Raw genomic sequence first — 72,089 nt, 5'->3', positions numbered from 1 at the left:
AATTTTTATTGCAAATAAATGTTTTATTTTATCTAATGCACTATTAATGCTACAACAACTACTTCAACCACACAATTTAATATTACAACTCCAAATACTGTGAGACTGAAATACTTCACCCAACACTGTTACTTTACTTAAAATAAACAAATTGACAAAGAATAATCAATAAACATCACTCACATATTGAATTTTAAAGTTTTATATTTTAAGCCAACACATACCTGTCAAATACCAAGGGTTAGTGTTCGAAAGTAGTTCCAAAAGCCTGAAGTAAATGTTTTGTTCCCTCATTTCACTACGACTGAAAAACTCTTTATTTTACCATGAACAAGAACAAAAACAACAGCTTTTCCAGAACTATGTCTATTCAAAACGAGGCCAAAGTCCAGCAGAGGTGGTAAAGTAGCCAAACATTGTACTCCAGTCAGAGTAATGTTTCTTCTATATAATATTACTCAAGTAGAAGTACAAAGTAGTAGTCCAGGAAATTACTCAAGTAAGAGAAAAAAAGTATATTGGAAAACTACTACTCAAGTAAGAGTATCAGACGTAACATCTGAATTTTATTTTAATTTGAAGGACAAAACATAAAGCACAAACTCTGTTTTCTTCAAAGGATAGACTCAAAAACAGAAAAACTAAATCATATCTGATGCTAGAAACACAAACATTCAGATCATCTCATATTGTCAACATAAAGCTTTTGTCACTTGTAGACTTTACTCAATTCAATTGGTTTTATTTTTGTAACGCCCAAAATCACAACAACAGTTGTCTCGAAGGGCGTTCATGTTTTGGTTGATGGGGGAAACCGGAGTACCCAGAGGAAACCCATCCAGACACGGGGAGAAACATGAAAAACTCCACACAGAAAGGCCTGGGCGACCCGGGGATCGAACCAAACCTTCTTGCTGTGAGGCATGAGTGTTGCCACTCAGCCACCGTGCTGCCTACACACAAAAACAAACAGGAAAATCAAACAACAGGAAAAATCAGACAAAACAAGAAAAATCGGCCAGGCGAGGAGGAGGGAGGGGGGCGGAGGAGGGCCAGGCGAGGAGGAGGAGAGCCGGGCGAGGAGGATGAGAGCCGGGCGAGGAGGAGAGGGAGGCGGGTGGAGGAGGGCCAGGCGGGGAGGAGGAGAGGGTCCAGCTGTCATCGGGGCATCTGAAAGAGTTACACTCCACAGGGGGAGTGGGACAGGGGACAACATGTGAATAGCATTGCTGATGAGAAAATAGGAGGAAGCAGAGGATAGTGCTCAGGTACTTCCCCCAGCTAGTTATCTCCTACTGCAACCTATCTTATCCCGGGTTTTAATGTCCCTAACTCCCTCACTAAGTAACCTGGTCATAAGCTATACCGAAGAGGAAGGTTTTAAGCCTGGTCTTAAATACAGAGACTGTGGGGGCCTGTTTAACATCAGCAGGGAGTTGATTCCATAGCACAGGAGCTTGGTAACTGAATGCCCTCCCTCCCACTGTACTTTTGGACACTCTAGGAACCACTAATAGTCCTGCATTCTGAGAGCGGAGTGCTCTGTTTGGCTGGTACAGGACAATGGCATCTTGCAGATAGGATGTGGCCATACTGTTTAGGGTTTTGTATGTCAGAAGGAGGACTTTGAATTTGATTCTAAGCTCGACAGGAAGCCAGTGCAGATATTGTAGTACAGGACTGATGTGGTCTCTTCTTTTAGTTCCTGTTAGGACTCTGGCCGCTGCATTTTGGGCCAACTGGAGGCTCCTTATAGTACTTTTGGGGCAGGCGGCGAGCAGAGAATTACAGTAATCAAGTCTGGAAGTAACAAATGCATGAATGAGTTTTTCAGCATCGTTTTTAGGTAAAATATTTCAAATTTTAGTTATATTTCGCAGGTGAAAGTATGCGGTTTTACAAGCTAAGTTTATATGGGCTGTGAATGAGAGATTTTGATCCAATAGGACTCCAAGATTTTTTACAGTAAGACGAAAGAATTCTAATGTGTAGTACAATATTAATGAAGTCTGATCCAAAGTGACCCTAAAGAGGAAGTAAAACACGTCACAAAATGACGTTAAGTTAAAAAGAAAATAGCATCATTATTAAGATGCACAATAGACACACAAAACCTTGACAGTGAGCCGTTTCAATGGGAGAAAAGACCAGACGGGTTCATTTGAACTCAAACTATCTGCGCTAGAAAAAGCACTACACTGCAGAATAGAACATGAATCGAAGTTAATAATTCAAATTAAAGCTATTTGTTTATATATTTTTGGGTTTAGACCAGGATTGGGTTTTTAAAATTTAAACATAGCTTGTAACTTTCCTGTCACCATTTCCTTATCCACGTTTTTATGTTTTTTATTATTATTTTATTATATATTTTGTAGCCATGTTTTTTTTTTTTTTGTTTTTTTTTTCATTAATTGATTCAATATCAGCACAAACCCATTCCATGAGCCATCGTCATGGAAATGTGACATCACCTGTTGCGTTTCCATGAGCCATCGTCATGGAAATGGGACAACACCTTGCTTTCTGACATCATCAAGCAAGGTTTTAAGGCAAAGACAGACAGTAAAGTACTTCATTTTACAGAAGCATTCGAGCCGATCGCCACAAACTACAGAGCTGAGACTCAGTAAGACAAAGACAATGGAACAAATGAACAAGATGTCTGCCTTTCACCAGTGGAGGAGCCAGAGAGCCGCTTCCCAAAAACCATACTCCAAACCAACTGGGAGGAGTGGTTTAGGAAAAAAGACTCTCACAATGCAGGTTTATGCACCACCTGCCATTATTCAGAAACAGAAGATGGCAAAAATGATGGATGAACTGATGTCTGCGATGGAGAACCTAACCATCTCTAAAGGCCTCAGTCTGAAGGGCAGGGGATACTGGCAGGTGCCTACCTGCTCAGTGACAGAGCAGAAACCAGACCAGAGACATAACAGCTTCATGGAGTCCTTGATTCAAAAAGGCTACATCCATAAGCGCCAAGAGCAGAGGAGAGCCAATCGAATCCACAAGAAACAACGGAAACATAGATGTTTCAACAAGGACATCGTGAAGCATTACAAGCAGCGATCAGTCCAGAAGCTGCGGATCAAACAGAGGCAGACTCAGCATCAGCAGAGACCTGCTCAGCCTCAACCTCAGTCTCAGCCACAGCAGAGACAGAGACCTGCTCAGCCTCTGACTCAGCCTCAAACTCAGCCCCAGCAGACGAGAGCCCATCAAATCCACAAGAAACAACGGAAACATAGATGTTTCAACAAGGACATCGTGAAGCACTATAAGCAGCGATCAGTCCAGAAGCTGCGGATCAAACAGAGGCAGACTCAGCGTCAGCCGAGACCTGCTCAGCCTCAGTCTCAGCCTCAGCAGAAACAGAGACCTGTTCAGCCTCTGACTCAGTCTCAGCCTCAGCAGAAACAGAGACCTCCTCAGCTTCTGACTCAGCCTCAAACTCAGCCCCAGTGGACAAGAGCCAATCAAATCCACAAGAAACAACGGAAACATAGATGTTTCAACAAGGACATCGTGAAGCACTACAAGCAGCGATCAGTCCAGAAGCTGCGGATCAAACAGAGGCAGACTCAGTCTCAACCTCAGTCTCAGCCTCAGCAGAGACAGAGACCTGCTCAGCCTCAACAGATTCAGCCTCAGCCTCAGAGACAGCCTCAGCCTCCACAGAGACCTGCTCAGCCCAGAGATTTGGTCATCGAAGTCCAACTTCAGGACCCCCTCCAAGACAGGAGCGTGAGGTTCCAGGAGACTACTGGACACGCTGTCCGAGGTCCCAGGAGAAGTAGCAAGTGGAGGGCCAGGAGAGGGCAATATGACAAAAGGAACTTCCAGAAGAACCACCCGGAGAGGACAGGAATGGTCCAGGAGACGTTCTACAAGCAAAACCATTACAAAAAAAGTAGAACGTTCAGGAAAGGAGCCCAGAATGGCTGGACCCACTGAAGATCCTTCCAGACCAATAACTAAGTCTCCACTCGTTCATGAGACTTTCAACTTAATGCAAAATAAATAAAAAATTTTTATTGCAAATAAATGTTTTATTTTATCTAATGCACTATTAATGCTACAACAACTACTTCAACCACACAATTTAATATTACAACTCCAAATACTGTGAGACTGAAATACTTCACCCAACACTGTTACTTTACTTAAAATAAACAAATTGACAAAGAATAATCAATAAACATCACTCACATATTGAATTTTAAAGTTTTATATTTTAAGCCAACACATACCTGTCAAATACCAAGGGTTAGTGTTCGAAAGTAGTTCCAAAAGCCTGAAGTAAATGTTTTGTTCCCTCATTTCACTACGACTGAAAAACTCTTTATTTTACCATGAACAAGAACAAAAACAACAGCTTTTCCAGAACTATGTCTATTCAAAACGAGGCCAAAGTCCAGCAGAGGTGGTAAAGTAGCCAAACATTGTACTCCAGTCAGAGTAATGTTTCTTCTATATAATATTACTCAAGTAGAAGTACAAAGTAGTAGTCCAGGAAATCACTCAATTACTCAAGTAAGAGAAAAAAAGTATATTGGAAAACTACTACTCAAGTAAGAGTATCAGACGTAACATCTGAATTTTATTTTAATTTGAAGGACAAAACATAAAGCACAAACTCTGTTTTTCTTCAAAGGATAGACTCAAAAACAGAAAAACTAAATCATATCTGATGCTAGAAACACAAACATTCAGATCATCTCATATTGTCAACATAAAGCCTTTGTCACTTGTAGACTTTACTCAATTCAATTGGTTTTATTTTTGTAACGCCCAAAATCACAACAACAGTTGTCTCGAAGGGCGTTCATGTTTTGGTTGATGGGGGAAACCGGAGTACCCAGAGGAAACCCATCCAGACACGGGGAGAAACATGAAAAACTCCACACAGAAAGGCCTGGGCGACCCGGGGATCGAACCAAACCTTCTTGCTGTGAGGCATGAGTGTTGCCACTCAGCCACCGTGCTGCCTACACACAAAAACAAACAGGAAAATCAAACAACAGGAAAAATCAGACAAAACAAGAAAAATCGGCCAGGCGAGGAGGAGGGAGGGGGGCGGAGGAGGGCCAGGCGAGGAGGAGGAGAGCCGGGCGAGGAGGATGAGAGCCGGGCGAGGAGGAGAGGGAGGCGGGTGGAGGAGGGCCAGGCGGGGAGGAGGAGAGGGTCCAGCTGTCATCGGGGCATCTGAAAGAGTTACACTCCACAGGGGGAGTGGGACAGGGGACAACATGTGAATAGCATTGCTGATGAGAAAATAGGAGGAAGCAGAGGATAGTGCTCAGGTACTTCCCCCAGCTAGTTATCTCCTACTGCAACCTATCTTATCCCGGGTTTTAATGTCCCTAACTCCCTCACTAAGTAACCTGGTCATACGCTATACCGAAGAGGAAGGTTTTAAGCCTGGTCTTAAATACAGAGACTGTGGGGGCCTGTTTAACATCAGCAGGGAGTTGATTCCATAGCACAGGAGCTTGGTAACTGAATGCCCTCCCTCCCACTGTACTTTTGGACACTCTAGGAACCACTAATAGTCCTGCATTCTGAGAGCGGAGTGCTCTGTTTGGCTGGTACAGGACAATGGCATCTTGCAGATAGGATGTGGCCATACTGTTTAGGGTTTTGTATGTCAGAAGGAGGACTTTGAATTTGATTCTAAGCTCGACAGGAAGCCAGTGCAGATATTGTAGTACAGGACTGATGTGGTCTCTTCTTTTAGTTCCTGTTAGGACTCTGGCCGCTGCATTTTGGGCCAACTGGAGGCTCCTTATAGTACTTTTGGGGCAGGCGGCGAGCAGAGAATTACAGTAATCAAGTCTGGAAGTAACAAATGCATGAATGAGTTTTTCAGCATCGTTTTTAGGTAAAATATTTCAAATTTTAGTTATATTTCGCAGGTGAAAGTATGCGGTTTTACAAGCTAAGTTTATATGGGCTGTGAATGAGAGATTTTGATCCAATAGGACTCCAAGATTTTTTACAGTAAGACGAAAGAATTCTAATGTGTAGTACAATATTAATGAAGTCTGATCCAAAGTGACCCTAAAGAGGAAGTAAAACACGTCACAAAATGACGTTAAGTTAAAAAGAAAATAGCATCATTATTAAGATGCACAATAGACACACAAAACCTTGACAGTGAGCCGTTTCAATGGGAGAAAAGACCAGACGGGTTCATTTGAACTCAAACTATCTGCGCTAGAAAAAGCACTACACTGCAGAATAGAACATGAATCGAAGTTAATAATTCAAATTAAAGCTATTTGTTTATATATTTTTGGGTTTAGACCAGGATTGGGTTTTTAAAATTTAAACATAGCTTGTAACTTTCCTGTCACCATTTCCTTATCCACGTTTTTATGTTTTTTATTATTATTTTATTATATATTTTGTAGCCATGTTTTTTTTTTTTTGTTTTTTTTTTCATTAATTGATTCAATATCAGCACAAACCCATTCCATGAGCCATCGTCATGGAAATGTGACATCACCTGTTGCGTTTCCATGAGCCATCGTCATGGAAATGGGACAACACCTTGCTTTCTGACATCATCAAGCAAGGTTTTAAGGCAAAGACAGACAGTAAAGTACTTCATTTTACAGAAGCATTCGAGCCGATCGCCACAAACTACAGAGCTGAGACTCAGTAAGACAAAGACAATGGAACAAATGAACAAGATGTCTGCCTTTCACCAGTGGAGGAGCCAGAGAGCCGCTTCCCAAAAACCATACTCCAAACCAACTGGGAGGAGTGGTTTAGGAAAAAAGACTCTCACAATGCAGGTTTATGCACCACCTGCCATTATTCAGAAACAGAAGATGGCAAAAATGATGGATGAACTGATGTCTGCGATGGAGAACCTAACCATCTCTAAAGGCCTCAGTCTGAAGGGCAGGGGATACTGGCAGGTGCCTACCTGCTCAGTGACAGAGCAGAAACCAGACCAGAGACATAACAGCTTCATGGAGTCCTTGATTCAAAAAGGCTACATCCATAAGCGCCAAGAGCAGAGGAGAGCCAATCGAATCCACAAGAAACAACGGAAACATAGATGTTTCAACAAGGACATCGTGAAGCATTACAAGCAGCGATCAGTCCAGAAGCTGCGGATCAAACAGAGGCAGACTCAGCATCAGCAGAGACCTGCTCAGCCTCAACCTCAGTCTCAGCCACAGCAGAGACAGAGACCTGCTCAGCCTCTGACTCAGCCTCAAACTCAGCCCCAGCAGACGAGAGCCCATCAAATCCACAAGAAACAACGGAAACATAGATGTTTCAACAAGGACATCGTGAAGCACTATAAGCAGCGATCAGTCCAGAAGCTGCGGATCAAACAGAGGCAGACTCAGCGTCAGCCGAGACCTGCTCAGCCTCAGTCTCAGCCTCAGCAGAAACAGAGACCTGTTCAGCCTCCGACTCAGCCTCCGACTCAGCCTCCGACTCAGCCTCAGTCTCAGCCTCAGCAGAAACAGAGACCTCCTCAGCTTCTGACTCAGCCTCAAACTCAGCCCCAGTGGACAAGAGCCAATCAAATCCACAAGAAACAACGGAAACATAGATGTTTCAACAAGGACATCGTGAAGCACTACAAGCAGCGATCAGTCCAGAAGCTGCGGATCAAACAGAGGCAGACTCAGTCTCAACCTCAGTCTCAGCCTCAGCAGAGACAGAGACCTGCTCAGCCTCAACAGATTCAGCCTCAGCCTCAGAGACAGCCTCAGCCTCCACAGAGACCTGCTCAGCCCAGAGATTTGGTCATCGAAGTCCAACTTCAGGACCCCCTCCAAGACAGGAGCGTGAGGTTCCAGGAGACTACTGGACACGCTGTCCGAGGTCCCAGGAGAAGTAGCAAGTGGAGGGCCAGGAGAGGGCAATATGACAAAAGGAACTTCCAGAAGAACCACCCGGAGAGGACAGGAATGGTCCAGGAGACGTTCTACAAGCAAAACCATTACAAAAAAAGTAGAACGTTCAGGAAAGGAGCCCAGAATGGCTGGACCCACTGAAGATCCTTCCAGACCAATAACTAAGTCTCCACTCGTTCATGAGACTTTCAACTTAATGCAAAATAAATAACATTTTTTTATTGCAAATAAATGTTTTATTTTATCTAATGCACTATTAATGCTACAACAACTACTTCAACCACACAATTTAATATTACAACTCCAAATACTGTGAGACTGAAATACTTCACCCAACACTGTTACTTTACTTAAAATAAACAAATTGACAAAGAATAATCAATAAACATCACTCACATATTGAATTTTAAAGTTTTATATTTTAAGCCAACACATACCTGTCAAATACCAAGGGTTAGTGTTCGAAAGTAGTTCCAAAAGCCTGAAGTAAATGTTTTGTTCCCTCATTTCACTACGACTGAAAAACTCTTTATTTTACCATGAACAAGAACAAAAACAACAGCTTTTCCAGAACTATGTCTATTCAAAACGAGGCCAAAGTCCAGCAGAGGTGGTAAAGTAGCCAAACATTGTACTCCAGTCAGAGTAATGTTTCTTCTATATAATATTACTCAAGTAGAAGTACAAAGTAGTAGTCCAGGAAATCACTCAATTACTCAAGTAAGAGAAAAAAAGTATATTGGAAAACTACTACTCAAGTAAGAGTATCAGACGTAACATCTGAATTTTATTTTAATTTGAAGGACAAAACATAAAGCACAAACTCTGTTTTCTTCAAAGGATAGACTCAAAAACAGAAAAACTAAATCATATCTGATGCTAGAAACACAAACATTCAGATCATCTCATATTGTCAACATAAAGCTTTTGTCACTTGTAGACTTTACTCAATTCAATTGGTTTTATTTTTGTAACGCCCAAAATCACAACAACAGTTGTCTCGAAGGGCGTTCATGTTTTGGTTGATGGGGGAAACCGGAGTACCCAGAGGAAACCCATCCAGACACGGGGAGAAACATGAAAAACTCCACACAGAAAGGCCTGGGCGACCCGGGGATCGAACCAAACCTTCTTGCTGTGAGGCATGAGTGTTGCCACTCAGCCACCGTGCTGCCTACACACAAAAACAAACAGGAAAATCAAACAACAGGAAAAATCAGACAAAACAAGAAAAATCGGCCAGGCGAGGAGGAGGGAGGGGGGCGGAGGAGGGCCAGGCGAGGAGGAGGAGAGCCGGGCGAGGAGGATGAGAGCCGGGCGAGGAGGAGAGGGAGGCGGGTGGAGGAGGGCCAGGCGGGGAGGAGGAGAGGGTCCAGCTGTCATCGGGGCATCTGAAAGAGTTACACTCCACAGGGGGAGTGGGACAGGGGACAACATGTGAATAGCATTGCTGATGAGAAAATAGGAGGAAGCAGAGGATAGTGCTCAGGTACTTCCCCCAGCTAGTTATCTCCTACTGCAACCCATCTTATCCCGGGTTTTAATGTCCCTAACTCCCTCACTAAGTAACCTGGTCATAAGCTATACCGAAGAGGAAGGTTTTAAGCCTGGTCTTAAATACAGAGACTGTGGGGGCCTGTTTAACATCAGCAGGGAGTTGATTCCATAGCACAGGAGCTTGGTAACTGAATGCCCTCCCTCCCACTGTACTTTTGGACACTCTAGGAACCACTAATAGTCCTGCATTCTGAGAGCGGAGTGCTCTGTTTGGCTGGTACAGGACAATGGCATCTTGCAGATAGGATGTGGCCATACTGTTTAGGGTTTTGTATGTCAGAAGGAGGACTTTGAATTTGATTCTAAGCTCGACAGGAAGCCAGTGCAGATATTTTAGTACAGGACTGATGTGGTCTCTTCTTTTAGTTCCTGTTAGGACTCTGGCCGCTGCATTTTGGACCAACTGGAGGCTCCTTATAGTACTTTTGGGGCAGGCGGCGAGCAGAGAATTACAGTAATCAAGTCTGGAAGTAACAAATGCATGGATGAGTTTTTCAGCATCGTTTTTAGGTAAAATATTTCAAATTTTAGTTATATTTCGCAGGTGAAAGTATGCGGTTTTACAAGCTAGGTTTATATGGGCTGTGAATGAGAGATTTTGATCCAATAGGACTCCAAGATTTTTTACAGTAGGGCTAGAAGCTATACTCACATTGTTGAGTGAGATTATCTGGTCTGACAGAGAATCTCTTTGACCTTTGGGACCAACGACAATGACCTCTGTTTATCCAGGATTTAAGAGCAGGTAATTCAAGGTCATCCAGGTTTTGTCCTTCACACAGGCACTGAGTTTATCTATTTGATCAGTCTGATTTGGTTTCATTGATAAGTACAGCTGAGTGTCATCAGCATAGCACTGAAAATTAATGCCATGTTTTCTGATAATGTTCCCCAATGGCAACATATACAGAGTAAATAGGATTGGACCAAGCACAGATCCTTGTGGAACACCACAGGCTACTTTCGAACAGGGAGAGGTGCTCTGGTTTATACTAACAAACTGGTACCTATCTGATAGATAGGATTTAAACCATTTGAGGGCGGTCCCTCTGATTCCAATGTCACATTCTAACCTCTGCAGTAGAATGTTGTGATCAATGGTGTCAAACGCTGCACTGAGGTCCAGTAGGACCAGGACTGAAGCCAGCCCGTTATCAGCAGCTAGTAGTAAGTCATTTGTTACTGTAAGCAGTGCAGTCTCTGTGCTGTGGTGAGCTCTGAATCCAGATTGAAATATGTTATTGAAATATGTTATTGGATGTTAAAGATGTTATTACTTGGCCTGGAATGTTCCACAGTATGGCAATGCACTTACACATCTCCACAGAGACAAGCAGCTGATGTCACCAGGCTAAATTATTAAATTAGTTGGTTATGCTTTAAGATATTTTTGAGCAAAGAAAATGGTAGTAGTGTAATAAATGCAAGATGGAGAAGATTAATGCCATACTGTGGAACATTCTAGGCAAATAAATTACATTGCCCTGAAGATACTCCTCACCCACAGAAAAGTTACTCAGTGCATCTTTAAGGCCAATTTCTTATTTGAAGCAACTACTGACATGTTTGAATTAATTATTATACAGTGAAGACATTGGTACTAAAGAATATAATTTTATGTTTTTATTTACCTCATGGAAATAGGCCTGTCACGATAAACACTACATCGACTTATCGTTCAATATATAAAAATGGAACAGTATATTTTGGGACACAATTACATTTGAGGAGTAAAAGTTTGTAAGTGACTTCTATGGCTAATTCTTGACCAATAATAGTGCAGTATATGTTGCAGCTCAGGCCTTTTAATGATTCCATCTATTAACAAATGGTTTACTGGGATTATCTTACCTTATTGTTATTGTGTCAGTATCTTAAAGTAGTTTCAATATTATCGTTTAACGCGGTATTTCTCTGTACCAATATATCGTTCTTCAAAATGTGTTATCGTGACAGGCCCACATGGGAACGTGCACTGAAATCAGTATGTTTTGTCGTAACTCATAGACCAAAATGATGTTTTATCCTAAAATGCAATAAAGGTGCAGAAAAGAAAAACTATCTGACTACAATGACCACATTTTATTGCATTAGTGGTGTACACAAGCAAGTGTCAGCCCAATGCCACACAGTTTGGACCTTCTCCGACAATGGAAGTGCTGCTACAGAGCAATTAAGACACGTTTACAAATTAGTACTTCATTAAAACAATAAGATGTAACTATGTCCACACATGTAATATAGTTTTTGCATTCTAAAAGTTAAATATTATCACTCAAGAAAATGCTACAAAAGTGTTACAAGGGGACACAGCTAAAGCAATTATAATGACTTGGGTTTACACTGAAAGTAAGCAAGTTTTCGTGGTTTAACAAAGTGCAACTAAATAAACAGTAAACAGGTCCAAGACTGACAAACACGACACACAATATTCACAAGCAGCAGTTTCCACATGGCTCTTCATCAAACTTTACGCACTTTAGTCTCTTCTCTAACTCTGATATTATACCTGAGACAAACGATTCTTATATGAAGTTGTCTCTACACAGTCCTCATCCAACTCCCTGAATGGACAAAACATTGTGTTAGTCAGAGTTATAGTTTTTTTTGTAACGAATATTCATCGGTGTTCTTTTGAGTATGGGATTGGAAAGAATGTAGTTTTATTTTGAAGTTGCAAAGTAAGTTTATGTGGCTGATCCGAGGGCTGTAAAATAACTTCCCTTAGGTGCAAAGTTGTAAAATGGCCTGATTTTTTTTTAGTATTGGATTGAGATTTTAAAAAGGATCATCAAGTTTGACTTTGAAGCAACTAATGATACAACACCACTGGTTCTCATACTTTTCGCACCAACTCTTCCTTTGAAAACAACTACACTAAACTTATATATTTAACAAACTTATAAGACAATTTGCTAGAGAAATAGGTTCTGATGCAACATATTTTTTGGTATTCTTGAAAGTGTCATTCTGTCAGGATTTCTCACGCCAAGTTATTGAATAAGCAACATGTTATAGGCTTGTTTCCATGAAGACATTATTGGTTTGCCTGGAATGTTCTACAATATGCTCATTTCCATGGAGATAAAAAAGGTTAATGCCAGTTTGCCCCACCCTGCAAGTTACAGGTCAAATCTGTGGCAAGACGAGTCCACTTAGTTTATTTGCAATACAGAGACTGCGTGTCTTCTAGATGAACAAAAGAAATGAACAAACAACAATCCAGCAACCCAAACTGAACACAGGGAGAACATAAAGGCTACACCCCTGGTAAGTAATGAACGACAGGGGCAGAGAAAACAGGGAGGCAGCAAACAAAGGACTGGAACAGGCTTGGAAATGAAGCTGTACTGTGGATAAACAAGGAAACCGGCAGAACTGTTACAACTTGAGTACTTCTGTCAATACTGGGTGATATGAGGGGGAAAAAAAGAATCAAATTTTTTTCCTCCGATATTGTTTGATCTGGAGTTTTGATTTGACCTTTGTCCATCTTACTGAAAACAGACAGGTTGACTTCAGGTATAAAGAGCAGTGTGTCAGGATCACTACAGTTTTTTACATTTTGGGTTGATGAGACACTACAGTATTTTAAGCCGAAAAGCATGTGTGCATTACCGCTATTAGCAGAAACACATGCGTTGTCCTTGTGCTGAATAGGTCTTCAGTTTCACGTAAAAAATACAACAAAGGAAAAGAGCGGAAAGAAGGTGAGGAGCTGGATCAGAGAGAGCGATATTCTAAAATCAATACATTTTACGTGGAAAAAAGCTCTGGTCAAACTCGTGACAATATTTATCACCCTTGGCAGCTCTTATAAAGCCGCCCAATTCCACGGGAAAAACTACAGACCTGTCAACGCTGTCGAGGGCAGATGACACACACACACAGGCAGGGGGGAAAGAGGCACTGGACCTATAATTTTGCAGGTTTAGGTCAAAACTTGTGAAACGCGAGGACACGTGAGGGGACATAAAGAAACTGTGGTCCTCACTTGGAGCTTTCACTTAAACAAGAGCACCACGCACTTTTACTGCCACACGATTGGCTCTAGACCTGTCGATTCAAATGCGCTTGCCTTATCGAGATGGGACAGTTTTGATCGTGGTTTATCCATATTTCGATTTTTGGCACAGCCCTGACTTCTGTACATTCAAATAGGTTATGTGACTTAAGTTCCATACTCAGGAATTCCACAATTTACCGCCACATATGGAAATGGAAATACTTGTCTTAACTGTTAGCATATTCCTCAGTTTGAGATTGAAGAGTGCCCTAAAATTATATCCTCCTTCTCTTTCGGTGAACATGCACTGTATTTGTCTTGGTAAGAGTTTATTACTTGCTTTGAACATTACCTATGTGGTTTTAAATGACACTAGATCATTTAGTTTGAGGATTTTTGACTGCAGGAATAAGTGATGAGTGTGTTCATAACTGGCTGTGAGGATCTTTCAGACAGCTCGTTTCTGTAGTATTCACTTTATTCCAGAAGGTACCGTGGGTGCCGCCAATGCCATTCGGGTTGTATTACTTTGCATGGGGCTCTTGACAGTAAATAAGTTCTGAGGTTGCTGTTATAAAGCCTCCCAGAGAATTGGTGCAATGTTGACTTGACATTAACATTTCACACAAAATTAACCTACTTCCATGTATTTTTATTTAAGTGCCACCACAAAGGAAGTTGAATTTGCAGAAAAAGTTGGCGGGGCAGAGTGTGTTTCCCCAGTCTTCTAAACAGTTTGATAAATATGGTAAAATTAGAGGGTTAGGATTAAAATACTTCTTGATAGTTTGGTTTGTACATATCTGATGTGGGCTTTCCAAAAAATCTTCTCACATACTACAGTGCCAAGGAATTTATTTTGAGACACCCTCTGTAATATTACACCATTAAGTTTCCAAACAACATGATTTTAGCTTGTTAATATCAAACCATTGCTTTATTTTTAATAGTTGCTGTATGTTTTTACCGATACAAGAATATTCGTGCCGTCAGTAGTATCACCTTTAGAACTTTTGATATTAGACAGATATCATTCATGTAAAGATTAAATAAGACTGGACCCAGTATCGAACCCTGGGGTAATCCACACCATTTTCAAACAATCAGACTCACTGTCATCTTCACATATTGAAGCCTATTCTCTAAATAGATCCTCATCCAATTCAAGACAATCCCCCATATCAAAAGCTTTTTTTTTTGTCCAAATAAAAATAAAAATATCCAATGGCATGGCTGTGTTTTTGTTTATTAGCAATTGTGTTAGTGATTTCTTCTATAAGGTGAGTCAATGCTGGTGCAGTTGACCGCTTTGCTCTGAATCCATATTGTCAGAGAATAGGTTATATTTCACCATGAACATCCAGTCTGTTGTAGAAAGCTTTTTCTAAAACTTTTGAGAATTGTGAGAGGAGAGAAACGCCCTGTTTGCCACACAGGTGAACTGGACTCAAATGCAACACAAAACGCGCAGTCAAAATGTTTTAGAAACTACAACAGAAAGTGTCTTTTAAACATGTAATTCAGAATATGGTAAATCAGGCAAATAAACAACTGAGGAAAGATGTCTTATTTAATATCAACAAAACTCTCATCCAACACTGGGAATTCAAAAAGGGAAAACAGGCTGGGGAAATAAACTCAGAAACTGGTAACTCAAACAGGAATAAATGCACACAGATATAGGGCTTAATAGTTGCTTTTGACTGGTCAACAATCTAGCAAGAACTGACTGAACATAAGCAGTGTATATAGACTACCCTGGGCTGATTAACAAAACGAGAGGCAGCTGCAGGGAAAACACGGAGGTAACAAAAGAAGGACCGGAACAGGCTGAAAAACGGAGCCGGACTGAGGAAAAAACATGCAAACAGGTAGAACTGTGACACTGTTATTTGTGAAGAGATGTTTATTACGATGATGATTTGTGCAGTGGTTTGACCTTAACTATTTTTATTTTGTTAAGGAATTGACCAGTCTGGAATGACAGATTACAGATATAAGTAGGTTAGATATACTCTCTATTATGTTTTTAATGATTTCACATCCAGGTCAACACAGTCAGTAGATGCGTTTCCATTAATTTACTTTATTAACTATTTCTTTCTCTGCTTTAAGGAGATTGAACCCATGAGAGGTCCTTCTATATTCGTTGCCATTTTGTCCAATCGATGCAAAATAATTATTAAGGTTCTCTCTAACGTTGTTCCTATTCTACTATTTAAAATTTCTCTTGTTTTAATGTTATTTTTGAGGAAACTCATACCTGGGTGTAGGATAAATTATACATGGTGTCCAAGCCTCTCTACAATTTAAAAATGAAATTACAAAAGCAGTTGCTAAGATATATGAATTAGATTTGTTCTATTGTACTCAGTGGTTATACATGTTTTTAATCACATTGCATTTTTGTATTTCAGGCATCCTGTTGATTAAAGAGGCATCCTTTTGAATGAATCCCTAAGAAATGGCTACTCCTCAAGAGAAGGCACAATGCACATCATTGTTTATTCAGACAAAATCAGATACGTAGACTCAACGAAATAAAGATACAGGACATTACTGAACTAAAGCAAAAGATGACAGATTGTGACCATTGATGAGGCTCTGCTACAGCGAACATGGCGAGAAATCGAGTACCGTCTTGATGTGCTTCGTGCGACTAATGGTGCCCATATAGAGGTGTATTAAATGAGGTAAAAAACTTTGTAAACCACAGAGTACGATAGAACAAGTCTGATTAAGATATCTTATCAATTGCCTTTGTAATACATTTTTCATTGTAAAGAGCCTTTATGGACACCCTGTACATCTCTGGATGCTTTGACGTGCTGGATTGGGGATGAATTATCAGTTTATTATCTCATAAGTAGACAGTGTCCTCTCTCTGTCTCACGTGGCTCGGGCATCAGCTCCTTCCTTTTGCTTCATGCAGTGTCCGTGAAATCCTCATTTACATAGATGTTTGTGCTTTTTAAGTGCTACAGGACAGCTGTGCAGCAGAGATGGGACACACATATCCCAAGTCACCAGTCTAGCTGTTTCAAGAAATAACTACTCAAGAATCTTCAATCTTTGCTTTCATCTGGCAGTGTTGTGGCAGTATTGTTGGCCAAAATATTAAAATTACCGGCATACACCTCTACCTCTATAGTAAACAAAATTACAATATTTTGACGTAAACAAATACACCAGTCAGGCTTATCTCCAGCTGTAACTCCAAACTTTTGCATCAACATAATCTCCAAATGGCAACTTGAAAAATGAAAAATGGTGGCTGTCGTCACTGGATACCGAGACCTAAACGTCTCAGTTCAACTTGTGATCATCTGTCTACGTGCTCCGGCGACCTTCACCAAACTTCTGCATCATCTCCCCAAACGCGGCGCCGCTCCCACCCAACCGCACGCACACCCCAAACATCCGTCACCCAGGATAAATTATTCATAACGCAGGAGCCCGCAGACAGCAGGACTGATGTATTTGTTTTGCTTGTCCTATCACTCCCCTCAGTTCGTCTCCCGGCGTTTCTACGGAGACGCTTTATATCTAGGGCGCCGCGGGGACAACAGGTTGACAACTGCGCTTCCGCCTCGGGTCAAAAAGAACTTTGAGCAAGTCGTGGGTAATGATGTTCTGCTGAGGAGGAAGCTTTTGGGTGTTCAGAAGAAGCACTTTAGTGGTACTCTTAATTAGCTGAAAATGTACTTTTTAATTCCAAATAAAGCTCCTCAAAACATTTCAAAAATGTATTTGAAAAAGTAAGACATGGCAACCAGCCACATAACTTTGAGTGGAGTTGGCAAAAGAAGATCAAGTAGCTATCCTTCCCATTGACGGTTTGACCTGCAAGCACAGTTCTGGTTGTAGTTACTCTGGTCGATTGGTAAATGTTCAATTGTGACAGTGATGTCCCCAATTTCAAAGGTGCACTAACATTGTTCATGCCCACCACCATCTGATCTCCATTAAAGTTATTTTATCTGCCTGCCTGGAGATGATGCCACCTGGCCAAGTTACAGGTCACATCAATGATTTATTTATCAATAAAATTCTTTTTGTCACACACTCCAGTACCACAACCTACGTGTGTCATAAGATGTCAGCTCCCTTGTCTCACTTTATGCTCCTTGGATGGCCTCTCTGATCCACTGGTGGTATTCGTTGCTTTCAGTGCAGATGACTCTGGCACCACAGCTGTGGTTACCGCATCACCAAAGAGGAAAAAAGCTGAAGGCAGTACTGTTATACAAGAAGGCAAAGCAATTACATCTCCATGGAGAGGAGAAAGTGGTGTCATCAGAAATGTTTTGGCACCTTTTAAATAATATTTTTGATAAATGTATAAGAATACATGATCATGAAATTATATAGCACCTTTCAACATACTCAAAGTACTTTTCATTGCATTGTTCATTCTCTCCATAGCAACATCCCACATGAGCGGTGCCAGAATGACTGTATTGAGTGTTCGTGCCATGTATTTGGCAGCATAACAGAAACAGGTTATTTCAACACACATGAACCTGAGCAATGTGAGGTGTGGTAATGATAACAGCCTGTTCTGACGAGCCCCGACACAACTAGGACCTGCTTTTACTTCATAGCACTAAATAATGCAGCTCATGATTGAGGGAACATTCTATACAGAAAGAACAAGAAAATTAGAAAATGATTAAAATGTTGCCAGATTATTTATTAATTAAAGTATTTTGGCTATTGAATGAACACACGGGCAGATCAGAGCAGGGTTGAATTAGAGTCACATGACCTAGACCTGTGGAACCCGGCATTTTAACCCCCAACAAAACACTTCATCAAGGTTTTTTTTTTTTTTTTTAATTCAAAAATATTTTATCATTCTTAAACGTGCCATATTGGGATAAGGCATTTTGAGTTTTTAAGAACATTACAGAGAAACACAACCCAATCATGTCCGCTTTCTTCTTTCTCTGGCACAGTATGACCCAGCCCATAGCCGTCTCTTCTCACCAGGGGAGCTCTCCAAAGTGTTCCAGCAGCACTCTAGCACGCACAGTGAAGGGGCATAAAGGGAAACGCAGAGCTGTGAAAGTGTCAGGCAACATAAAGATGATGAGGGCTTTGTTTGTCACGCCAGGTCCCAGTTTGCACCACCAATTGGCCTGCTGCAGAGACGAGTTCACCCCACTAAGATTTGCACAAAGTATTAAAGGAGTAGCATGGTTATAATTGGAGAGGCTGTGTGCAGTTGTACATGATGCACAAATGAGTCACAACTACGATGAGAATTACTGCAGTATATTTTTTTATTGAGTATCATATTTGGAAGTAAAAGTATTTAAAGTTTATATGACTGGTTTTCGTGCTTTTCCAGTTCTTACGTGTTTTTTGTGGGGTAGAACCTGTGGTAAATATTTCTCATAGATTAACAAAAGTTAACTGACTGTTTGTTCTTATGTCATCAAAATGGAAAATTCCATCCAAAATGCAGGGAAAATTTACAAGCGGGGAATAGATTTTTCTGACAGATTAAAAATGTAAGTAGCATTTAATTTTTATGTGTGTAATTATAACTAAGGTTTTGGCTCTTTATGGTTTGGTGTGTTGTGCTTTTTTTTTTACCAGAAAAGGAGACATAATCATTGAACCATCTCGCCCCAGGATACCACAGTAGTTCGGCATTTGCCTGGAATCTTGAAAAACATGTATCATTATTGAGTGGAGTTACCTGTCCACTGATCTGACCTGCAACTTGGAAAGTTACTGTGAACATTAGATTTGGAGTTACATCATACATCTTTAAATTGATATTTTTTTGTTTGTTACTGTTTATAAATACAACAACTTGCAGTAGCATTATTATGTCCTAGCATTTTCATACTAAAAAGTGAAGTCTGCTGTTAGCATTGTGGGGAAGCTGGCCCAAAGTGGTCAAAGTAAGAGACAGACTCAAAAGTCCCATTAGACCAAATTTATTAGCAGCATTGTGGTACCCCGTGGACAAAAAAATAATACATAGTTACAAAAATTAACAGTGCCCAACATTAACTTAAACAACTAAGGACAAATCCTCGTGCACCCTGGCTACACTGATGTCTCTTGAATGTCTAATTAACCCTGCTTAAATACCCTTCTGCACAGGAAGCACCTCCCCCTGGTATACACCATATCTCCCACAGGTGCTGTGGGTATAACATTAGCTGTATTTTATATTTAAAACCATCTCTCAGGGCCCAAGTCCCTTAACTAAACAGTGTTTAACAAAATAACTATAAACACTTAAAACATTGAAACAAAATACAGAAGACACTGACAGAAAGAAATAAGCAAACTTAAACCAGTTCTTCCCTCCACATGGTCTGGCCCACGACCACACCCAAGCCTATAAAAATGGCCGACATTGGGCAGGCCCCCTCTTCGTTTGGACCATGTGGAGATTCAGGCAAGTGGATTGCAGTATAGAACTGAACTGACAAAATAATTGAATTAACCACATTTAAGCAAATAAAATATTTTTAAACTAACAAGTGTGTGGTGATTTAACTAAATGAAAAACTAAACTAAACAAACCCGGGATAGTTCTATTTAGTTTTGTATTGGAAAATTATTGAAAATGAACATACATGTGAACAAACCAAATTACAGTAATATTAAAAAGGGACACTTTGTCACAAGCATGCTAGTTGTTGTTAGCTCTGGTTTCTGAAAATTCTGAAAAACTGTTATAAAATCATCATGGTGATAATAATTAAGATGCTCAGAATCCATAGGGTGAGTGAGGAATAATTTTGGACAGCACTGAAATTGAACTAGTTCTGTTTTTCACGTTTTACGTCAGTAAAAATCGGGTACGTCGTCTTTAGTTGTGTAATTTTGAGGTGACTACTGTGAGAAAACTTAAATCTAGCTAATTCTATACAAACATTACTTAACAGGATGTACTGTCATTTATGTGTAAAAATTTCCACTAAGGCCACAGCTATACATGCAGTCAGTGTAGATCGTGTGGCTTCATGTCATTGCAATGTGCTTTTTTTTGTTTGTTGGGGTTGTAGAAATACATCAGGGCGGGCCTAGTACTTTTCCTATTGTCTAGTGCCAGCTTTTAAAAATGAAGCTTCCATCCTACAAGTCTACACCGGCACTTCTCATCACTGTTCACAGGTAAGAGTTCTGCTCATTTATTAGATTTAGATTTGCAATTTTATTTATTTATCTTTTTTTAAATTTTATTTATACTACTACTACTACTACTACTACTAACAATAATAATACATTTTATTTATTATGCGCTTTTCTAGACACTCAAGATCGCCTTACAACGCTAAACAAATACAAAAGCATAATTATAAAACAAAGTTAAGTCCAGTAATAAGCATGAGCATTAAAAGCACACAGGTAAAGGGACTGTGCAGCTGCGGTCTGGGGATGTGGTGGAGAGTAATTAAAGGGCCAGTCTAAACAGGTTTGAATTTGGGTTTTAAATGTGGAGGGACGGAGATGGAAGAATGTTCCAGAGCTATTTGAATGATTTTGTAATTTCTGTTGGTTTATGAATTTAAAAAAAGCATAGCCTAAAAACACGATTTTCTAAGGTAATTTTGATTTATTGCAATTCCCCTTGTGTATCAGTAAAGTTTGTATATTTGAGTCTAAACTATTTGAAATGTAGCAGTGTACAGCTGAAGAAGTACATGTGCAATGGTCTTGGTAGTGTTTGTAAAAGGTGTTTTCAGTGTTACATTTGAATGCTTTTGTCATTTTTGTTGGTTGTTTGGTAAAAAAAAACAAAAACAAATGTATTTTTTAAATGGATGAGAGAAAAAAAAAACAACAAACCAAAAAACACACACTTGTCCCAAAACATGTATATAAAACTTCTAAAAAACTTTTAAACAGCATTTTTACAGCATTTGAAATGATTCTATAGCACTTCTTCAAATTTATGAAAGTACAAAACATAGTGCATTTTTTGTCAGTGAAAACTTTCTGTAGTGTTTAAATTTGTTTTTTGTTTTTTGTTTTTTTTGGGGTTTTTTTTTTGTTAAATATTACATCATTGTCCAATAAAGATACAATTAATTGAAAATCAAGCCCAGTGAGCTCTATGCAGCCTGATCAGTATTACGTCTGCAGATCCAGTTAGATTGTCCCATATGATCATTGTATTAGTTTTGCCATTGTTTTCCAGCCTTATGGGAAGCTGTTGAATGTGTTTGCTGCTTCCTATATAGTGTAGTATATGACACATGAGAGAAAATTGCAGGGGAAATGTTATGCAACCTCTTTGTGTTCTGTAATAAATCTGTTCATGTGGACATGTCTGTGCCGTGGACATGTCTGTGCCAAGAACACAACTGACAAAAGTGATTCAAATTCTCACGTTTGCATATAGTGATGAACGCCATGTACTTTTTTAATCTTTCGGCCATGCAAAAGTAATGTTTCTCATCAAAATATACCTGGAGTTTCGTTAAAGATGCACTTTATATGCGTGGTATATGATTTACCACTGGACTGTCTTTATGGTGATGTTGTTGCTTTACCTAAAATGCATTAAAGTTTGGCATTAATTTGATCTATTAAACTATTACAAGTGTTCTATTACTGGCAAACAGCATTCATTCATTCAAGCGCGCTCGCCTCTCCACAGATCTGACCTGTAACTTGGACTTGTCTTTGGAGATGGATGAGTTTAATGCCATATTGCAAAACTTTCTAGACAAACCAATAACATCTCCATGACGACAAGCTAGCGGCAGACTGTCCATCAAGAAGGTTAGGTCATGCATTTGAGTAATCCTGTTTAGTTTTTTTTTTTGACACAAATACTCACATTCATAAGTTTACAGCATCTGGTGGTCATCCATAAAACTCCTGTGTTTTTAAAGTCCATTCACCAGATTTCAATGCACAGGCTATAATAGCTGCTAATGTTTTTTAAAATAATCCATACTGTTGGAGTTCTTGCACCATCTGCTGGTCTAAATTACCGTGACAATATTCTATACAACGTGAAAGACCAATCCATAGAAGTTAAAGCGAAACTAAACACTAAATCAACAGTACCCCAGTTGGTTGAGTGTTTGTCCACTGACCCACAGGTTGGCGTTGCGATTCCAGCTCCCACAGATGAATGTTGTCGTTGTGTCCTTGGGCGAGACACCTCCCTTTGAGTCTGCATAGCTTAATTTGTGTTACTAAACTGCTATTGCTATTTTAATGTTAAGTTAAACTAGGTACATTTTGCAGCTTTGTGGTCAAAAACAGTCAAAAACTAAATGTGTGCCACCTCCAGAGGTCAAAATGACTGAAATGCCAAAACTGTGGAACATTCCAGGCAATAACATGGAAGATATTTGCCATTACAATTCAAAGCCAAATTCTTGCAGTGGACAAAAGTACTTTAAAACACGAATAACTTTGATATTGAATGTACTATATACTAGACAATTTAATTTACTTTTTGATGCGCTATTACAGGTTCAACTAGAAGAAAAAGCAATGGCTGACCCGTGGCTCGAAGCTTATAACTTTGCGATTGAAATTGCAAAGAAAGCCGGAGCGGTATGTTGAAGTAACTGAGATTTCAATAGAGATGAGACCTCACCTTTTCAGAGGGAGTAACGTAGTTTTGTTTTGACAGGAAATCCGAAGGGCGTCTGAAAGTGAAATTAAAATCTCCACTAAGAGCTCCACGGTGGACCTGGTCACTGCTACTGATGTAAGGGTGGAGAAAATCATCATCGGGGCTCTCAAAGAAAAATTTGGGGATGATGTGCATTGGTAAGTGTGGCTGAAGCTACTATATACTACTGATTTTTTTACTTGTTGAAAGAATACATATTGTGATTTATAATGTGTGGCAGCTGTGGATCGTTACGTTTTAAACCGAAATGGTAATCCAACTTAAAACGGGGGTAGACAGTAACTAATTCCAAATACTCACATTACTGTAATTGAGTACATTTTTTGACTAATTGTACTTTTTTGAGTGGATCTTTAAACATCTACTTGTAATTGAGTATAATTTTACCCATGTAATTGTAGTTAGTTGCATTTAAAACCGTATGAGTACTGAGTAAAGCACAACCATCCAAATCCATGGTTTCCTCTGCTCCTTTCTAAACCGACCAACGCCGCTGTATCGCCCGATCTGACCGGACAGAGCTCAGAGAATATGCCGATTGTGGTTTGAAACGACTCAGTTCCACTTTAAACTGTGAATCATGAGCTAAAATGCTTCCATAATGCACAAGTTTAGCAGCAGCACTTGTAATTGAGTACATTTCTAGCCATGTAACTGTAATTTTACTCGAGTACTCTTGTGTTTATAGTCTGTCCCCTCACAACAAAGTGCCACATACAGTATGGATAGCTACAAGTCCTGGTAGCTGGCAGTGGATTATTTTTCATTTGTGCTGAAATGGCTGCACAAAGCTGGTAAATCCCTCATGTATCACAATTAAGGAATTCTGAGCACAAAGTAATTGCAGAGAGCTGGGCGTGTATGGGGGATTTGGGGGAAATTTTTGGAGCAATAGCGTCTTAAATGTGAGAATAAAGATTACTCATGCATGAATCATTCTAAATACAACTTGGGTATAAATGAGAAGGGAAAGTCAGTTTTGGATAATGAGTCTTATTTAAAACTAATACCATATATAAAAAAATAAACCAACACCCAAAGAACAGCAAAACAGCGGTCTGAATTCAGTAGAGCCAGTCTCCAAAACAGGACAGGAACTGATGAACGGACACTTTACATCCTTGTTGGCACGGCAACTAAGTGTCACATCCAAAAGCGGTTACGTTGACAACTCAAAAAGTTACAAGAACAATCAAATATCAAAATATCATATCATTACACTACCATTTAAATACAATACAATTCAAACGCCTCAACAAAGCAATCACCAGCTCAAGTTTTTTTTTTGTATGTGCATTGCTGCCCTCTAGTGTCTAGGCAGAATTTCTAGTTACTTTTTACCCACTATTGACAGACATAAAGTTGTGTAATTGCAACGTTACACAAATCTATGGTCAACACTATTCCCTACTTAAGACACTACTTAGGAGTTACGTCATTTTTAGTAGTGTCCGAAGGGCCAGTTGACGAAAAAGTAGCGTGCTCAGAATTTCCCGCAATGCACCTTGAAAAGTAGTGTCCAGAAGTGATCAGTAGAACAGACAATATAGACCACAATGCACTGCTGGAGTCGGAAAAACAAGAGCGGACAGCGACAGGTGTTTATCTGGACGCTACGTGACTGAATGAAAGCAGATAGAAGTGCTGTTTGTTTTAATCATAATCAAGAATCAACAGTGTGATCACTTTTAAATAAATCCTTTCTGTGTCAAGTTGCTAGCATTTTTTTGTTTTGTTTTTTTGTTGTTTTTTTTACATGACCTGTACTTGCACATAACAATTTTTTATATTTGTATAGACTATAGGAAACATATCGTATTGAACATGGGGATATTTGATTGTATTTTACTTCTGTTAGTGATGAACTGAGTTAGTCTTATAATTTTAATGTGTTCACCTGCCCAGGGACTGCAGATGGCACACAGCAGTAGCTAAATCTGGTGCAAATCATCTTTTCTTTTGTAAGATTAATGAATTTGTATATGGTCCTTGACAAATAAAAAAAGAAAGAAATGAGTATAGTCCGCTAAAGAGTACGGGGCTATGTAGTCAATGAGGGGACTAGGGCATTCGGACAAAGCCTGTGTTTTTTCTAGCCCTTTTCATGGTGAAACTTGTCTTATATGTACTGCCTTCATTTTGTTATTACTATGTTTTACAGTTTTATTGGTGAAGAGTCAGCTTCCAAAAAAGGAGCCTGCATCCTGACAGATGAACCTACCTGGATTATTGACCCTGTGGACGGAACCACCAACTTTGTACATGGGTAAAACATTAGCCTAATATTTTTTTTACGTGGGCTAAATGAAATTGTCTAGTTGGAGTCTTGTAGCAACATTTCATTATATTGCAATGCCATTTCTCCAACAGATTCCCCTTCGTGGCCGTGTCCATTGCCTTTGCGGTTAATAAAGAGGTAAGATATAACACGAAAGATGATAAATTCCAGTATTTCCAACAGCATTTCTAACAGGTGTGATTTTGCAGTTGGAGTTTGGTGTGGTGTACAGCTGCTTTGAAGACAAACTGTACAAAGGGCGGAAAGGACAGGGGGCCTACTGTGACGAAGAGTCCATTCAAGTATCGGACAACAAAGGTAAAAAAACGATACAAAGTCGGGTCGTAATTGAAAAGTATTGAAACTGAATGCGAGTCATATAGTTGGTAGTTCAATTTCCACACTACAGATATGTATAATGATGTGTCCTTTGGCAAGACACTTTCCTCTAATACACTAGTACAGTTGCTGGTCACAGGTTGTCATTCATAATTTTACTGATTTACTGACTTGTTTTCCAAACTTTTCTAAGATGGTAAAATTCCTTAACAACGCATTGCTGTGAAATAGAAATGCTCAGTGTACATTGTAGTAACTCTTTGGTGTCCTTCCTTTGCAGACATTAAGAAGTCAGTCATCATTTCAGAATTTGGGACAGACCGAGATCGATCCAAAGTGAAAAAGATCTGCTCCACTATGGAACGAATCCTTCTGATACCAGTTCATGGGTACACACCTCCACTAGACATTTTATTTAAATTCTTATTAATTTAATTTGCTTTAGTAGCCTACTTTTTATTTAAACTCAAAGCATCTGAGACCAGGTCATACAATTTTACTTTTATGAAAGTTTTGTAAAAAAAATCCCCAGAAGCTACTTTTGCTCCCACACGGTCATTTTTTCAAATCTAGAAGGGATATCAGTCTGATCCTCATGCCCTCTGTATCTCAAGTTTAACCAAACATGATTGTGGAATCAGCTTTGCTTTTTTTACAGTGACATATGTAAAACGATGGAGCTCACTGGTCACCTATGATTCAGAAATAAAATGTCTTACATTTAGTGCTTGGATTCATGGATTCTGAAGAAATCTGCAATGTTTTTCAGCCCCCCCAATATTTTTTTTCCTTTATTTTTACCAATATGAACAGTTCATGCAGGCTCCTGATTGGCTAATCCACTTGTCAATCACGCTCATCTGAAAATGGGGAGATTCACCGGTGACCAGGCTCACATCTTTGTAAAGTATCGAAGAAGTGTGTATTCTAGATCCCAGGCAATAATACCACCTCTTTACTGCTGTCAATACCATTCCAAATCTCTGGGCCTTTATATGTTATAGCAAAACTGGGGAATTTTAGTTTTTGCTTCTTTCCCTGTTTTTGCCCTTATATGGTTACTTTCCATTCTATAAGCATATCTTAGTCTTACCCATGTTTTTATTTTCATGCTGACAGGATCCGTGGCACAGGAACAGCCGCCACTAACATGTGCATGGTAGCGCGTGGATCGGTGGAGGCCTTCTTCGAGATCGGTATCCACTGTTGGGACGTAGCAGCTGGAGCGGTCATCGTCCAGGAAGCAGGGGGCGTGGTCTGTGATGTAGATGGTATGTTAAATGTTAGAAAGTGAATTTGATTGAAAGGAGTTATTGTTGTATTTTACATATTTTTATTTTTTTTTAGGAGGGCCTTTTGACCTCATGTCCAGAAGAATGATGTGTGCAAACCATGCTGATATCGCAAACCGGGTCATTAAAGAAATCGAAATATTCCCATCAGACAGGGATGATCAGTAGAGGGCGCTCTTCAAAAATAGAATGTACTGTTTTTCCTGTAGTTGTAATAAAGTCTTATAGAAAAGCTATCTGTGACTGTTTAAGACTGAATCAACAAATTGAAAATTGTCTTTTTTTTTGCAATATAAATTCAAACAAAAATAACACAATTTGATCAGAGAAGAAAACCCCTATTTTAGAGCAAGGAGTATAACTAAAACTATTTTCTTTAATTATAAAGTACAGGTGTTCTTTCAGCCTAAATATCTTGTATTTCTATTGCAAATTTGTATTTATATTTTAAGCTATTCTTTTTAGTATTTTTAATTAAGCTACAACATATTCTCAAAAAAATAAAATAGGGAATTGTAAAACCTATTACATTCTGCTATTGTATATTCGATATATTGTTTTAATATTGGATTTACTTTAATATTGGATTTTTTTTAATATATTGGATTTACTTTATTTTTTTTTAGGAAACCCCAGGTGATTTTTTCCCCCATTTTAAACTGAAAAAAGTTCTTGCAGACATTGCTTGGTAGGTGGTTCATTTTTGTCCAACCAATTATATTCTATTCATATTTCAATTATATTTTCTGTAACAGCTGCACTTCTTAAACATATTTTAAAATCCCTATCTTCCACATCTTACACGTAAAGCTCTAACAACTTCAAGTCAAACTCATCTCTCACTGAATGTATGCCTGCTGCTTTAGCTTGTGTGGCTATAATTGCTTTATAGTGTGGTCACTTTCCCATTAGCAGCAACATTCTTGTCAAGTTCAATATGATTTACTAGCACATTACTGCACATTCAAGCTGTTTACAGTAGTTATTAGTGTCATTTCAAAGGCCACCAGTAGAGGTCAGTAATGCTCAACTTTTAGATACCACATTTGCTACAGTGTCAGCTACTATACACCTCAAATCAAATTTAAATATAAAGTTTTATTTATGGCTTTAAAGGGACAGCGAACACTACTCATTTCACTAAAAACAGTTAACATTTGTATTCACTAACTAAAACCCTATTTTTTTTCTTTTAGTAAAGTTTATAATTTTACTTTCTGGTTGGAAATTAAGGCTGTGCAAATTGATCCTAAGTATTGCTATACTGGTGCTAAAATAAGTATTGGTATTGTATCGATACTCAAGCTTGCAAGTGCATCTATTAATCATTTTAATGCTAAACCAAAGTAATAGGCATTGGTAGGTATCGATATTGCAGTACTAGTCCCAGTATTGATTGATATGGGATCGATACCAAACTTTCAGGTATCGCACAGCTCTAATTGGACACGAGCAACAAATGTGATAGAGATAATTCAATAACTGTTACCTAGCAACCAAGATGTAAACAAGGGTCAATACTTGTTATGATTAGATTAATTAAAATAAATGCCAGCACATTTAATTTTGTTAAATGGAGGTTTACCAGAAAAAAAAAAAAATCCTTGCACGTAAACTGTCTCATTTATCTACATTTTGGATGGAATTTTCAGTGTTGACATAGCTAGAGGTATCCCGTTTTAGAAATCACCACTACTTCCTCTATTTTGTACTTTTCAATTTTTTTTTCTCCACAAACCGCCATTTAGCTGATGTAAAACTATCTCAGGTACCACCACCAAACCAAGTCATAGCCTATTGTTGAACTGCATTTGATGTGGTACGCTAGCTTAGGTCTACTGTTGTTTTGTGGGATTTTTAAAGTCTTTGAGCTTAAAATGGAACAGAGATAAAAGGTAAAGAAACAGCAAGATATCAGTACCCAGAGGAAACAAACATGGATGTAAGAGCAGCAGGGGATAGAGCAGGATAGAGCTAGCATTTGAACGGCTAATTGCTATGCTAACGTTAAAAATGCAGTTTCTCTACGTTAACACGACATTAAACATCTGCTGTCGCCCAGAAGGAGAATGTGATATTGCATTATGTCTAGACTTAAAATGTCTCATCAGCAATTCATAGCATTAAGCTGAATTAAAATTAGTAGAAACCTATTTTGTTGTTGCGTTTGAGGGAGCTAGCTAGAGAAATGTCCTCTGTGGATAATGTTAGCGAATGTAATACGGTGTTTTTAACATTTGCAGGATTTGGCCGGCGGCCGCACATGGAGAGCAGTGTGCCTGGCAGGTCTGTGTTGTAAATGTCATAGGGGTCATGGAATAAGTTCAGAAAAGTCAACGCTGCATATTTACTCAAGACTGCATGGGAATTTTGCAATGGTTTTCAGCTTGAACTCTGGGGCAACCTACAAAACAAAAGAGCTTTTGAGGTAAGGTAATCAAAAATATTCTACTTTCAAATTGAGTTGACTTTTGAAGTTTAAACGGCTTAAAAGGTTTACCAGTTATGTGGTAATTCATGTTTCATATACAGATTTTAAATCAAATGAAAGGTTTTAAGGTCATTAGTTTGCACATAGTTAACCCCTACCAAGCTTTCAAACTCCTACTATAATTTTTTTTTAGAAATCTGTGGGAAAAATGTTATGTTTTTCTGGAACCTCATTGTTGGCAGTCACTGTTGAGATCCATTAGTAAGAGTAATAAATATAGAGCAGTGTTACTTTTTGTAAAAAGTAACAATAAGGAATGGTGACACAGTGGTCAGTTCAAAGGCTGTATATATGCATGGACATAGCTAAGCTGCTAGCAGCCACGTTCCAACTAGAAACTGATCATGGCCCGCTTCTGACTCAATCGACTCTGGCTCCAATTCACTTTACATTAAAAAACTGTGCCTGTCCGGTTCGTTATTCTGGTCTTAAAATGCTCATACTGACCTGCTCTACATGATCCTTTTTATGTCGTTATTGTGTCTGTAAATCAAGATATGAGCATTAATAAGAGACAAATCAGCTGCCTTCTTTTCCTAAGATCGCTCCCATCAGCATTAGCAACAGATTTAGCGTTTCTAAGCGCCCACCTCCTGCCAAACCAGTGGTGCGGGCGGGAAGGGTGTTATCTTCAGCAGCTTTGCATCAGATTGGCTCTTTGATTCCTGTGATACTCACATTCGGAATTCCAAATATGGAACTTGGCTCCAGATTTACTCATATAACGGTTCACCTCAATGAGCTTCATTTGACTGGAGCTGAACACTGTGGGTGATGTCACACTTCCTTAGTCCACTTCTTTATCCAGTTTATGGGTAAGTCCTTGCTCCTTAAAGCAAAACATTAGGATCTGTGTAAAGTTTGCATGTTCTTCCTCTGAATGGGTTTCCTCTGCGTTCTTCGATTCCCACCATAAAATAAAACATAATATTGTCATCTACTGCTGTCACCCACTGCACTGGCAGATTAACCCAATGGCATTAAAAGGTGGGTCAAATGCTACCAGGGACAAAATTCCCCTTGCTTAGAATAGACCTGCACATACATTTTCACATAATTTTCACACTCAAAATAAACATATAAAGTGGTTGCACATTATCCTTTTAACCAAAAGAAGCACTATTTCATCCAGTGGACAGATGCTATGAATGTGAATTAATGCCACCATCAGAAGACTCCAATAAAATGTATCAAGCATTGTAGCTCACTCTCTCAGCACATTAACACAGACCTTGCCCGTGAAGGTAAAGAGAGTGATGTGTAAAAATAACATTTTCTGTTCAATTACATTAATGGGGTTGATAAATAAATCAGTTGTGCCTCTCCATAACAGTAATGCATTAATGTGGACATTTCTACCAGCATAAATATTGAATAGTAGTTTTTACCCAGGTGTTGTGGATAGGCCTAAATATGATTGTTTCTGCATGTTTAGATCGCACAATTCATCCGCAAATTTATTTTAAGTGCAGGGCTTTCAAAGGTATAGTTTTAGTTGGCATTTTACTTACTATGGCCTAAGTGGTCTGTGTGATTTAAATGCACACATTTCAAAAATGTGATGTCAACAACGTGAATATTTTTTGAACCCTGCAATTTATAAATATTACCATAGAAATCAGGCAACCTTTTTTCAACTTTTTATATTTAATAATGTATTATTATTATTATTATTATTATTATTATTATTTTACCTCATATAAATATGAATATGGCTGGGTTTCAGATGACATCACAACATTCATTCACAACATATAGACTAATATTATTTAATACAGATGGAATACAGATAAAATTAATATTGTTCAAGTGCTGATCTTTGTTGTAACCAAAACAACTAATAGCGTGCATTTTTGAAATATACACATAGACATGCTTGTATTAAGGGTGATTCTGACACTTCGTGAAGCTCAACCTCAGTCAGATACCTTCAACGCTGCAAGAGACAGCTGCAAGCAGGATTACTTTTTCAAAAACTTTCAAACTTGGACTGGAGCCACCACAACAACCAGCCAAAGACAACGCATGACAACACTTATATGGACCGCCAGGTAACAGCAACTCCACCTCACACCTTAGACCACTGCAATGTCATGTCCTCTGTAAAAATACAAAAATACTTTTTGCTAACTCCCACGGCAGGCAGGATCTAGCCAAAGATCAAACATAGTTATAATGGTATTACTTCATTTATCTATTTATTAATCTTTATTTAACCAGGTGAAAAACCCACTGAGATCGAAATTTCAAAGGTGACCTGGGCCAATGTGAAACAACAGCGCACATCATGAAAAAAACATTCACATGTTAGTACTAACTCAGAAAAAGCATAAATGATTTTAAAAGCACTATATTTACAAACAAGGCTTCAGTTCAGATTGAGAGATGTTAGCAGTTAATACCCCATAAACGTAAAATACCCCTCAAGGCATTTAGGTGTTTACATTTACATAAAGAACATCTCTATAACCCAACAAGGGTAAAAAGGTAGCAGACAACAGATGTTTGCAGGTTTGTAATGTATTGTTGTCCATTATAACATATGCAAAACATACTTGACCATAACTTTTTCTACACAGAAGCTGCGGATTCAAGAGGTCGCAAATGAGCAGAAGGCTCACCTGGCTCACGTCCAGAGGCAGGCTGACCGTCTACTCTACCTGCAGAGAGCGCAAGCCTATGAGGTGCTGCAGAAGATGGGCTTAGAAGGCTCTCCACTCTTACCCCAGCAACCACAGACATGTGAGAGGAGCTCATCCACGCACAGCCTCAGTGCAGACAGCCGAACCCCCAAACCGACTCCACCCAGGCGAGGGTTATGGTCCAGCCTCAGAGCGGTTTCTACACAGGAGCATCAGATTCAAGAGGTCCAGAATGAGCAGAAGGCTCAAATGGCTCAGGTCCCGAGGCTGACTGACCAGGGGCCCAGCGATCATGTGAGAGGAACTCTCCCACGCATAGCCTCAGTGCAGACAGCCGCACCCCAGAGGAGGACAGTGTCCCCATGGAGCCCTCACAACGGCTCAAGTCTCCCTGCTCCAGAACGTACTACATCCCAACGAGGGAGGGCATCTTGCTCTCTCCCTCCGATTACAAAAGGAGAAGATGCGTTCACCGTTTTTAATAAAATTCAGTATCCTTAATTATTTTGTAAAATCTAGTTTTGTTTTTCTCATCTCTGTATGTTCTTATCCACACTGAAGACAGTGGCTGGTTACAAGCCACAGATGAATGACTTCACAGATCTTTTTGTACGCACACATGTTTACTTCCACAGATAAGATAGTGGCTGGTGGGATGCTGCCCACAGCCAAACCACAGATGGAGAACCTGGTGGAGATAGTGCAGAAAATCGAATGCCCCTGCACTGTGGCCGTGGAGTCCCCTACCCCAGGATCTCAGGAAGGAGCATGGGGCCACCCCTCTGTCCCTGCACCATGGTCCCCAACATCCCCTTACTCTATATTTATGTGTGTCAGTGAAGAGGAGACATGATACAGTCCCAGTTGCAGTAGTTCCATAGTGTGGCATGCATAAGCCACACTTTACTGTGGGGTGTTTAAAGAGGGGGTATTTTTTTCAGCTTCTATCATGTAATGATAGCGGTGCGTTAGCGCCACTCTTAGGGATTGCTGGGTTGGCTGAGTGTGAAGCGTGGCCCGCGAGGGCCGTTCGATGCCAGTGGCGTCAGTTATTGTGGCTTTAGTTATTGTTATCATTATTATTGGTAGTAGTAGTAGTAGTAATATGGTAGTGTGATAAAAGAGGTTTAACAAATGGCAAAACCAACAAGTCACGCACTAACTTTCAAAGTTCAGCGTTAGGTCTGTAACTTATTTGAATATATTTTATAACATTTTGACCAAAGGGCCATCTTAAAGAAGCTGTACCTTTTGTTTACTGTCTTAAAAGTAAGAAAAACAGTTAATAAATGGTATGCAGTTAGCGGTCCAAAGTTATTCCTCATTTACCTTATACATTCAAAGCATCCCAATTATTCAAAACTAACAATTTGCATGCTAACCTCACACATCCTAATTCTCGAAAAATAGAGCTCAAGAGCTGCTTAAACAATATATCTGCACTGGGGAAAGACATTTTCCTCAAACGCATGGAAAAAATCGTGTAGAGGCCCTTTGAGTTCTTATTTGAGATAGGCCTATACTAATGCTACCTACAACTCAAATTTGCCCAAATGTCATAGTCTAGCTCAGATTCTTAGACCTCAAACTTTACCTAAATGATTGATATTCCCTCAAAAATCATTTCTTTTGTTGTGTGTTTTTCTTATTTTTTGCCTTGAAGGCTTTAGCTCAGTCTTTCTTGTCTGAGTAAACCAACACTTTTGGAAGTAAACAGCTAAAGGCTAACGCAAGGCACCAGGGATCAGCTGTTTGCCTTCAGCCGCACAGCTGATGTTTCCACGGCGCTGCAGAGGACAAGACAAAAGACAATTTAAGATAAAAAGAAAGATAAAAAGAATGAGAGAAAAGACCTTTTGGTGACTAAGAAAAGTAGTGAGTGCCAAAATGTGGGTTACAGTAGTAGGTTCCTCAACTCAGCCCAAAGAAGATGGCTTTAGCACACTGAGTTATAGCCCAACTTTAAAATAATAACACAAAAATATTATACAGAGTAAGGCTGTCTACCTCAAAGCTCAAATCTTTCAGTTGCATTCTTTACTGGAGGATTAGTTGATATCCAATTCCTAGCGTATATTTTCCACTGTTAATTAAAATTTTGACTTCCTAGATATTTTTGAGTAGTATTGACCATATTCCGCTGTGCCCCTTTTTATCATAAAGTGGCACCAACGGTTAAGCGGGATTCACATTTCAATGGAGAATTTGGGAAAGGTTTTGCAGCTAAAATATGATATAAAGGATAGGTTCATTTGTGCGAAATGTTCTATGTTCATGTGCATCAACAAGTCAACAATGCACCGATTCTCTGGGAGGCTTTATAACAGCTTAATAGAACCGTTATAGAACATATTTACTGTCGAGATCAGCAGCTTCATGCAAAGTAACACAACCCAAATGGCAATGGCAGCACCCACAGCAATTTCTGTAATAAGGTGAATAGTTGTCTCAAAGGCAATTTAAGATAACCTTATGTAAATTCATTTGTATCTAATTTGCAAACAGAATAAAGGAGAGTTATGAATGTAACTACAGTTCTGTGAATCTCGGATGACCACCAGAGGGCAGTGCTGAAAGCCCTGAATGACTCCCTTCGTACATGTGAAGGATGAAATAGACCTACATATTTTACAGCTAACCCTAATGATTATTTTTTTTATCCATGCAAAGTAATATGTAGCGTTAGCTTTGGGCAAGTTCAGTGTTTATCATGAAGATAAGTGTAGTGACTCACCTTTTTAGATGTGAACTTGAGTGAGAACTTTAAACTGTGTCATTGCCCTGCTTTAGGCGTGTTATTCACGGAGCATATGCACCAGGTCAGAACAGCACCTTTTGTGATGTATTTTTGAGGCTAAACCTAGATAGTAGCCTATACCCTAGTTTAGCATTGCAATATTTCCTTTTTTTTAATTTTTTTTTTTTTTATGCATTTCAAACTGATCCTTTGCATTAATCAAATCTTTCTCTCACTAAGAGAATAAATGCATAAATGGCTGAGTAATATTGATTTGGCCTCCTGCTGAAGCTGTAAATTCAATGTAATCCATCTCATTAGAGTAAAAAAAGGCAGATTATGTAACCTTTGGAACTTTGAAACAATTTATGCGCATGTGTTGTTTTAAAAACCACATGTTAAATTGGGAGTGCCATTTAGCACACAGAATTTGCCAAGAAAAGTTGAACGTGCTAGCAGCAGTCGGACTATTTCCATCTAGCAATACAATTATTTTATGTGCTCTTTGCTTCGTGAAGAGGAGTTAGCCAATCTTTCAATCTGCAAAACTCGCTTAAATGATGCGCTTACATAATCAGCAATCAATAGAAAGCGCTGTGTGTTTAAGAATGAATCAATGTTGGCTACGCAGAGCCGTGTTTCATCGCGATCCTCTAATTTTCCAAGCTTAATTACATCAAGTGTGGTTGTAAATGCGTTGGAACTCAATACGTAAAATATAATGAAAGTGCATCATATGAGGTTTAGCCCCGAGATAACCACTAAGAAGCCCCATATTCGCTTCACCTGATTTAAACAAAGCAAGGAGTCAGCAGATCCCGTGGGTGCAGCATTTAAAACTGCAGTAAACAAAGAAATGATCAGAACTGGCATAACAGATGAGGAGACCATAATTTGCGGTTGTTTTAATTGTTTATGTCCATTAGGGAAATATATCAGGGAAAAATCTATGAGGATTTCAGTGTTTTTCTATATGAATCATGTTTATGTTGCTATGGCTAGTTAGCCTCTTATTGAAAGTGCACTAGCCAATCATCTAATTAGCCTGGTCTCTCAAATGAGCTTTTTCCTATTCTATACAAAGAGGGCATTCAATTATTCTCTGTTTAAAGGGCCTGTACAAGATTTCCTCCTCTATGTATTTTTGACAAAAGTGGTCTTGCCTGAGCACAGACATATTGTATAAGCAGCACTTCAGATCAAAATAAGTCCACTGTGTGCTGTCTGCATCTAATTATCCATCCATCCATTTTCTTCCGCTTATTCGGGGGCCGGGTCACGGGGGCAGCAGTCTAAGCAGGGACTCCCAGATGTCCCTCACCCCAGACACGTCCTCCAGCTCCTCCGGTGGGACCCCAAGGCGTTCCCAGGCCAGCCGAGAGACTTAGTTCCTCCAGCGCATCTAATTATAAAGCATTTTACTATCTGAGAATCAGGAAGGGTGCAAAGTTTGCATGCTAGTTAGCATTGCTGTAATGGTAAAACTCTGCTCTGGCCTCTGAAAGTTGTGAAAAGTGCTTGTAAACTCACTGCAGTGCAGCTTGGAATGTATAAGGTAAGTGAGGAATAACTTTGGACCACAGCAAACTGTTTAAAATTAACTAGTTCTGTTTTCCATGTTTTTAAGACAGAAAAATCAGGAAGCCTAGAGAGGCTGCAAAGTGTCTTTGTTTGGCAGTTGATTGACAGACAAAGATTATAGGTAACATTATGGTGCATGGTTCATGCTATGAGATAAAAAATGCTTTGAGATAAAAATGTTTTTCTTTAAATAACAACATTTGGGGAATGCATATTGGCAAAAAAATATTTTAACTAATTGACGTTTAAAAAGAGGTTTTATCCAAAATATTTTTGAGCTTTCTATCATGTTATAACAACCAAAAAGATGCCTGAAGAGGTTATAGCATGTATGCATGCATGTTTCTGTAATTTATTGATCTCTCCTGGGCCCTATTTGAAGCTGTAATGTTCTGTCCAAAGCTCAGCTCACAACCTTACATCATCCATCCACGTGACAATTCTCCATAAATTTACAAAAACATGATACAAAACTGTACACAGCAACTTGACAAACCTGACGTGCAATAGTTTTATTAGTGAGACTTGTAAAACATTTTAATATGTTGTTTTTGGCAAATATTTTCAAAAGGGTAACCTTTTGGTTATCTACATATGTTATGTGTAACAGTTAATACCCCACAGAAGTATAATACTTTTTATACTTTTAAGTATAGAACTTTTTTATTTTAATATCTGCTGTTTTTGGAGCATTTGAGATTTTTTATTGAATGATAGACCAATATTCTATTTTTTTTTTTACATTCTGTGCAGAATTAACTAAACAGTATTGACAATATTATTGACCATCTCAGACATTGCCCATCTCTCATTTGGAGGATAAATGCAGCTTTCAAAAACAAAAAAGGAGCTTATTGATCAATGTGTTCTTGATCAATAAAATTTAAATATAACCTTGTTTTTCCTCAGATCTGGACAAACCTTATGTAATACAAAACTAATATACAACAACAGCAACTTTTCAGGCAGTGTCAATGTTATAATATGGTACTAGTTTTCCTATAGCTATCACAAGTCAGCCAATGTCAAAAGTCTCCCGCTTGTCCATTTTCCTTTTCTGAGTGTGACTGCGTAGGCCTACGTACTGTCGAAATGATGTCTGCTTTAGCGAACGCTGGACTACGTTCACGCTTTAATGTCTGAGTCTTCAGATGTTCAATGGCAGAGACTGGCTGAAATCACTTGTATTGACACAGCAGCAGAAGAGCCGACAGGTCGATACAAATGAATTTAAAAAGCAATAAAGCCACACTTGTGTGACAATTGCTTGGAACTAAAGTGGTAAAGTGGAATTTATTCATTTGAACAAAGGGGAAAGTTGTATTAACTTTTCTCGCAATTTCCACTTTACACATAATTTGGGAGTTTAGTGCTTGCTTATAGTGATGGATTATGGTGTATCACTAACCAAAAGACTGATTACAGTAGTTGGCTGTAAGATGCCTGTGTTACATATTCTATAGCATAATACTTCCAGTGCAGAGGGTACAGTTCACATTTTGCACTAATTATTATTCATAACTTGCGCATACAAAACTCCTACATCTATCTATGGCTCTCCTCCTGACTTTTTATCAGTTGGGTTTAAGTCATGTTATGCAAAATATCTGAAGCAGAGCCAAAGAAATTAGCTTGTCCTGGCCAGCAGCCATATTGACTCTGGGCTCTGAGTCCCAGTGGTTTTTGATGCACTATTACTCTAACATAAAATGTAGAGGCAAATTTCATCAGTGCTTTCTGTCCACAGCGATCAATGCTCATAAGACTCTTTGAGGAAATGAGGGAGGAGTGTGGACATTGTAATGAAAACTCCAAGTGTATGTTTTATGAGATGTAATGCATGAGTGGTGTCTATCAAAAACGCTTCTGAAGTGCAGAATCAATAGGATATTAACGCTAAACGTGCTCACAGTTACAAAGAAAATCAATGGTGATAATCTTAAGTAATACACCCCTCCACCTAACTTACATTCATTTAACAGGTTTTGTTCCCCTCTAAGCTCCCTTTGACGTAATCATTGTTTACCCAAGTGCTCTATTTTCATTGTCTTTCTGCCCATTTTTATCAATCCTTTAAATGCTGACTTAATATTTACTTTTGACAATCCCACATTGAATTACACCTGCTGAGTCTGTGCTGTGAATGTCTGCGGTGGACTGAGCGTTCCCACTTGTCACCTGTCCTCAGGTGTTCTCAGGGATGTGCAGTACATTATGTCCACACATCACGAAGAGCAGCACCACAGGATGTAATGGACCGGTCTATCTCCACTAGTTTCACAGTGTCATTCAAATCGTTTGAGATGTGAGGATTAGGAATCGATAACTCAGACTGTGCTTGTGTAGGCATTAGCAATTAGCAGTTAGAGCTGGGGACTGGCGGCAGATGGATCAAACTGCAGTGGGGGAAGGTTCAATATTACTCACTAATTTGATGAATAAACACGGAAACAGTCCTTGAGCAATTTTATCAAAGAGGTATGTGTTAGGCCTCAGGTTAGAAAAAAGGTGATTTTCAGTTTCTAGGTTGTGATGATACTCCCAGATACTCCATGTTGATTACATTGTGTTTTGCCATGAAATGTCCAAAAGGTAAAGTCCCAAATATTGAACCTAAACTTTTCTCTGACTGTAGAATTCACTGTATTACAAAAAAAGAAGAAAAATCTGCATCTTAACAGTGTTCTTATCAAGTAACACTATGGCCAGTATCGCAGTCTCAATCCGACACCAGTTTCGTATTAAATGCCTTAAAACTCTGTATGAAGCATTTTGCCTTGGTGTAATTATCTTTGCTCCAACCCAGCTTGAACTAATCTAAACTATTTAATGTATATGCAGATACAGATGATACATTTCAATTCTGACTATAATGTTAACACAAAACTGCATTTTTATTATTATTTTGATCATTTTACATGAGCACTGATACTTTCCAATACCTCAGTCAGTATCTATATATCCATATATTGATATTTGGAATCTACTCTCCTTCTACATTTAACCTTCATTTCATTTGTATGAAACAGACATAATTGCATAAGAAGTTACTGAATATTCTTTGACAAGATGTTGCTGAATTCAAGAGGATATGAAAAGTAAACAATTTAATAAGTAATCAGAGTCCAAGTAATTTCCGTTGTGGATAAATAAAGTTGGTCTAAGTAATTAAAGGTACAGTATGTAACCTTCTGGAAGTGTCACATTTTCATGTAAATAAGTTTTACGTCATGTTTTTGATTATAGCCAAAGGTAAAACATTTCCATGAAAACAAGCAGGAGGATGGCCTTCTCAAGGCCAAATAAGAGTCAGGTTTGTGGGGATGCAAGCCTGCTTTCAATAAGGATGAACATTTTTCAGCGCAATAAACACTAAATTAAAACCATGCATTTATTTCTTGGCTAAAAAGTTACTTTTTACTGTGGCTTTAAACAAAGATAAAATATGACTATTGTTCTATTAAGCCCATATTAACTATATATATATATATATATATATATATATATATATATATATATATATATATATATATATATATATATATATATATATATATATATATATATATAAACTGAAAAGTTGACTGTCCGTTGGTCCAGCTGCTCATATGCGTGTGTGTTTTGCAGTGCTAGTGGCTAGACTCTGTCACCTCATGTCACCCAATGTGTCACCAGTTTGTCTGAAAAAAACATCCACCGCTCCTGGATTGTGAGGTGAAAACATATCAGGGAGGGGTCTATTACACACGGCCACTGACCACAGCCAGGGAGCAGGGCGACCCCAAGAGCAAAAAACATCCATGCATTTGAATAATCCATTGCACCAATAGACACATTTGCATATCTGGGCACTTCCAAGTCGCAAGGGCGCCATGATTCACCTCTCTTCTGCCAGTCTGCCAACCCAGATGGATATTAGGCCTGTTCAAATCCAGGTTCCCTCATGAATCTTTTAAGATGGTTTTGTAATAGAACTGCAAGATTAATTGCAATCAAATCGAACGCACAAAGCCTGAAAAAATTTCCATCACAAACAACAAAATATGCTGTCTTATTCTGCTTATAAAAACAGCTAATCCTATAGTTTAGATTTGCACAAACATGTTCTGAAATGTGATTTGTGTATTAGTAACTCAACTGGTAAAGCATTTGTCCACTGATCTGAAGGTTGGTGGTTCGAATCCCGCTCTCGACAGAAGCATCATTGCAATTGCCAAGGTTGTCAAAAAACACAATCATATTTTTCCTAAATTTTTCAGCCCTGGTCTATTACACACGGCCACTGACTACAGCCAGGGAGCAGGGCGACCCCAAGAGCAAAAAACATCCGTGCATTTGAATAATCCATTGCACCAATAGAACATTTGCATATCTGGGCACTTCCAAGTCGCAAGGGCGCTATGATTCACCTCTCTTCTGCCAGTCTGCCAACCGGGACGGATATTAGGCTTGTTTGATTCCAGGTTCCCTCATGAATCTTTTAAGATGGGTTCATAATAAGGAGAAATGATATCAACACCACTGCAGAATAGGGATGTAGTCCTTAGTCGTTTAGTCGTTCAATTGGTCGATGGTGTCTTAGTCGAGCAAAATGGGACAGCAGAAATGAGAATGTATTGAATGGATAGAAGTTTTGGGAGTAAATCTTGTGTTTAATCTGCCTTTTTACATATAAATACTCTTTTTTCTTAATATTTTTCTGTATAACTAGTTGTTTTTAGTCTTGCAACCCTAATAAGACAAATTCTCAAGATTTTTGTGAGTTCAGAAACTGTTGACAATCCGTTTTGAAACAGCTCCGTGTGTTCTTGTAAAGTTGTTTTTACATGAACTCAGATCAGGGCTGCAAGATGAATCGCAATCGAATCAAAATTGCAATTTGAGTAAATCGTAAATGCTGCAGTTTTTGAAGTAACATAATTTCCTCTACGAACAACAAAATATCCTGTTTTTTCCTACAGAGAAAAAACAACCGCTGACCCTGTAGTTTAGATCTGTGCAAACATGTTCTGAAATGTGATTCTTGTATTAGTTTGTCAGTTCATATTTCAGACTTTTTGCCAATTCTTCTAGAACCATTTTAAAATATGAAAAAAATCTGAACAGAATCCTCATTAATATATACATTGCGAGTCTGATCACAATCACAATGCTTATCAGAAGAATCGCAATTAGATTCTGGCCAATTTTTTTCCAAACTCGTTGAGCCGTATTTTGTAATAAGGAGAACTGAAAGCAACACCATTAAAGAATTAGTTTGCTGCTTGGTTCAATTTTGAGACATGGGTAAAAATGGGGATTCAGTACCTGACAGAGCTTTAAATGGCAAGAGACTGACAAAGTGGGAATTCAACAATTGGCAGTTTGAGTGTAAAGTGGCTATGTGTGGTGTGCAGTGGAGCGGGCCCTCTATGCTGCCTGTCTCATGGATCTTGTAATAGATACAGCCTCTGAAGGGTTTAAAAAGGGCCTCGCTGCTCACCTGCTATATCCACTCTCAAGACTTGCTCAGAGAAAGCTTAGGCGGCATTCGACTGGGCTGTATGTGGTATATATCAAGTTGATATGAAGCCATTTGGTGTCGCGTTGTTTCTATGTGAGATACTAAAACATATTTTTGCTTTAGACATGGTAGGAAGACATGAATTCTGCTTACGAGCCACTTTTACGCTCCTGCTTTGTGAATTGTGTGGTCCTCATGTGTTTTTTTATTGATTTGATTTATTTATTGAGTCTTTGGTATTCCGACCGCGAGTATCATAGTAACCAAATATGAAACGTTAGCTATGTATGATGTCACTCTCCTTTAGTCCACTTCTTTATACAGTCTATGGATTAAACTGAACATTTATTCATTTTTTTGCTTCTTTGTTAGTAATAGCTCACATGGCTCTGGGCAGCACTTTGGATACAGTGGATTGGCTACGGTGCAGGTATGGCAGGGGAAAAGGTAGAGAAAAGGATATGCATTTGTCACATTATCATTTGCAACTCAACTATCTGGAACAGCTTTACGTTTAATTTATTTATTTGGAGAAAACCCATTTGGTCAATATGTAACTTTTCTAGTGGAGGGTGCGCCATCTGCTTGTCTCTATAATGATGTTACAATTTTGCCAGGAATGTTCTAATCTACCATATGGAGTTAAACATTTATCTCGAGGCAAGCTACTTAATGCATAATTAATTACTTAAAGATGAGTTACCTGATTTTCAGATATTTAATTTAACTTGTTCCAAACTCCCAGAAATCATTTGACACACTGCTTGTAAACACATTAGTTTGGCCCCAACTTTAGATCAGCTTTTTCAGACAGAAAACTGAAGCAGAATGGACCGCCATTGTACAGCCAATCAGTTCTCACCCCAAAGAGTCATATATTGACTCACATGGCTCTTTCTTACAAGACGGCAATAGATCAAATGGTTTCTAATTACAGTAAGTGTCGTAGTCTGGTTCTTCTTCTACTTTTACAATACACTTTCAAAAGTTGGGTACTTCAGCCTTAATGCATAATACCAATGCAAAGGTGACCAAAAGTATTTTAAAAGCCTTATCATTACTATACAAAGACAGGACTGCAATCTCACACAAAAAAGTTTAGTATGTACCATAACATTTTTGGATCATTATCTAATGAAGGTTTATGGTAAACTCTTGCATCAAAAGGCCATACATCTTTAAAAATAGCATTTTAAATATACAGTGTAATCATAAACTATAATTTATTTCTTACTGAATTCCATATTCTTTCGATTGAATAGACGAGTTTAAAAAAAATCAACACCGTACTTTTAAATGAAAACCTAAAGGGAGCCAAATTGTTCCTAATGATTCCGCTCTCTGGCACCGTGCTGTGCTCAAGAACAAACAAATCTAAATTAGCACTCTCCCAAACTTTTGACTGTTGGTCAAACGTGTGCGCGCCGTGGTAATCAAAACAAATGCCATGAATTAGCTGAGCAGACCAGACCTTGGCGGACGCTAACTCTGTCGCAGCCCAGTGACTTCCACATTTAGATCATAAGCAGGCGGGATGACAGCAGCACTTACAAGGCCGCAACCCAAGCATAGTTGTCCACTTAAGCAGTATTTACATAGCCATTGTTGATGCAGCTTTGATTACACAGCTCCAGTTGAGGTCATGGAGTGTGCTGTCTTTGCACACATGAGGTGGTCGTTGCTAACTGCAGTTATAGCCTAATGTAGGAGGAAGTTTAAAGGGAACATGTGACGCTGTTTTCTGATCTATGTTATAATGTTGTTTCCTCATAAAAAAAAATAATAATAAAAAAACAAAAAAAAAGATACACCTTCACTAGACACATTTGGATAATTTCAGCCCTGGAATTGCCAGTATCTACTGAACAAAAGGTAAATGGTAGCTGTTAACTTAAAAACTACTGGTTCATGACATAACAAAGTAGAATAGAGCATTTTGGCCTTTGGAGATGTAGATAGACTAATAATAAAAGATTGCTCAAACGTGTAAATGAAACAAAACACAACTTGATGAGGTAACAATATTATAACATAGCTTAAAGCTCACAAGAGTAAATTTTGCTCTATAAAGTACATGCATATTTTTTTTTGTAAAGGGAACATATTATACAAAATTAACTTTGACAAGCTTTTGTTATAATGGTATTGTTTACTTACTCGCTGTTGTTTCGTGCATAATCATCCTCTATTGTTCTGCATGTGAGGCTTCAGTGCTCAGAAATTCCAGTTTTGGAGATGGGATTTACCTGGAATGTTCAACAGTATGACATTATCCATCTTTATACATTATACATCAGGCCATGTAACAAGTTAGATATATGGAGAGACAATCCCTTTCTTCATAAGATAGCATGTTTTTCAAGATATCTTAAGCTATAAAAAACATTCAATAAATGCAACATGGAATAAATCAAGTACCTCCAAAAATTTCTCATATTCATTGGACAGTTGAATGTATTTATTTGACATCACTAAGAAGGGCGTCCAGAGTAATTTGCATAATCCAAGCATATTTTACACAGAAATTCTCTACGCCACTACAGAGAAAAAAAGCTTGATTTTAGTGTCCATGAGGAATGCAATTGTGACTCCGCTCTATTCAACAAAAGCACAAATTTTGTACTTTAAAAACCTTTGTGACAAAAACAGACAATACAAATTTCCAAACAATTTCAAGGGTAAGCTTTTCCGCGACTTTGAGCCCGGCGTACTTTAATCACGACGGAAATGAAGCTGATTAGCTGTGGTGGTAGGAGGCCCGCGGCGCACCACATCCTCTGCCCTATTCTTTTGATGTTGTTGTTTTTGTGCGTTGCGCCGCCCCGTCATTTGAATATCACACGTACTCGGCCACTCGCTGCGCCTTTGTTGCCGTGATTAAAGCAGGTGTCGCGCGGGGTTGTGTTCCTTAATGACAGTTTGCATTTAAATAGCTGTCACTCGGCTGTCAGAGGGGAGGGAGCCGGGTAGGCAGGGCAAAATACTTGTTTCCGAGAGGTCTCCAAAGTATTCGCGTTGCATCTTTTTTACATAAGCTTAACCTAGCTTCGCAAATGAGTTGGGCAAAGTTGCGGGCGTTACCTGGTGTGGAAGTCTTGATGTGGTGAAACTTTAAAAGGGGCGGTGAAGTGCGAGCGGTAACCCAGTTGGAAAGTATTGACATGTTAGGGTTTGTTTACAGCGGAGGAGATCTGAATGCCACTTGTTCAAATGGATTAAATGAAAAGGAGAGATGCAGGCGCGAAGGAATGTAAATTGGAAAAAAGGCGTTAGATCTTAAAGTGGCAAGACTTTTAGACCACTACATCAGACGTAAACAGCAAATGCGTCTCTACATTTAAGTATATAAAAATGAATGCAGTGAGTCCCATTGACATTGGATTTTTCTTGCAACATTCATTGAGTTGCAAGATCTAAGTAGCTGGAGATGTAGTGTAAGGAAGTAGCAAATAGATTTAGTGGTTTACTAGAGCATCAATATACTTTTGTAGCATGATTAAAATAACTGTATATTTTTATGTAAGTATTTAAATTATGAATATTACCTGTTGGCGCAATTTACATTTAGATTGCATTTATTAAATATAAATGAAACCAAAATAGATATTTCTTCCCTTTTTTAGATTTTTGTCTCATACTAAAGAGTTACATGATGATCAATGACGACGCACTATTAGACTATTAATTCTTAAAGGCTCTGTACCTCATTTTAAAATGTTTTAAAAACATGCAAAACATAACTAGTTCATTTTAAACAGTTAACAGCTATTCAAAGTTATTTGTGGCTTTCCTAACACATTCATAACACAACACACAACAGAACACCACAAGTATTGACCTCAATTAGTTTAAAAACATTTTTCACAACTTTCTACGGTAAAGTTAACAACAACTAGCATGCTAACCGTGCATAAATTCTTTTTATAATTACACGCAGACAGCACACAGTGGTCTTATTTTGACTCCAAGAGCTGCTTTTACATTACATAAAACAAAACCAAAAAAAACCAAAAAACAAAACTGACACACAAACAAAAAACAAACATGGTCAAAAATCAGCTAATGCCACTTTGGTGTATTTTTCAGTATCAAACTTTGTAAAATAATCATCCGTTAGCACACTTAATCTAAATGCAAGTACGTACATAGTATAGTATAGATTTTTCAACATAAAATTGCTTTTACATTTAATTCTCTGTATATAAGGGATGTGTTGGCTGACTAACATTTCAGTTCATGTCACTCTAGACGAGCGCGCACGTTAACAGTAAGGTCAGAAAATACTGAAATGAGTAAATTGCAGTTGTGTCAAAAGAACTCTTGTTCAGTTGTAAAGTAAGACAGAAAAGTTAAACTGTACATTCTAAAATCAATAATAAGATTTTCCACATTGGTAAAGCATTTACACAGACTAAAAGGTTAATGGTTCAATCTCTGCTCTTTCACCACTGTTTTTGTCTCGATGAGCAAGACCCTTCACCCAGTCTGTGTACGATGGTTTATAAATGTCTAGGTGAAAGTTTCCAAAGAACTAGAAAAAATAATAAACCAACTTTCTATAGCTGGTTTCAGATGACACCATTCTGTAGGCCAATAATATTTAACAGAGATGAAGGTCAGCTAAATGAAAGTTAAAATGTAGATTTTAGTGATAATAATTCAAAGGTTTAATCACTAACTGTCATGATCCGCACTGTCCGCTCCTGGTTTTCCTCCCGTCCTGCTCCTTCCCTCCCTCACCTGCCAGATCTGGGCTGGGCTCCTGGCTCCTCCTGCGCACACCTGCAGCCCATCAGCGCAATCACCACACCTGCTGTGCATAAGAGGAGTTGGGAGAAGAGACTCAGCGCGAGATCATCGTCATGTTCACTTCATCCCTGTCGTGTCACTTGATTCCTGTGTTCCTGTCATGCCTGCGTTCCTTTCGTGCCTGTCGGTTCCTGTGTTCCTGCTCACCTGCTCACCTCCGGATCACCTTCTGTTCCTACTTTGTCCCTTGTCTACAATAAATACTGTAATTCTGCCCCGAGTCTGCATCCCTTGGTCCGCTACACACACCCATTACGACACTAACAGAAATCAGGTTTAGCATTTGTACATTTTTCTTTTGGATGTTTCATGGCAAAATACATTATTACCAATAGGAAAAAAGTAGTTTTTGCCAGAATATGAAGCGCAACCACAAATTGTTGTTCCCATGAGCAAGACACTGCAGGTCCTAATGATCGTATAAAGGAACAAACCAAAAATGGAATCTAGTACAAACTAGAAATCTACTTTTGATTTTTTAGCAATGTAAATTAAACACTTCAAGTTTGCCCATAGAAATGTATTGATTTTGAGACCTAAACATGAACATTTGAAAAAAATTGGACTGACCCCTTTAGTTAAAGTCATCCAATCCACATTATGCATTCCAAGCATCCTAATTATTCACCGCAATGAGTTTCTGTAGTTTTCCATATCACTTAAAATTAACTTATGCATGATTTTGTTTTAAGTAAACAAATATAAATGTACTGGACTGTGGGCAAACACTACAGACAACAGCCTTAAAACTTGTGTTCAGACACCTAAATATATGTTGCTCTTATAAAAAAGTCAACAGATCTTTTCTTAGAAATGTACTGCACATCACCGTGCTGTACTCACGATGTACCTGCACTTTGCTCACTCTGTTCAATCTACAGACAGATTATTTCATCAGCTGTTTGCTCATAACATCCTGAATAAGAAAAAAAAAACTGGCTAAAAGCTTAGGTGGTGTAGAACATCGTTATGCGCTCTGAAGTGTTCCTACAGCCTTGGATTTGGTGCTATGTGCTGTTAAAGGTAAGATACTGTCGTAACGGGTGAGTGTAGCGGACCAAAGGATGCAGACTCGGGGGATATTTACAGGATTTATTGTAGGAATAGGGACAAGATACAAACAGTGGGTGATCCGGAGGTGAGCAGGAACACAGGAAACACAGGGACCGAGGACATGAAGGGACCATAGGACGACAGGCAGACCAGACGGGCGTAGGGCAGAGCAGGCAGGAGACATCCAGGGCCGGAACACGGAACGCAGGAACAGACAGGAATGCAGGGACGACAGGAAGGTAGTGAGACAACAGGAAGGTAGTGACACGACAGGAATGTAGTGAACATGACAATGATCTCGCACCGAGTCTCTCCTCCCAGCTCCATTTAAGCACAGCAGGTGTGTTGATTGCACTGATGGGCTGCAGGTGTGCGCGGGAGGAGCCGAGAGTTCCGCCCAGCTCCAGGTACAGGCAGGTGAGGGAGGGGGAAGAGCACACAGGGAGGAAAACCAGGAGCGGACAGTGCGGATCATGACAGTTACACAGGTTACTTTGGAAGCTGCAACAAGCTGACGCACATGAGTGAGCAAGAGTCAGACGAGAGAGAGAGGGAGCAGAGTAGCAGCGAAATTCTTTTATAGTAAAGTTCAGTGTTTAAAATAACTTCATGGGGCAAATATTAAACCTAAAAAATGTGCTGACCATGAAAGCACTTGAGGCAAAAGGGCAGGTGCTTGAACACCACCTGTGCACGTGCTGGCTTTTCACAACACTCAGAGGCCAGAGCGGAATTTTGCCGTGAAGGTAACAACAGTTAGCATGCTAACGCACATCTCCTGATTGTCAGATAATAAAATGCTGAAATGCAAACAGCATGGAGGGGACTTACTTTGACCTCAAGAGCTGCATATACAGTATATCTGTACTGGGGCAAGACAAACTTTACTCAAATACATAGGAAACATTGGATCCAGGACCTTTAACATTGATTTATGCAGCAAAATCTCAAAACGTATGCTGTTATAGAAAGGCGGTTTTTCATCTTCATGTCGATCTTTAACCTTGGTTGGTTTCTATGTAATCCTGATCATCTTGTTGTTGGAAAAGCCTTGTGTTTTTGCCTTTTGGTACATCTTCAATCAATCCATGTATATCGCTTCTGGCTAGCATACGCAGTGAAAATAACAATGGAAGACATAAAACTCAAAAAGTAAACTTGCAGAAAAACAAAACTAATTGAGTGAAGGAAACAAACCCAGACTGTTCCTCTGTTTTATTCTGTGAAATGATTTTGGCGTTGGGGGTTGACATAAATTCCTGGGTTGTACATTTGGAAATCCCTCTTGAGTGCTCTGCTGTATATATGTCATGTTCCCTTAAGTTTTCCTGCATTTTAAAGTGTGTTTGCTAACGGTATGTAGCCCACTGAGACAGCCTTGTGGCACAGTGTAGCATCCTTTTAGTGGGAAGTGACAAGCGGGTGGCAAACATGACGTGTGTGAAAACTGGTGTTGTATCAGGTTTATTTCACTAGACACTTGAGCATGTTAGCAGTGGAGTATATAGTACAGGTGAAAGAAGTACTGGTAAATTGGCAAGCCATTATTATTTTCTTATTATATACAGAATAGGTTAATGTAGTTTTTGTTGAGGGCAGTATTCATGACATTTTTTAGGGAGTTTTGTCATGTACATTACAGAGATTCAGCATTTGTGCATGATGTATGAGATGTGCTTGCCACCCTCAAGCAATTATGAATTAATAATATAACATCCAATGCAATACATAATATATAATAATTAAAGTCCCACCATGTAACATTTTAGCCAAAAATAGACTGAACTGAAAGATTTGTATGTATTCATATTTTTGGCTCTGAAAAACATAGAAAAACTTGTGTCCTTAAAGAAGAGTGTATTACTATGTGGTATTAATTTACCATAACATATTTAGATCACCATGTTACCTTTTATGGTTTTGAAAATGCTATACTTGCCAGAAACAACACATTAATATGTTTAATAAGTTTCAGTTTCGGTTTGTAGCATATTGTTTTGTATCCTGCTCTTGTATATTTATGGAAAATTACTGTGAAGACTGGGTGACATAAGCTTTTGGGCTGAGCTTTATATAGGATCATACTGTTAACTGTAAGGGGGGTTCAAATAGGGCCTGGGAGAGATCGCTACATTGCACAAACATGCATGGATGACAAATAAAAACCTCTTTGAGCATGTTTTAGAAAGTGCATCTCTACAAACTGCATTTGGCCCGGAATAGTTCCTTCTCCTGTTTGTTTCCATGAAAATATTGTTATTTGGCTAACATATTCCACCGTATGTCAAAACTCTATGGAGAATTTTCTAAAGTAGGGTTTTTGATGTGCCTCCAGAAAGTTACAGTGTTAAAAAAGAAAGAAACATGTTTTGTTGCTGGTCATTAAAAAAATGAATGTATTGGTTTGAGGTAGCTGATTTGATTCCCACATTAGCACATACTGTTGTCAAGTGTCTGGGTTAGAAACTGAACTTGCATTGCCCACTCCATTCATAGTAGTGTGTCTTGTTCCAACAGAAAAGAGACCGGTATACAAATTTGGTAAATTAGCATGCAACTGGTTTGCTGTGGCAACTGCTGAAGAAAGAAAATAAAATAAAAGTCTTGTTGCTATTGATTGGAGAAGGACTTTTAAAGAGGTGCAAACAAATAGATGCAAAATAACAATCCGAAACAAAACAGTACCAAGACGACAGAAACTATAATTGTGAACCAATCCATTCCGATAATCCCATTTTGAACAGATTGTAGGATCCAATCAAATGACTATTGTGCTATAATGGCACGTGTTGGAAAAACAAGTGTGGTAACAACAAGAAGCAAAGCAGTAAATGCATTTTAATGCACAGTAATACAAAAATATCATTAAAGAGCAAGCAGTTTATTGCTATGGGCTATTGAGATTGTCATGTTACCTTGTATTAAATTGAAATATATTAATTGAAAACAATGTGAAATATGAACATGTTTAATAAGTTTCACTTTAGATTTGACACCAAGTCCCCCCTCCCTTTGCTCTTTGTGTTAAGTGACTCCCCCTTCAAAACGCTAATGCAACACAATCTGCATGCATTTCACTAATTAAACTACTGCACATCACATCAGGTTGGTGAAGTTGTAGTGTATTGTTTTGTATCATGATTTTGTATATTTATGGAAAATTGTCATGCTGGTGCATCGGGCTGGGCAATGCAGGAAAAAAAAGAATCACGATTTATTTCCTCATATTGATCGATTGATTTTTAATAAAAAAAAAAAAAAGTTCAGTCTCATTGAAAACATAGACAGATGGACATCAGATACAGAGAGCATTGTTTCAGGATCACTACAGTTTTTATTTCGTGTTTATAGGACGTTTGGATTGCGTTTGTATGGTATATTAAGCCTATTGCATTTGGTAGAAACACGTGCTATGTCTATGCTCTAAATTAGGTCTTAAGTTTCACTTATAAACGGTGAGAAAATAGTTGTTTACTTGCATGACGTAGACTGTGATGATGAGACACACCAGAGGAGAGACAGAGAGGAGAAAAGGTGAGGAGCTGGATCAGAGAGAGGGAGGAGAAGTGGGGTCAGACGGCAACGCACACAGAAGCAGGAGGGAAGGAGACACTCGACTTTTAGTCAAATTGCGCACATTAAAATAAAAACTTGTGAAATGTGAGGACATGTGAGAAGACATAAAAAGTGTGTCTGACTCAGAGATTTCACCTACACAAGAGAACGATGACTCTTAGGCACCACGTGCTCTGCCACAGGATCAACTGTTGACCTGTCGATTAAAATGTGCTTGCCTTATCATGGAGATTTTGATTGCACTCTATTGATCTTACAGCTTTTGGCACAGCTCCTGGGGCATCAATGACGTCGGCTTGTGGGCCGAGCACTGGGCATAATTGTACTGATATCCATCAGGAGGGTTCAAATATGACCTGGGAAAGATTGTTAGATTACTCAGACTTACATGAATGACATATAGAATCCACTTCAAATATGTTTTGATGAAGGAACATTATAACATTGTAGAAAGTTCCAAGTTCAATTTTGAATAATACTCTCATTAAAAGAACTTTCCTACTTGTACTAAAATGACAGTTAATAGTTTTGTTGAAGTTAGAGGTGTCGTTTTCAAGTCAAATTAATCCTGTAAAATAGAAGTTGAGGTTGCACATGAGCCTCAGCAAGTAGTATGTGCTTTAGGCAATGAAAAGAATCAATCAACAAATAAAAAATGAAGACAAAATTATAGTAAAAACCCCCAAAAGACTATTATTGGGAAAAGAATAGCTCAAACCACTCAACCGCTCTCTCTGATCCCACACAATTATAGAGGATTTCTCCTTCTCCCTTTAATTTATAACTGATTTTATAAGAGATTTTTACCACAAGAAATTCATCTTGTTCGCTTGTGCACAAGGCATGTACCTGAATTTTATTTTAACAACAGACTAGGCTTTTACTTCATTATATCGTGTTTGTGACTATATTAGACTGAATGATTTTTCCTGTAGGTCTAGATTATAAAAGGTATTTTGTTGAATGAGACCTATAAAGAAATAAGCTATTTTATCTAGGAGAACCCACTAGAACCCTGTCAGAACTGAAAAAGCCACTTGGATGACTGGCAAAACTTATTCACTCTTAAAAACTTTCATCCAGTTGACAGAATCCAATTTCTTTCATGATAGAGTGAGATAGAGTGAGAAAAGGACTTTTTAAAAACATGTTCTTCAGTCATGCTTCAAAATCAAGTACAGGCTTTTAAAGGTGTTGTACCCGATTTTTTACTGTCTTTAAAACATGAAAATCAAATAGTTCACTTTTAAATGGTTTCCGTGGTTCAAAGTTATTCCTCACTTAACTCATGCATTCCGAGCAAGCTAATTATTCACCACATTGAGTTTATAAGTGCTTTTTCTCAACTTTCAGAGGTCAGACCTGATTACTGGAAATAAAACACTTTGATTTTGACCTCAAAAGCTGCCTATACATTATATCTTCGGCATGATTTATGGAGTTTGCGAATTAATCAACCACACCAGAATCTGTACGGGGCAAGACATATTATGTTCAAGTATGCTGGAAAAAAATTGGGTACGTACTTTTTAAGTTATCAACTATACCAAACTTGTATCCCTACAACTTTTGCTAGTTACAAAAAAAGCAAAACAAAGCACCCTAAAAGCTTCAAATTTGTACTTTTTGTAACTTCACTCAGCTGCCCAATTTTGCAGGACCCCGATGTCAAGAGCGATTGCATTGCCCTTGGAAAGTAAATTTGTCTTTACCTTAATGCCTGCTAAACTGCTGTGTTCCTTTGTTTAGCTGCCCTTGATAGGTCAGCAACAAACAACCTTTCATTCACCAGCCACTTTTCATCAAAGCTGGTCAGACATTGCAGCGTAAAATTGCCTTCTGGAAATAATTAACTATAATCTGCTTTGTATAACTACAGCAATATTGGCTATACCTTCGCTCCTAATCACCATTTGTTTATAGGCACCCAAGGGCTCCAAAAATTCAATATATGCAGCGGAGGACTCAAACTGCGTAAAGACGTAAAGCTAATAAAATTGCTTTTGTCAGGAACAAAAGAGGATTTTCCCAAAGCCTTTCTTGCACTAAAACAAACTTTGATTTTTCAAGTTTTCAAATATGTATCCAGCCCACTTCTAATTCCATTTATTAGCAGGGAGAAAGCGGCTTGCTCATTACACAGACCTATTGATCGCCTTATCCGACGAGAAAGGAGATTAGCGGTCAACTTTCAACACCTCAATCAATAATCATCTCCCTAATTGGGTATTAGCAACAAGAAAGTGGACTCGCTTGTCACACCAACGAGGAAAGAAAGGCCAACAATTCGTATTTCAAGATGCCAGGGTTAGCTTTGTTATTTATCACACGCTAACTCACTCTGTTAGCTTCAGAAGGCTATTGTGTTGTTTGAGGAAGTAGCATAATCCATGACTTAGGTTATAATACTGAAAATCCCATTGGGGAGTGTTTTCATTAATTTAATGTTCTACATGTGTACCCTTTAGAAGTACAGAGGTGGCTAGTTGTAGTAGTATTTGCATTTACTTAGTTACTTTTACTTGAGTACGTTTGTGAAAGCATACTTTTACTTGTGCCCAAACCTCTCTGTCAAAACCTGATCTTGTCATCTTGCCACTGGGAATTCCAGGTGCCACAGTGTGGTGCTAGTGGCAAAAACATTGCGTTGTCATTGCAAGACACTAAGACACTTCAACCACAGTGCCTAGTATTAAAGTAGTGTGTGTGCGTTGGTGGTAGCTGGAGGGGCCTGTAGTGCAGATTGGCAGCCTTGCTTCCATCAGTCTTCCTCAAGGCAGCTGTGGCTACAAGAGCAGTTTACCACCACCAAATGCACAAACATTGTTAAGCACCTTTGAGCGTCTGGAAAAGTGCTATATAAGCATTATAATAATAATTATTATTACTTGAGTAATATTATCATTGAAAGATAATAACAATACTCTTACTTGAGCATAAGTTCTGGTTCCTCTTCCCATTGTTTGTAAGTTTTAAAGTAACAATAGCTTCAGTTTGACAATATAATGTAGATATAATGTAGTTTTTCTCATTTTTGTGTCCTTTGAAAATGATTTTATGCAGTATTTTATGTTTTGTCCTTCCAATTGCATTAACCATTAAGTAATCTTGACAGTTACTCTTGCTTGAGTAACTTCTTGGATCACTTTGAACTTCTACTTGAGTAAAATTATTCTGAAGTAACATTACTCTTATTTACAATTTTTGGCTACTCTACCCACCTCTGGGTGTTGTACACATGCACCCTTAAGATGTATTATTTTTGATATAGTGATATACTGAATTACGTGGGATAACTCACATTAAAAGGTGGTACCCGTCAGTGGTACTATAATCTGGATGTTGTATTCAAAGACATGTTTCCACTGAAATGTGCAGGTTGTGTTGGCCTGGCATGTTTGGTTAACCCGTAAAGAGGCTACAGAGCGCAGGAGGAAACATGGCTATGTGAAGAATGAAGTCACCTTAATCTGAAGTCTGACAAATGTTGATTCTTTGCAAAGAATCCCAAAGCAATACTTATATTATACATTATTATAAAATATAGATAAATCCATTATTACTTCAATTCTCAGCAGTTCATTTCTCACAGTTTAATGAATTACAGACTCACACAGTGCAAGACGCATGTTAACTCAAAACTCACTCAAGAAAAGAAAGACAAATGGGCTGTGATGTGATGTGAGCACTGATTTTAGGCTGAACATCCAAAACAATTGGGGCTGTAGCCATGAAAAATCAGACCAACACTTCTGAGGGTCATAAGACTGCCAACAACCATAAAAGTTACAAAGTGTACCTTTAAATTAGAGTATAATTGTATAGTATTTTTCCTTTTCTTTAAACTAGTCCTTTTTAAAAACTTCTTTCCATGGTGTAGTCCGAGATTAGACCCTGTTTTAGACCTCGGTTAGATCTGGGATCTCAGCCACTGCATTGGATTATAAAGATTAAAACAGAAGGTACAGGTTTTCAATCAGCAAGGATGCAATGACTAACTGTGCTGCTTTTTAGCCATGCCTACACGCTTTATTGCTCAAAGTTACCTGCAGAGGGTGACAGACTCCTTATCTAAGCATTTAAAAGAAACAAGTGAATGACCAAATGGTGCCCGTTACACTGGAAGCAATTAAACATGCAATGCAATGGGCTGCAAAAGTTATTTAAAAAGATAAATAACAGACAATGCCTGGTAAATTCGAGATGTTTTGCAAAAGAGAATGAGCAATATCTCAAAATATTCAGATGGAAATGGATCATAAGTTGTTCTAGAAATCTCCCACATCTGCAGCAGCAGTTACAGGAGCAGCATGTTGTCGTATTTATTTATTATTAATAGGACAATAGCAGTGACTTGTTGGTGCCTGACATAAAACAACAAACTTTAGAGTATGTGAGTGTGCATGTGCTACTTATAGATCAGGGTCCACATTGTAAATTTGAATTTCAGTGCTTACAGTTCTGTGTCACCCAAGGGAAATTTGTCTTAAGACAGTGCGGCGATTACCACATAACACTGCTGTGAACTGTAGAGCAAAGCCTGTTGTAATAGAAAATTTGAAAAAAAGATTTTCAACTTGATGTGTCATAGGCCATATCAGGCTTTATGTTGCAACATAGACATATTGTATAAAATTGACTTTCATGAGCTTTTTACCATGTTAAGAGTCTGTGTAATCACAGAGCTGTCCAGGTAGTATCCACAGTAAAAGAAAATTCAATTCGGCCTTAACTCTGATGAAAATCCACAGCTTGCTGCTGTGAAATGCCACTTTGAATAGATGGGACTTTTGCAGTTTTGAATAGGAAGGCAACAAACCTGAAGTATTATGAAGCTGTTTTATCTCTTTATTGCAGTTTACAATAAACAGAAAACAAATCATCTTCATTTGTGTTAGATTATAAATTGTATTTTTCATTTTCCTTTTTAATGAAATATTAAATTGGCTTCCACAGTCTGGTCATATTGCTGAAACTAGAATGAGAGAACAAATTTGAAGTAGTCACAGAACCCAAGTCAAGTTGACCACATTCATCCAAAGTAGAAAAATAATTCTAAAAGCAAGACCAGGAGGAGCCTTTTGATTGACTCCACAGCTCCTAAACGGCCTTTGCATTCTTCTAGTGTCACATGGCATTTATGTGTAATTGATTTGTGCCAGCAACAGTGCGCAGCGTAAACTGTGGGCGCATTAGTCGACTCTCTCCGCATGCAGCCCATCTGCTCCCCATCCCCGATCTGACACAATCCAACAGAAAAGCGCAGCATCTCACAGCTTCACACCCCATCTAGATAATTGAAACAAATGCCCATTTGAAACCAAGAGTGTCTCCTTAATTTGGAAACAATGCTATTCGAAAAGTGTTTTTACGAAGGCAACAGCTCTCAATTAGTCCGTATGGAAGCAGAAACCTCTCACAGTTTGCTACGACACATGAACACAAATGTTGTTGCTAACGGGGAAGTTGTCAAATAAGCAACAAAACATTTACGGGAATACATTAGTTTTAATTGGTGTCTGGTTCGACTTGGAGATTTTGCAGGAACATGCCTTACAATGCAAAAACATGCTTTGCGCTTGCGAGTACCATGTTTATATTGAAGGATCAAGGCAGCGTACACACCATGGAAACAAGCAAGTTTGACAATGGGGGAGTAACAGGAGTGGGTGTAGGTAGTGGGCGCTCCGTAATCTTTTTGGAGTAACACCTAAACTTACTAATGAACAGAAAATTACCTGTCAACACATCGCGTAATGAACGGTACCTTATTATCTCCTAAGCAATTTTACAAACCAAAAAACAAAAACTTTGGCTGTTATAATGACGCGTATTGTGAAGAAAAGAACGTCGGGCCGGTAGAAAAGGCTGCCTGCATAGCAAATACATCTCTCCACAGGGAAGGATGGAGAATATAAAGTACGAACGGGCTGCAGGCTGTGTCTTTGTAATCCCATTCGAAACTTTCTCCGCGTTTTTCAGTTTTCTGACACTGCAATTAAATGGCTATATCTTTCCCTGAGCTGCAATGTTTTCTTCTTTCCCTCCCCTCTGTCTCGCAGCTACCATACAATACATATGAAAATAAACACTTTGATAACATAAATGCCTGGGAAAATGTCAAATAATCCGCCCGGGTTGCGTATTGTGTTGCCTTCACCTAACCTACACCTCTATAAGGGCCAGAAGATGTACACTTAGCAGGGGGTAGCGTTATGAAGGCTAGCGGCCCATGCCTTGAGCGGACAATGATTGTCGGGAAACTCCGGCATCCCTTTCCCCTCTACCAGTTCATCTTTTTCCCAGAGGAACGCTAGTAAACACTGCGCATCAACCCTCGAAGCCAATTAGCCCGCCAGATCAGCTCACGAGAGGCCCGAGCTAGCGAAATGGGAGGGGGACTTAATTCAAAGAGCAGACAGGAGAAGAGTTCAGCTAGCCTAATCGCTAAAAGAGCCAGCCCCAAGGGTACGATCTACGTTTTGAAGAACATAAAGGAGCATATTGTTTATTAAAAGCTAGCACAGTGGTGATTTTATATAATAATGTGTTTATATGGAAAAAAAAATACAAACTGTTTACTAAGAGGCTGTTAGTCTGTGACCTCAAAAAGATGAACAAATGGAGGTTCCAGCTACAGAGTATATATAGATTTTTAGGGGAAATAACTTGGACATAAGAGTGAGAAATACCAAAGTTAGCGCACTCTACCTTAACTTTACTATGCAATATAGCTGAGTGATGGTGAAAGTAAGCCTTTCACAATAATTACTACAACAACTTATTAAATATATGATAGATAAAGCAATAGTTTTGTGGGTCACTATTTACTGTGGGTACTTTTTCGTTGTACCAATGGGGAACGTTTTGTTATGTTTCTGTACTACAATAAGATTTCAACTGTAGAGGGTTAACTCATTTTAGACAGAAACTAACCTCTAAATTGCTTCTTTCTGCTATAGTCTCTGAGCACAAGGGTATCTCATATACATGTAACAAAAATAAAAATCCCCAAATTTTATCCAAAATTGTCATATCAAAAACATTCATCGTCGGAACAAAGTTGTAGTTGTCGCACATGTTTACATGAGGGAAATGTGCACAGCAACTTTTCTATTCAGATGAGGTTGAACATCAATCTTGAAAAACTCAGTGGCTTTTGTGGCCTAAAGCATATGCATATTTCACATACACAAAGAAACGGCCCTTGACTTTGACTTGGTTGACTTGTAGACAGATCCTTTGTGCAGCGTTGAAGAAAGGCAGGCGTCAGAGCACATAACAGTCATTATAACCTGACAGGCATACAGAAATACATTCAGCGCTCGACTCTACGGAGAGCAGCTGCAGGAGGTAGTAGGTACGTTCCTACTGATGCTCCACCACCTAGAGATGTTCTGGGATTAAAGGAGCAAAACATCTGTGAAGGATGCTGGGTAATGGCCCTGCAGCTGCCCAAAATCTAGTACTTGTAAATAGAAAAATAAAAATGAATTAATTAATACAACTTGATTTCTTCAAACACTTGTCATTAAAGTTCATTAAAATTCAAGGTGGAATTACTTATTTAAATCAACCTCATCCTAATTCCTAGCTCTCACAAACATTTTCAAGATTTCAAGTATTCACATTTGGTCACATGGACAGCGTTAGAACAGCTTGCATCAGGCTCTTTATTCCAGGCTTAGGGTGAACAAAATGTCTTAAAATGACATGCAGACAGTGTGTAATGGTCCGATTTAGTCCTAACCTGCTTCTTTTACATTTATGGGGCTTTATTCTTGCTAAAGTAACTTGGGTACTCCAGGTTTAAAGATACTGTACCCATTTTTTACCTATGTATTTAAGCAAAATTTGTCTTGCCCCAGTACACATATTGTACAAGCTGCTCTTGAGGTCAAAATAAGTCTGCTGCGTGCTGTCTGCATCTAATTAGAAAACATTTAATAATCATAATAAGTGTGCATTAGCATTGTTAGCTGTTTATAGCTTTACCGTGACAACAGAATTCCGCTCTGGTCTCTAAAAGTTGTGAAAAGCACTTATAAACTCATCACGGTGAATAATTAAGAAGCTTGAAATCTCTAAGGGAAGTGAAGAATAACTCTGGGTCATTGCAAACCATTTAAAATGAACTAGTTGCCGTTTTTCAACGTTTTTAAGACGGTATAAATCAGGCATGGCGGCTTTAAGACATCACTGGCAGCATAAGATAAGCTATGTTAACAAACGCTGAGTGAATGTCAGTTGGCCTTGAGTTCTGACAACTTTGACCATGAGTTGAACCCTATAGGGCTCTGAAGCATTCCTTAATTGATTCTGTTCCTGTAGAAGTTTGGTTCATGTGTTTTTATTTTCACATATTTGCACCCGTCTTCACACCCCACACCCGCATGGCGTTGTCGAGGACACTGTGTTCCCTCGTTTGGTTAGAGGGCCCTCACACAGCGATTGGGGGCAGGGGGACTGGGGAGAAAAGCCATTGGAGACATATGGAGGACTATATAAATAAAGTGGACTTAACTGGAATTGACTGGACAACTCGAGGAGAAATTTGCAGTCAGCTCTCCTCTTGGTCTTGTTGCCTGCAGCGGTGTCCTGATGCTTCCCCAGACGTCATTAGACCAAAGTTCCCAAACCTCAGCAGTTCGATCCATCCACCGTGGAGTTTCTTTCTATTATTTTTGTTATCTTCCCTGTCATGATGGGACATTGTGGATTTTTTGCGCATTGTGGGCTGCAGACCTATACAAAAAAGACTCGAAGGACATTTTATTTTTCTTGTTGACATTTAAGAAAATAGCTTTTAAAATAAATAGGCAGAAGTACTACTTCAATGGGCTGGAAGTAATGATTATTCTGCTAATCAATTAATCTAGCAATGTATTTTTTTAATTAATCAGTTAGTTTCTAAAACAGTTTCTTTTGTATCTACATACAGTAAATCCTCACCAGAACAATGTTGTAGTTTTGCAATGTAATAAAAATTAAATCAGTGTCATGGTGTAAGGAAACATGCCGAATTTCTTCTGGTTGTTTATTTAGCTGAACACAAGGGCTACTGTAGGCCATAACCCACGCCAAAACAAGAGCAAAACAACAGCAGTCAACTCACTAGAGCCACTCTCCAAAACAGACCATAGCAACCAAGTGGCACATACAAAAGCAGTTACAAGAACAACAAAAGATGTCTGAACTAAACACAAACTATCAGACCATTACAATATTAAGAATCAGTATTTGCTCATACATACTTGAGCAAAGATGACCCATGTCTTTTTCACTGGACAATGACATTTGTTTTTATTTCTGGTACTTAGTAATAAACCATCACATATCAAGCGCTATATTACTTTTTCCATTACATTGCCAACTGCCATAATGATCTAAAATGAACAGAAACTGATTCTGAATCCTGCAATGTCCTCAATATACAATATACAACTAAGCTAATGATGGTAGAAAACCATTATAACTTGCTCAAAGATTCATAAAAGTTTGATTTTGCACAATATGTATCCTTTACTTAACAAAATAGTGTCCTAGATTCGCATTAGGCTACATACACCACATATTAGAGAACATGCATACAACACAAAAGCTACACAAACTGCTTCCCCAGACTTGATTAGCCCATACTCCAAGACAGCCCTTCAAACATGGCTGAGTGGATCCGACCGCTATACAGTTTTTATTATTGTCTCTGTGATTATTACAAATTTTGAACTCTGAACAGGGCTCAAACCTCCATAGTTGCAACCAGCTTTATAAGACTTAAAGGGGACATATGATGCAAAATCAACTGTTATGAGCTTTTAATCATGTTGTAATGGTGTTCCCTTATCATTAGTTTAATCATATTTAAATCTAATCATGCAGTAATCCTGTAGTGTCCTGTCTGTGGCTTGAGTGTTAAGAAAATGTCTCTTTTCAACTAACTTATATCTGCCCACTCCCCTTTATTTTCTTGCATTCATTCCAAAAAAAAAAAAAAGGTGACACATTAGGTGACACATTAGCCGAAAGATTCCATGAAAATATTGGATTAAAACCCTACTCCTGAATCTTTTCCATGGAAATAGATACTGTGGCCAAAAGAACAGTATTTCCATGCAGGTGGAGGCCCTAGTCCAGTCCATACCAGTAAAAAAAAACATCATATATCTTTCTTTAAGGCCACCACACTGCCACATGTTTCCCTCCTCTGTATTTTCCCTTCCAAGAAAAAAAAAAATGGCGAAGCTTCTCCAAACATACGACTTTCTAAGACTAGCCTGCGTGTCCCCAAGGATAGAGAGCTTGCACGGTCTGCCAGTCTATCACACCGGAGCACACAGCTTTTGTGACAAACTGGCAGAATAACATCTTTCATTCTCGTAGCTCCTCTGTGCTCAAACCCATCGCGCAGCAAGACAATCCGCACAATAACCTCGCCGCAGAGTGCATGGTTACAGAATGTTCCCCTATGCTTTCTGCTGGTTAGATATCAGCTCTCCAACATTCCATTTTCATTATAAAAAAAAATGTCTATTGCATCGTCCAGGCCGTCAAAACATCACAAAAGGTCAGAATGCAGATTTAATTAATTTTGCATTGGCGCCAAGTTGAATAATAACACATTTCGCTCTATTTCTTGAAGATCATTTGTTGTTTGTTACTAAAATGGCAAGTTGTACCCCACTGACTTGGAATTTCAAATTAAGGGTAAGAACAGTTTTTTTGGTTGTCAATGAAGTTGGCTGGATACATGATCAACTTTGAAAACTAGCTTCAACAATTTAATGTTTTTTTTGTTGTTTCTTTTTCTCATGGGACAGATGCAAGCGCAAGATGGAGGCGAAGAGTGGAGAGTACAATTAGCAAATCACATATGCCTGTAGCGTGCACACTTTGCATTTTCCAGGACATTTTTATTACGTAATCATGTCAACTGCAGATACATTACCCCTTTTAAATCTACCATCTGTTGCAGTTTTCCCCCTCCCCTGGCCTTTGTTTAGGCTCACCTGTTAGGCCAATGCTTACACACTATTAACATTAACATAGATAGTTTTGTTTTTTGTTTTTTTTTAATAAATATGTAGTCTGGCTATAAAGTACATAAAGAACAAGATGACTGTGGCGGTTTGTGTTTTTAGGACAACAGAATGAGACAACGATTTAAGGCCAGCGATGTAGGCTTATTCATATGTTATACTCTCTTTGCACTGTGGTTTAATTTCATCGTAGACACAGACACAGGCATATAGATCACCAGAAATAGTTTTTTGTGGTAGAACTTAATTTAGATAAGAGAATGCATGAACCCAAACAGTAGTGTGGGCCTATAGGTTGAAAAATAAGAGCCCATATGTGACACCAAGGATAAAAAGCTGAAGGACTATGGTAGAATAATCTGAAGTAGCCCAAGAATTGTAAGAAGAGGCAGACATGAACCTTCAAAACATTGTCCATTCCAGTCTTGCTATCCTTCTGTTCTATTATACCTCAGATGCTATTGACCAAGATAACAAAGACTGAGCTGGTGCAGCACAGAACTGCAAATTCTCTATCACTGAACAAGATACATCATCAAGTTCTGGAGAAATGTTTGCCAGTTGCTACATTACACCGGACAGTTTTGCCCAGTGGAAGATGAGAAATCTTCAGTTTGGCCCCTAAATTGTCCCGCCTCCTCTTTTCTGTCTCCTCATTGACTGGACACACCATGTATACGCACCGGTGATGCAGCTAATTCCTTGTCCGGTTCCCGCTCACATCTGGGCGGCACGAACGCAGCAGGCGACATGTGTACGCTGATTACAAGTTTGGAACCTACGTATGTGTGATTATCCGACATCTGCTACGGAGATGAGCGGGAATAAATCAGGATCTAGTCTGACTAATCAAATTTAATCACACCAGCAGTCTACTGGATATAATTAATGGACAGAGCGCATAACATATATCTACTTGGAGCCGCCGTCAATGTGTGCGCCCTGTAAAGAACATAATTACTTGCCAGAACATGTTCCATATGCGTACACAGAAGGAAAGCTGGAGAATATTAATTTAAAAGCAGTGTGCAGTTAATAGTTATTTGAGGAATCTTACAGTTTTTAATATTGTTTCAGGATATTCTGCTGCTTCAATATCCTGTCCGTTTTATTTTTGTGCGAAGAGGTAAGTAGCTATATCTGAGGCTAATTAAAGGGGCTGTACCTGATTATTTTTCATGTTATAAAGTAAAATTAGCTTTCCCGCGTACAGCTCTTAGGGTTTAACTAAGACTGTGTGCATGTCAGAATGTAATTATGACGTCCGCAAATCCACTGCATTGTTGCCTGCGATTTGTTTTAAGCATTACAGTGATGCCAAAATGCTGCTCTTTCCTCTGAAACTTGTGAAAAGCACTATAAACTCCTAGTAGTGAATTATTACGATGCTAGGAATGAAATTAAATGATCTGTTTTTCATGTTTATAAGAGTAAAAGTCATGTACAGTGCCATTATGTGTTATGGGGGTGATGTTTGTGCATTAAAGACCACAGAGAAGGTCTCAGAAAAGTCTTTTTTCTCTTTTTTTAAACAAACTACAGACATTACATTTCGTCAAGGTTACACAAGTACAGATAACTCACTGTAATATTAAAAGGGCGGAAAGAAAATGCATATCCAAAGACTCTTGCTTAATTTTACTGTCCAACTTCTCCCTCTTCTTTTACTCTCTGATCAACTGAAAGGCTCAAAGAATGTCAATGTCATGGATTTCCTTGACAACCCTGAGTGCATTTTATAACCATGTGTGTGTATTGTAGTTCTGCTAACAGTATACCAAAAGTGTCCATGTTTCACTTGTACTTCTATAAATGGGAAAAAAGTATGTTTAATGCCAAACTGTGGTACATTCTAGGCAAACCCTCCATCAGAAAATTTACACAGTGCTGTTTTTAATGCTTTGCCCAGCTCTTGTGTTGTTAATTAGGATGTAAAGAGTATTCAGCACTTTGTGACAAAACAGTTGTGCGCTGTCCGTATCTGATTGTAAAACATTTTATCACTAACTCGTAAAAAAACAGCTGAGTGCATCGCTATCTGTACTTTGATCCATCCAGAAGTTGTTCAAAAGGTAAACATGGCCCCAAAAATGTATGCATGTGAATACTACTATTGTATCAAGGGGTTTGTGAGAGTTAGGACCAAGTTTCATAGATTTAATACCCACGTCCATCTTTCGCAGTTTAAAATTCAGATACCCCAGCCTTAAGAAAAAAATACTGCTTTTCATAGGCAAACAACATTATATCGAGGTTTAAAGAAGACGTATGCTTTTGTCTGCTATATCTCTATAACCTATGGCACCTGTGGATCATTGTGTTATATTTTGGACATTTTAAATCGCAATATTGATCTAAAACAAAACAAGTAAATGAGAAAGGGAAACTATAACATGGTTATGGGCTCTTAAAAGTAGTTTTTACATAATATGTCTCCTTTGAACACTTCTTCAACAAATACAGTAATAGCCTAGAAGAATTTCACTGTAAAGGCTGCTTTGCGGTCTTGTTTTATCCTGTTGTCATTTGGCCTTGAGCTTTTTGAATCCCAGACGATCTGAGTTGGCTTGTCTACACACTGGATCTGAGAAGTCTTGACACTGTAAGATTAGACCTTCAGTGTGCAGAGCCGCCATGACAGTGAGTGATGGCTTTATTTAAAATCATAATACTTTTGGTAAATGAAGTACAGGCCGCACTATGAACTCATAAGGCGTGATTAAATACGCCGCTCCCCTGTTAATTAGATTCCTTCAGGTGTTAACTGCAAATGCCACGCTCCCTAAAGAGGCTCTGGCGGTGACAACCATATGAGAATGGACAGCTGGCCATTTGCGATGTCAGAAAATGAAATTCTTTTTATAACGTGGCGGTGCGGGGCTTATGAAGACTTGATCAGATAAGGATTTGGGGCTTTCCTTCCGGCAGATGTAGGTGGGTGTTCATATCTTCGGCAAAGACAATGCGAGTGACATTTCGAGGGGATTGAAGACAACCTGCAGAAGTCAGTCATATAAAGCTGTCTCATATGTTCTAATCAATGGCTAAGTCTGCCAAACACGCTCCAAGATGAAGTCATTTTGTAAATCATTTTCTGTCAAGGGAAAGTTTGACAACTCTGGAATTGTTGGGTTTTTCTTTTTCAAGATTTTCTAGCAGGACAGGAGATTTGTAAAGTAAAATAGGGCAGAATGATTTGGGAAAAATATCTTATTGCGATTTTTCTGACAAGCAAATGATTAGATTTAATACATTTTTCTTTTGTGTGCAGAATTTATTTGGTAAGCAATCAAGCCTTCAGGTTCTGCCACAATATATAACAAATACTTAGAAACTTAGAAAAAGGGTCCATAACATTACATGGAAAGTTAACATGTCTAGGAGAAAATATATACTATTTATTAACGTACAAATTTAATTTAACCATGATAATTCCACTGGGTTTGGAAACCAGACTGACCCTGCATCATGGGTTTACCTGTCATTAATAGAAAAGTGTGAATTGTATTTTGCCATGCTACAAAAAAATATTAGGATGCATTTTTCAGCTTCCGACTTTGTACGTGTATATCCCCCTAGTAGTCCCCTTTGTTTTTCCAAAAATACACTTTTGACACTTTGGTATTTATCTTACGTAAGGGAGCACCTGGAAAACATAATACTGCTACTGAAAGTGCTGCACTTTACCCCTGGTGCATATAAAAAAATAATAGATATATTTTTGAAGAGAAAAGCGTCAAAAGACTTTGAATATTGAATAACAACTCTTTGAGATGGCAGATTCTACTTCCTTGTCTTTTGCTTTGTGTAGGAGTGACGTTTTAACAATCGCAAATCTACTCAAGTTTTTTTATTTTTTAGTTTACATGTGAGACGAGAACCCACAAGAGTGTCACAAGAATGTTTGCAGCATTTCACACTATATGTCTTTGGATGCGTTACTTGAGCTAATGAGACCACACCATACAGGGAGCAAAACATATGTATTCTTCCAAGTTAACATTTTTTTCAGAATTATTTGCAAACACACACACCCATAAATATATATATATATATATATATATATATATATATATATATATGGGGAAGCTGGCCCGAGTGATCAAAATAGGAGGCAGACTCAAAAGAAGTCCCATTAGACACAATTTATTCCCGTGTAGTGGTACACCGTGAACACAAAAAATAATCCCTATTTACAAAAATTAACGGTGCTCAACGAAAACTTAAGCAACCAAACTTAAACAACTGAAACAAAAGCCACGAGTACCCTGGCTACACTGGTGTTCCTCATCTGTCTAATTACCCAGACTAAAATACTCTCCTGTACCGGAAGCTCCTCCCCCGGTCTACTCCATCTCTTGTCCAGGGGGCGGTGGGAGTAACATAAGCACTATGTTCCATAAAAACATCTCTCGGGCCCAAGTCCCTTTACTAAAAGTGTTTAACTAAATAAACTATAAACACTTAGTTCATGAAATGAAAATACACAAGACATTAACACAAAGAAATAAACAAACTTAAGCCAGTTTTTCCCCCTCCACATGGTCCGGCCCACGACCCTACTCAAGCCTATAAAATGGCCGACATAGGGCACGCCCCCTCTTTGTCTGGACCATGTGGAGATGCAGGTAAGATGATTATTGGATTGAACTGAATAGACACATTTAACTAAATAAAATATATTTAACTAACAAATGTGTGGTGATTTACTGATTGCAACTAAACAAAACAAACCCGGGATAGTTCTATTGAAGTTATTGAAAATAAACAGACATGTGCAAAACCAAATCATAATACTATTGAAAGGGACAAAGGCCCACTTTGTCACTAATATATATATATATATATATATATATATATATATATATTTTTTTTTTATTGCACTGAAAAATTTAGGAATTTAAGGATATTTGTCTTGATTGTGAAAGGGCTTGCATGTCCAGAAACCTGACTGTTACTTGGGATAGATCAGGACCTCCACCTGCTTTTTCCATTAGCTATAATATTGTGCACACAGTATGGCATAAAACTCCACAGAGAATGTTCCGTAATAACTTTAAATATCTCTGTACTGACGGGGAAGATAAAGCCGCCTCTTTGGATGCTCTAAAAACATTGAACTTATTTGACCATTGCCTTTTTTTATAGATGTACTATCATCTCCACAATATATGGAGGGCTTTAGGTATAGTAGTTTGTTTTGTTTTTTTTATAAAATTTTTTTTTTTTTTCAACTCTCATCTCAAAGCAAGGAAGTCCCAGGTTTAACCCTGAGTGCAGATTTGTACTTCCAGTGCTACAACTGCATATATAATCATGCACCTAGCATAATAGCACTATACTATACAATGGTGCATCTGCATGAAAGAAAATTACTGCATGATTATTCTGAGGTCAAACATAATTAACATGTGTTGAGGTGGGGGGTTGTTTGGTTATGTTTATTGATGTGTTGGGGTTGGGTTGTTGGGCTGTCGGGTGGTTGGGTGGATTTGGTGGGTGGGACTGATTTTAATGCTTTGTAAAGCACTTTGTTACTTTTTTTTGTATGAAAAGTGCTCTATAAATAAAGTTTGATTTGATTTGAATATAAAATGGACAGGTTTATAAAGCCCTTGATGGCCAGAGAGCATTTTGTCTAACTCAACCTGTGATGAGTCATTGGCCTCACACACCTGTTTGCCTGTTTGGACCTTGAGTTTGAACATCGACAGTAACTATTTTATCACATTTGTATCTGCAGAATGGGCCCACTGCGGATACACAGATGCGGTTTAATATTTCATGAACACAAATCAGTCCATTTTTTCCCATTATTTTCATGAATATTTACAGTGTAGACTCGCATGGAAATAAATGTGAATGAACACATGTATGTACAATTGAAACCTGAAGTTACATACACTATATAAAAAGACACACTTTTTTCTGCCTAACATGAACAATTGTTTGAACAGATGAAGGTGGCACCTTCAGGCATCTGGAAATTGCACCCAAGGATGAACTTGTGCAAGTTCATATTTCTCTTTTTGATATTATGACTGATTCCTTTGGACTTTCCCATGATGTCTTCAAATACATCCTCAGGTGTGTCTCTAATTAACTCAAATGTCAATAATCAGAAGCTTCCAAAGACATCATCATCTGGGTTTTACCACATTGTTTAAAAGCATAATAATCTTACTGTATGTAAACTTCTGAGTTTGAAGAAAGTAATGAAAAATTGTCTAAAATCCTTATTCTGGCATTTAGCAAATAGAAATAAGTTTGGTAATCAAAACATATTTTAGATTCCTCAAAATAGCTGCCTCTTTTATCACACTCAGCATTCCACTAATGGACCCTGACAAGGCTCACCTGTGAAGTGAAAACCATTTCAGGAGACCTCATCCTGAAGGTCATTGAAGGAAGGCCAAGGGACTGCATGCCTAGCAAATCCAAAATTATATTTTTCTGTATTTCTTCAATCAAAATGTTTTTTTTGGGGTTTTTTTTCAATGACGTAAGTGAAATGAAGGAGCTCACCACTTTAGAATAAAATTAAATTTTTCTCAAGTCGGATTCGTTCATTGATTCAACATCCACACAGTTTTTCAGTCCCCTGTGATTATTATGTCCTGTAAGCAGACTTATTTGTTATATGGACAGACCTTGCGTATCTCGGATTGGTTAATACACCTGACAGTCATTATCAGAATTTGGGGAGATTCACTGGGCTCACAAATTTGGAAAGTATTGAAGACATGTGTATTCTTGATGCCGGGGAAAGGGATCGTGGCGCTGTAAACATATAAAGGGTGGCTACCATTTACAAGGTTATTTGACAGACTTTTACACCAAATATCACGTTTCATAGCAACCAACACCAAATTTCTTGCCAAAGGACACACTGATAGAATGGGCATGGGGTGGAAGATCTGACCAATGACTATCCAGTTGACACCCCTCTGTTTTTTTAGAATGTCAATGCTTACCACAAAACGAAAAAATAAAATTAAAAACTTTTTCAAATTACCTCGAAAGCAAGACTTGAAAGCAAGAAACAGGGATCTCTTGTGATGTCTATTTTTTGAACAACATATATTATTGAGCATCAAAGGCTTTTGTCAGCATATTTATAAGGCTTTAATTGTTTCACTGGGTTATGCATTCGTTATATGAGGGCAATGGGGAGGTGGGAATATTCGGTCTGGAACATAAAAGAAAAATATTAATATCCGTTTCACTATTGGTCACTCCATTTGGCGCTGTGGGTTTACTTAAATCCCTACAGATACTCCTTGTCAAATAAGCACATTAACAGGCTAAGAAGTCTAAGAATACACCGTCTAAACGTGTAGCCTGTTCTAAAAATGATGATTCAGAAATGTTAAAGTTTCCACTGCATAACACGCAAACTTCACTTTCAAAATCAACGTACATTCAAATTAGCAATACACAATAACAATATGCTTTCAACACAAGCTTACCTAATGTTTTCCCTGTATTTGACCTAAATATACCTTGCCCCTGATTCAGATATATTGCATAAGCTCCTCATTAGGTCAAAATAAGCCCACTGTGTCGTGTCTAATTAGAAATTGTTTTATTGTCTGATAATCATGAAGTGCTGCAAAGCTCTGCGCTGGTCTCTGAGCGCTGTCAAAAGGGCTTATAAAATCTTTGTGGTGAATACTAAGGATGTTTATGGATAATACTTAAGCGATGAATAACTTAAATTAACTTAAGGGGTTAGCAGTTCATGTTGGGGTGTTAATTAAGTAGTTACTGAGCCTAAATCGCTTTTAATATACAATTTCTCATCATGGCTTAAGTCTTTATTCATGCTTCATAAAGGCATGATTAAATGTAGTTAGTATTGTAGTCTTAGTGTTACAGATTTTTTTTTGTTCTTTTTGGAAATGTAGACTTTGTTATGTGCATAGTTGTCAATGCTGGTTTCTCCTTTCTGTGTTTAAAGAAAAAAAAAAAATATTTAAATGCATATACTGATTAGTTGATAGATAAAGGTCTTCAGATCCAATTGGCCTAATATCTGCTGCTTTACTTAAAATGAAGTAAATTTAGCCATCAACAAGAATTGGCCTTTGTCTTATGAGCTAAAAAGTCGTTTTTATAAGTGCTAAAACTCAAAATGATCTTTCCCAAATGACTATGAAGAACAAAGATATTGAAAATGGCACGATGACAGACCCGGGCTATATTAATTTGTTGTACAAGCCAAAAATCACATTCTTAGCAACGAAATTAAAAAGGGAGTTGGAATGGGCAGCTGCTGTTAGAAGCTGTTGCTGGAGGGACATTGACTTAGATTTACGAGAAATGATTTAGGAGATAAAACCGCGATGTGCTACGTTTTGGCTTGTACATATCCATTTATGTAATTAACTGGGAGTGCTCCCGTTCCCCGCCGCGGTTAATAAGCTCCAGTGGGACGGCGACGAGGCAGGTGAACCCGTGACCCCAAAGATGTTAAACATAGATGAATAGATGCCAGAGCGTGCACACTGCCTTGTAAATCAGATCCAATGAGCAGTGGCACCGGACACAAATGGGTCTCGCAGTGAAAACTCAATATCGCATAAATGGACAGGCCTCTCATAGATATTGGAAACGGCTAACCTTGCTAACCTTGCCACCGTGAGCTCACCTTTGCTATTGCTCACGCTAACACGGTAACATTTACAGCCTTCCCCCATATAGTCTACGTGTCCATCCAAGCGTTTAAACCCCGTACATGTGCCGCCTGTTCAAATGGACAGATTTATAAATGAATGTGTACGTTTAATAGTTCAGTTTTGAGTAGCAAATAAAAATAAAAATATGTAGCTGTTTTACAAAGATGATGTGAATGTCTAGTTATGTCATTGGTCAAGGTGTAGTCTAGTTCCAAACACAACCCTAAAGAAACTAATAAAATGTTATAGCATCATATTTATACCAAGGCAATGACCTCAAGCGCTATACCAATTTGAAATGCCAGTTTGTACGTATAGTGTTTATCATAATATACACCTTAGGTTTTAGAAATAAATAAAGTGCAATAGGTTGTGGTATGTCATGGGTGTGGCAGTACGTTAGAGGCGATTGGACAACATTTATTAAAAAAGAAAATATAAACATAGTGTTTGGTATCTCATAGCAAAGTCAAGTAAATTAACACGTGTACATAATCCGCACTGCAATTTTCAAGCAAATGTCAAGTGGCTTTTTTTACTTTATTACATCAATTTAGGTCAATATTGCGAATTAAAGCCACAATATGTCACTATTTTTGCCAAAAATAGACTAAAATAAAATCACGTTTCTTTGCCTTTCTTTCTTTTTTTTCATTTGGGTTGTTTTCTTTGCATTGACAAAAAAACAAAACATCCTTACTGTGTGCAGGCTTGCATCTCCACAAACCTGACTCTTACTTGTCCTTGATTTAAATGTTGTTCTTTTGGCCATAATCTTCCACAGTATAGCATAAACTGTATCTGTCGCCATGGAGAATGTTCCAAAGTATGTTTTTCACATTCTGTTACCATAGAATCATGCAGGTTCCACCTACAGAAAGATCCATACTGTAACTTTAAAATGTCCAAAATACAAAATGACATAATGGATACCGAAAATTAACTATGTAGCAAATAAAATGATAATATGTCCTCTTTAAAAACACTTATTTAA

At 38.4% G+C, this 72,089-nt stretch overlaps 1 protein-coding gene across 1 annotated transcript; it reads left to right on the top strand.

The window, feature by feature from the left end:
* The first annotated feature begins 20,527 nt into the window (after positions 1–20,527).
* LOC117388300 (inositol monophosphatase 1-like) lies at positions 20,528–27,209 on the top strand. Its single transcript, XM_033985814.2, has 9 exons — positions 20,528–20,595; positions 22,915–22,998; positions 23,078–23,217; positions 25,242–25,346; positions 25,451–25,496; positions 25,568–25,676; positions 25,978–26,086; positions 26,817–26,968; positions 27,045–27,209. Exons 2-9 carry the CDS (start codon positions 22,936–22,938, stop codon positions 27,155–27,157), a joined length of 837 nt encoding a protein of 278 aa, XP_033841705.1. The 5' UTR covers positions 20,528–20,595; positions 22,915–22,935; the 3' UTR covers positions 27,158–27,209.
* The last annotated feature ends 44,880 nt before the right edge of the window (positions 27,210–72,089 follow it).

The sequence above is a fragment of the Periophthalmus magnuspinnatus genome, chromosome 20 (genome assembly GCF_009829125.3).
Source record: "Periophthalmus magnuspinnatus isolate fPerMag1 chromosome 20, fPerMag1.2.pri, whole genome shotgun sequence".
NCBI lineage: Eukaryota > Metazoa > Chordata > Actinopteri > Gobiiformes > Gobiidae > Periophthalmus > Periophthalmus magnuspinnatus.
Note: the sequence above shows the minus strand (reverse complement) of the source record. Positions and strands in the feature narration are given on the sequence as shown.

Coding starts and splice junctions, on each gene's coding strand:
- LOC117388300 (XM_033985814.2), top strand. CDS start 22,936: ATGGCTGACCCGTGGCTCGAAGCTTATAACTTTGCGATTGAAATTGCA. Junction 25,497..25,567: donor CCTTTGCGGTTAATAAAGAG/GTAAGATATAAC, acceptor GTGATTTTGCAG/TTGGAGTTTGGTGTGGTGTA. Junction 25,677..25,977: donor TCAAGTATCGGACAACAAAG/GTAAAAAAACGA, acceptor CTTCCTTTGCAG/ACATTAAGAAGTCAGTCATC.